This window comes from Vulpes lagopus, chromosome 12, assembly GCF_018345385.1.
Source record: "Vulpes lagopus strain Blue_001 chromosome 12, ASM1834538v1, whole genome shotgun sequence".
NCBI lineage: Eukaryota > Metazoa > Chordata > Mammalia > Carnivora > Canidae > Vulpes > Vulpes lagopus.
Window position 1 is genome coordinate 24,978,481 of NC_054835.1, and position 60,948 is coordinate 25,039,428.

A 60,948-nucleotide genomic window follows, 5' to 3' on the forward strand; every position below is an offset into this window, starting at 1 on the left:
CCTCACCTCCCCCCCACAGCCACACTGGCCCCCCTGGGAGCCTAGAGCACACAAAGCATCACCCCCCACCCCCTGCCAGACAGTCTTTGCACTTACCTGATGTTTTCACTGCCCAGAATGCCCTCCAATGGCCCAGTCCCTCATTCTCTTCGGGTCTTGACTTAAAGGTCACCTTTTCAAAGAACCTCATCCTTCATGAGCCTATTTACAATGTCACCTCCCCTCAATCACTGCACTTCCATCCCTTTTTCCTGCTCTATTTCTTGCATAACACATTATAGAATTTTACTTATTGATTTTTTTACTTGCTTACTGCTGTATTCCCAGCTGGCACATAGTAGGTGCTCAACAAATCTTGTTAACCCACAGCATAAGCCAAGCCTTGGCTTTCTGTCTTCAGAGGCCCTCTGCCCCATCCTCTACACCCATCCTAGTGGCAGGGTCTGCAGCTTTAAGGACTCCCACTCCCTGGTCCTGGCAAGGGAGGGGGGGAGCCCCACTTCCCCTGCAGCCCCAGGCTCCCCAGCTGCCACTCCATGCAGCCTGGGCACCAATCCTGTCCATCAATATCGGCCTCCAGCAGCCACAGTTGGACGCCCACCCCAATCGATAACCAGCGGCTGCCATCGATCAGCCCCCAGGGTATCAGGAGCCGGGGGAGAGGCAAGAAGAGGGACGGACAGGCTGTGGAGACACAGCCCTAGAGAGGGAGCAGCAACAGGGAGCCCCCAGGGACAGGCAGACAGGACAGAGATCATCAGAAAACAGGCAGAGCTGAGAGAGAGGCACCAGACCCCAAAGCTAGGAAGGGCAAGGAGGCAGACACAGAGGGAGGTCCCTGAGAAAGAAGGAAGAGGCCAACAAGGAAGAGTTCTTGAAGTCCTACCATGTGCCACGGGCATCTTTTCTCGAACCTCAGCACAACCCTGGCAGAAATGTCATTGGTGCTATTTTACTTTATTTTAAATATTTTATTTATTCATGAGAGACACACGAAGAGAGGCAGAGACACAGGCAGAGGGAGAAGCAGGCTCCCCACAGGGAGCCTGATGCGGGACTCTATCCCCAGGCCCCGGGATCACGCCCTGAGCCCAAGACCAATGCTCAACCACTGAGCCACCCAAGTGTCCCACTAATGCTATTTTATAGGGAGGAAAACAAGCACAGAGGTTGAGAAACTTGACCGAAATCTGAGCCTTTATTTGGGAGCAGGGCCAGGATTTAAACCTAAATTTGGCTGTCTCTGGGAGTCCAGGCTCTTTTGCTGCATCCCACAATAGATAGCTCTGAGCCCTCTATGCTGGCCTCCCAGCCTGGGCACACCACCTAGCTGAGTGGGGAGCTGGTGGAAAGTGGCCCTCACCCCGCTCTGCTGGGATGCCCTGCTTACAGATTGTCAGGATGGTTCAGGAGAGCTGGAGTTAGGAGAGAGCTAGGGGTACTGTGTGGGGGCAGGATTGGTGTGGTAGGGGTGTGGGGAGGGTGGCTGTGTGCAGATTTGGCTTGGCCTCCTCAGCCACAGGCATCCTAGCTGATGCTTGAGCTGGAGGCTCTCTCCTTCCAAGCCTAACTCCCCACCCTCCATCCCTGACCCCCTATAAACCCTTTTAATTGCCACAGCATGGGCTTAGGCAAGGTACTCAACCTCTCTGGGCCCCAGCTTCCTATCTATGAACCAAAGGTAATAGTGCCTATCCCAAGGTGTCATGAGGATTAAATGAGATGAAGCACGTAAAACCGTTTAGCACAAGCTAAGTATATAATGAACGTTAGTACCATCACCGTCATCCTCATCACCCTGCTCCAAGCACACGGCTTCAGGGGCCCTTCCCCGCCATAGTGAGACTGTATTAAGTACGTGTGTTGCTCTCAGGGCTGATTCAACCAAGATCCAGCCCCTTGCCATGCCTGACCCAAGGCTAGTATAGTCCCCCCATTTACGGGAAGGGCATCTGTGCGAGGCCTGGATGCACATGGGTCTCAGCAAGGCCGAAGGCTGAGATGTTCTACAGAGCATCGCCTTGCTCTCAATGAGCTCCTTTGTCTCAGAGAATCCAGAGCAGCTGTGGCTAGGACTCATTTGTGTCTTGCCTTCTCTCAAAGTGGAAGGGGATAGCCAGCTGGAATTGTGGGGCGATTTGCCCCCAGCTGACAACAGAGAAGAGGGGAGGCAGGTAGTCTCCAAACTCAGGGCCTGCTTGCATGTTCATTTGTGATTGTTAAATACCCAGTATGTGCCTGGCCCTGGGCAGGGACCAGGGACTATAAAATGAGGAAAGAGGGACACCTGGGTGGCTCAGCGGTTGGGCGCCTGCCTTGGGCTTAGGTTGTGATCGGGGCTCTGGGATCGAGTCCCACATCAGGCTTCCTGCAAGCCTGCTTCTCCCTCTGCCTGTGTCTCTCACGAATAAATAAGTAAATCTTTTTTAAAAATGAATAAATAAATAAAATGAGGAAAGCTCATTCCTGCCCCTTTCCTATAAAGGGGGGGGGGTCCTAAAGGTAGGAGGGGCTGCAGAGGCTATGGAAGCAAGGGGCTTACTGGAAGGTACCAAGCCCACCGTCTTGCCGCCCCCCTCATTTGGGAATTTGTGCCTTGGTTTCTTCTCTCTAGAGGAAACTGCTCAGCTCACTGACATTTTTTTGAGACTATGGCTCAATCACAAAAGGGGACACTTCACAGAGTCTCTCTTCTGACACCCACAAACCTCAGCAAAAAAGCCCCAAGTCTGAGAGGAAGAGGAGGTGCAGAGGTGGCAGGAGAAAGCAGGGTAGGCCAAATTCAGCTGGCTGCAGGGCTGGGACAGGGAGAGGCCCAAGGCCAGCCCCTCCTTCCCGGCCCACAGCTGGTGAAGGGTGTCCTCCGAAATGAAATATTGTGACTGAGGGGGCACAGCTGGGGTGAGGGGCAGGCATTTCCATAAGAATCCTTCTTCTTTAAGTGTCTGGAGGGGAACGTGGTTTAGAAGCATCCTTCCCAGAGCCCAAGATCTAAATCTCCAAGTCCTAATTCATGGATCAGCCCCACTCCTTTTCCCAGTCTGGGGAAGAAACTGGGACAATTAACTGGGGCAGAGCTTATGCCCTTTCCTGTTTCTCTAACTGTGGCTGCTCCCCCACCCCACCCCCACCTGCAGCCAGCTAAACAAGGTTCTGCAATTTAAAAAGATAATTCAGGGAGCAGTTGTGTCTGCAAAATAACAGTGGCTGCCATTATTGAGAGCTTAGTTTTCTGGGCCCTGCGCTACCCTACCATAGGGAGGCTATCCCGGTTTTACAGAAGCAAGTGCACGTCCTAGAGAATAAGTGACTTGCCTTAGATCAAGGTAGATCAGGATTAGAACCCAAGACCATGCTGCTCACATCGAGTCACAGATTTGAAAGGAAGAAAGTGTCCAGATTGGGATGCAGTGGGGCTGAGAGACTAGAATTTACCAATGAGAGATTGAGGGGGGGTAGAGAGAAAAAGAGGCCAGTCCCAGGTACTACGTCCCCTGACCAGGCCTCCAGGACCCTGGAGTAGCAGACAGCGACAGCCTCCTGTCCAGTGGCCCCCTGTCACATAAAACCCTCTCCATGTGCATCTCAGTCCAGACCTAGGAGCAGGGCCACATTGAGCTCTGGCTGAGTAGGGGGCAGTTAGAACTTTCTGGAGCACCTCCCCCAGTAGGATGAGCTGAAGACCACCAGGGAGGTGTTAATGAAACAGGGAAGCTGTGAACAGACCCAGGAGTGATTCTAATCTGACACCTCCACCCTAGCCCCCACCAGTAATGAGCTGGGACCTGCCCTTCTCCCCAGAGAGGAGGGTGCGGGGGAGAAGAGGAAATCCTTGGGTATCTTTGTAGCCTCGGATGCCTCCTTTCTTCCTCAGCATCACCATCACCACCATCATCATTTTCACTGCAATAAAAAGCTCACATTATTAAGTACCTACTGTGTCCCTTGCACTGTGCTAAGTCCATTTCCTAAATCCAATAATGAATTGTCACCACGAAGTATGTGGTAGGTACTATCCTTGTCTCCATTTTACAGGTGAAGAAACTGAGGCTCAGTTAAGTGATTGGCCTGAGGCAGACCCAATGTTTGGACCCAGGCCTGTCACACTCAGAAGTCTCCGTTCCTTTTTTTTTTTTTGGTAATAATAAATTTATTTTTTATTGGTGTCCAATTTGCCAACATACAGAATAACATCCAGTGCTCATCCCGTCAGGTGCCCCCCTCAGTGCCCGCCACCCAGTCACCCTCACCCTCCACCCTCCTCCCCTTCCACCACCCCTAGTTCGTTTCCCAGAGTTAGGAGTCTTCCATGTTCTGTCTCCCAGAAGTCTCCGTTCCTAATGCTTTTACTACCGTGCCTCATAGCATGGCCCCACCAAATTCCTCAGCAGGAAGGTAGATGGAGTGGGAATGCTCCCCCCGTCTAGAGACAGGCAGAGGAGCTGGACTGTTGGGACACTGTGGGTGGGCTCACAGCACCATGCTGGGAGGCCTATACGTGTGGCCGCAGAGCTGGAGCTGGTGTGGTACAAGAAAGGCAGCAAGCCCACCCGGCATCCAGAGATTCCAGAACTAGAGAGAGAAAGGGAAGAAGAGGATCCTAGCCCTATCACTGAGCCTCATACTGTCCCTATGTGCTCTTCCGGTCTTCTTTCCATATGTGTGCAAAGAGAGTTGGGTGAGGGGACTCCAGGGAGGGACCTCCAGCTCTACCCACTGCCTGGGGAAAGGGATGGAGAGGGTCATTGGCTGTGTGTGTGTGTGTGTGTGTGTGTGTGTGTGTGTGTAGAGGGGGTGCTGTTAGAAGACTCCTCCCTCCTGGTCCTGGAGGGAGGGGTTGAGCAGCTCTGTGAGTGGAGTCCCATGTTTGTAAACATCATTAATCAGGGATTAGCAGATGGGCATGCTAATTGCACCTGTGGAAGTCGGAGACCTCAAGGTTGATTACATTTACAAACTGTGGGGATCCCTGGCGCCTGGCCCTGCAAGAGTGATGGGGGAGGGTCTAATTTAGGACCTCAGCCTGGGGGAGGGAGCTGGCAATTTAACCTCCTGCCAAAAAAAATTGCAGCCCCGGAGGGGGCTGGGGTGCTGGCCACAATTTAGCTATTCTGGAATACCAGCCTTCTGGGATCCTTCCCCTCTTGGCTGGGGAGCCCTGACAAAGGAGGGGCTTGCCAATGTCATTCCAACCCCCTCCCTCTCCAGCTCCCTCCAGCTGCTCTCAGAGGTAAATCGCATGTTGCAGCTGAAATAGGCCCTAGTCTATGGGGAAATTGAGGCCAGGTTGGTAGGACGGCAGAGCCCATGCCCTCAGATGCTGCAAGAACAGCTGCCATGCTCCTCCAGGACTGGGCTGAGGGCTTTACATGCATGAGCTCATTTGATCTGCACCCCGACCCTCTGAAGTGGAGGCTATTGGAAAAGTTAAGGGATCTGTCCCTATTTATACTATGAGCAAGTCTGAGTTGGAACTCAAAGCAAGCACTACTTCACGGCCAGGGTCATGTTCTTAACCACCACTGCTCCTCTCTGGCTTCATTCTGACCCTGCCCTGCAGGGGATGGACCCCAACCAGCCCGCCTTCATACCCACAGCCACGGCCACCCCGGGTCCCGTGTACTCAATCATGCTTGCTGAGCAGCCTCTGTACCAGGCACTGCCCTGTGTCAGCGACCAGAGGCCACCCCAAGGAAATCCAGACTTCTCCTTCACCTTAGGCTCTCAGGTGCTTTCTCTGTGTCTTAATGCCTGGTTTGCGTCACATAATTACATACCTATGTGTGCTTGGCAGGTAATCACGGCCTCAATCCCCTTTGGTTCAAGTGATCCTGACTTCCCAGAGGCCAGACAGCCTGCTGCCCAAGGGATGAAGCAGGGAGGAGCCCCCTGTGCTTGGCTCTTAGCCCCCAGAGTGGCACTTTAGAGAGTGGCCCTCTAGATGGCCCAGACTCTTGGGATCTGGAAAAGTGATGAACACCGTGCCCAAAGCAGGGTAGATTAGGTTCCAGACACTACATGAGAGTCCGTGGGCAGGAGAACAGCCTCTGAACCCCGAGTACCCCCAACCACAGCTTCCAGGTTCCATGCTGGGTTTGGTCCTAGAGAGCAGAGCTCAATTCTATACTGCCGCATGGAGGGAACACCAGGACATCTCAGTTAATTTCCATCAAGTCTACAAATCTGGATTCTCCAGAGACACAGAACCAACAGGTGATGTATATCCATATCCCTATCTGTATACACATGTATACACATTTGCTTATTATGAAGACTTGGCTCACGTGATTATAAGACTGGCATGTCCCAGCTCTGCAGGGTTGAGGGAGCAAGCTGGAAGCCCGGGAGAGCTGATGACACAGTTCCCATCTGAAGGCCACCAGCAGGCTCAAGACCAGAAAAGAGCCCATGTTTCGGTTCCAAAAGGCAGGAAGAATTCTTATCAGGGGAGTGTCAGTCTTCCCCCCGCCACCCCCTTCAGGCCTTTGATTGAGGCCTGCCCACACTGGAAAGGGCGCTCTCTCCCTTACTCAGTATACCAATTTAAAGTTTATTAGTGATCTATTTATTAATAATCTCTACACCCAACGTGGGGCTCGAACTTACAACCCCAAGGTCAAGAGTCACATGTTCTTCAGACTGAGCCAGCCAGGCGCCCCTCAGTCTACCAATTTAAATGTTCATCTCATCCAAAAAACACCTTCACAGAAACACTTGGAATAAGGTTTGGCCAAATAGCTGGGTATCCCATGGCCCAGGCAACTTGATACCTAAACTGAGCTGTTACAGCCACGTCTGTATTATCACATGCTAGTCCTGGGGTGCGCAACACTTAGGTTTACAGAATGTTTTTGCTGATACTCTCTTTTTATTCTTACAAATCCTTGTCGGGGAGCGGGTACTGGGGCAGGTGCTGAAGGCACTGTCCCTATTTTACAGATGAGGAGGCTGGGAAGCTATCCAGGCCAAAAGCTGTGGAGCCAGGGCTGGATGCAGCACCTTCTAAGAACCTTTAGGCACAGATGAAAGGTTAACTGGCCCAAGCTTTCAGACATGCACTCAAAAGCGTGGGTGTGGGGACACCTGGGTGGCTCAGTGGTTGAGCATCTGCCTTTGGCTCACGGTGTGATCCTGGGGTCCTGAGATCGAGTCCCGCACTGGGCTCTCCACAGGGAGCCTGCTTCTCCCTCTGCCTCTGTGTTGCTCATGAGTAAATAAATAAGATCTTAAAAAAAAAAAAAAGCACAGGTGTGAATGATTTAGAAGCGGTTTTTTGGACATGAGAACGTGGTTTCAAAGACCAGTGATTCTCGAACCTGGTGACACAGTGGCGTCAACTGGGGAGCCCTAAGAAACATGGGACCGGTCTCCTTCCCCAGAGATTCTGATCTAATCAGCTTGATACCTCTGGGCATCTGGAATATTAAAGCTGTTACCACCACCACATACATCCTCAACCCTGATCTATGGAGTTTTATGAAAGGGTTTCTTCTTCTTTCTCTTTTAAAAAGACTTTATTTATTCATGAGAGACAGAGAGAGAGAGAGAGAGAGAGAGAGAAAGGCAGAGACACAGGCTGAGAGAGAAGCAGGCTCCTCACCAGGATCCCAGCCCCCCCGGGATCATGACCTGAGCCAAAGGCAAGACGCTCAACCGCTGAGCCACCCAGGTGTCCCTCTTCCTCTTTCTTGAGAGGAAAAACCTTTAGAGGCATCTTAGACCCTCCTAATGTCTTTCTAAATTGGCATCCCCACCAAAATTCCAAGATCAATTCATTCCAAAGAGAAAAGAGTGGTACTATTTATCGAGCACCACCGTGTGGGAGGCGCCCAGCTCACGTTGCCCTATCGTCCCACAACTTGGAAAGGTAGGATGATCCCCATTCTCCAACGAGGAGATGGGGGCTCCAGTGGGAAAGGAACCTGCCTATGATCACACAGCAATCAGGACTTGAACTTAGGTTGCTGTCCTCCAGATCCATGCTCCAGAGCAGTGCTTCCCAACTAGGGGCAATTGTCTTCCAGGGGACCTTTGGCAATGTCGGGAGGCATTTTTGGTTGTCACAACAAGGGACAGGGGTGCTACTGGCATCCAGTGGGGTAGAAGCCAGGGATGTTGCTGAACATCCTGCACTGCACAGGCCAAGCCGTCACACCAGAAAGCTATCTGGCCCAGGGTGTCACTACTGAGGTCCAGAAACCTTGCTCCAGTGGTTCTCAGCCTGGGCTATGCCTCAGACTCATTTGGGGGGCTTTAAGAATCCTGATACCCAGGCTGCCCCCTGACCATTTACACCAGAGTCTCTGGGGTTGGTCCCCAGTGTTAGTTGTTTTTGAGTTTACCAGATGGTTCCAATGTGCAGCCAGGACTGCTCTAAACTACTTATACTGGGGGCTTCTGCTCCATTTGTGGGGCCCTGTGGGAGGAGGACCAAACCTATCTGGGTTGTACAGTAAACAGCAACACTCTGCTTGACCAGGACTCTGATTCATCAGTTCCTTTCTTGGAGATGCACTGACTAATGAGTGGCTGGTGAGGGGTTCTGGAGGGCCAGTGAGGTAAGAGCTGCTGGCTAATCTTTCCCTCACCTCTCTGGGGGCCACCACCAAGAATCTCCCCCAGGTGGCTGTAAAAGCTTCCAGAAGACTGTGGCTCAAAGAGCGAGGCTGCCACCTAGTGGAGAAATGGGACAGGATGGTCCAGGTGATTTTATTTGATTCTCACAAAGAGCCCTGGGGAGGGAGGTGCCAACAAGGGCTCCAAGGCCCAGAAGGATGGAGCCATGTGCTCAAGGTCCCCACTGGGACAGGGTTTGAGCCTGGATTTGCACCCATCTAGTCCACAAGAGGAACCCGGGCCTTCCTCTACATTCTCACACGGGTTCCAGAGGAGCAGGACCCCTGGACTTGGCTGCCTGATTCCCTTCTTGTCTTCCAGGCAGGGCCCAGGAGCAGAGACCCTCTCTCCCAGCACATCTTAGAGATTTTTTTTTTTTCATCTTAGAGATTATTAACAAGCTGCCCCCTCTAACTATAAGCCCAAAATTAAAATAGGAAACAGCTCTCCTCTGGTCTCTACTACAGAGCTCGCTGCACTCCAAGACAATGGTTAACAAACAGGGGCCTAGGGACACCTAGGCAGCTCAGTGGTTGAGCACCTGCCTACAGCTCAGGGCATGATCCAGGGTCTGAGGATTGCGTCCCATATTGGGCTCCCTGTGAAGAGCTTGTTTCTCCCCCTGTGTGTGTCTCTGTCTTTCTCCGTGTGTCTCTCACGAGTAAATAAATAAAATCTTAAAAAAAAAAAAATACCAGGGGCCTGGTTGCACACTGACGCAAGAGACTTCAGCACATTCAAGCATGTGGGTATGCATGCCCTCCGGCACACACAGCTCAGTCCAAGTCCGCTCCCATTTTGTCTCTCTCATTCTGATCCTGAGGACAGTCCCGGGTGCTGTGCCAGCCCAGGCCCTTCTGATGTGGCTGAAGGTTCCCGGGGGTCTTGGAGCAGGTGTTCCCTCTTCCTCCCCATAGGGAAATCTTTCCTCTGGCAGCAAATGGAGTGAAGAAGAATTCCTGTGCCGATAGACAAAAGGATAAGGGAAAAGGGAAGATAGAGAAGAGGAAGGACCACATGCCAGCCACGCCCTCATCCTACTGCAAGAGGACGCATTTCCCCCATCTGGCACATACAGTGACGGAGACAGAGAAAGCCAGAGAAACTTGCCTGAGGTAGAAGAGCTGCATGTATGTGATCAGAGGGCAGGAGGTTGGGCAACAGTAGACTCACCTGCAGCCACGGAGACATTCAAGGACTCGAGTCCAGGAGGCAGCTGCCGGCCGGGCAGGATGGTAAGGAGTAGCTGGCAGGATGCCTGCACCGCCTGGGACAGACCAGAGCCCTCGTTACCTGCAGGGCACAGAGGGAGAGGGTTAGGGATGCCCCAGCTACACATGTACATCTGGACAAGGAAAAGCAGGGATGTCTACCTACCCAGCACTAGGAGAGTAGGCTGGTCCCAGAGGAACTCCAAGCAGCTAGTGATGGGGATCTCAGAGGATGGGGACATCTCAGGCCTTGGGCAGCCCACCGTGCCAGCCACGAGCCAGCCCTGCTGGGCTTTGGCCTAAAGAGAAGAAATCCAGTTCCGGCTCACCAAACCTTCCTCGGGCAAGGAGCTGGCCTTGCCCATATAGTCAGTTACTCCCTCACTGATCCATCAATTCAGACAATAGTTATTAAGCCCCTAGAACAGGCAGACTCTGTCCTAGGACTTAGGACAGACAGGGCAGAGAACAAAACGGGCTAAAATCCCAGCCATCCGGCGGAAGGGTGATTGAGGAGGGTCTCACTGAGGTGAGCCTGGAGGATAGAGTATTGTGTAGGCTTTTGGGAGAAGAAGAATCTAGGGAGAGATGAGCAAGTGCAAAGGCTGAGAGGCTGCTGCTTATGCGACACGTGTGAGGAATGGTGGCCCCACGGGAAGGGAGCCACTGAGATGGAGAGGGAATAAAAAGCCACCTAAGGCAGGACCTCAAAGGCCACTGAAAGACTCTGGCTTTTATTCTGGGAGAGCTGTATATGTTTTTTTTTTTTTGTTTTTTTTTTTTAAGATTTCATTTATTTATTTGAGAGAGAGAGAGAGAAAGAGCAAGTGTGCACACACAATCAGGGACAGTGGCAGAGGCAGGGGGACAAGCAGACTCCCTGCTGAGCAGGTAACCCAATGCAAGGGTTGATCCCAGGACCCTGAGATCATAACCCAAGCCAAAGGCAGATGGCCAACTGACTGCACCACCCAGGCGCCCTGCAGTAAAGGCTTTGAGCAAAGAAGTAAGATGTTTCAACAGAATCACTCTGCCAGCTATGTAGAGGGCCAACAGGAGACTGGTTAGGACATTTCCACAACACTGCAGGCAAGAGATGATGGTGGCCTGCACCAGGGTGGGAGCTGCAGAGATGGTGAAGATTGCTAGGAACACAAAAATAACTTCAAGGTAAAACTGAAAGAATCTGCTGATAGGTGTGGGCCATAGGCTATGAGAGCAGGAAGAAGGATCAAGGCCACCACAGCTTTGGGCCTAAACAAAGGGATGCAGTTGCCATTGGCTGAGCTGGGTAAGTCTACACAAGGAAGTGCTCAGCTTTGGAAATGTGAAGTTTGAAATGCCCCTCAGACCACAAAAGAAGCTGTTGAATCTGGGCCTCCCGAGTAAGATCCAGGCTAGGATATACATTTGGGAGCCATCCAAGTGTAGATGGTATTTAAAGCCTTGAGACTGGATGAAACTAAGAAATGAACCCAGAATAGAGGAGGGGGCGAATAGTCAGAGGAGTAGCCAAATGCAAAGCAAGACTGCCCCCTTGTGTCCAGCAAGAGAAGCACAGCCGAAGACAGAAACCTGGACCAGGAGAGGGTTTTCCTTCGGTTTACCCCTTCCTGGATATCAAAGTTGTTTGGTGGTGGTGGTTTGTCTGGGTTTTTGGTTTTTTCCTGGGTGGGGGTGGGGGGATGGGGAAGGCATAGATTAGTCCTTGCTCAGAGAGTCTTTCAAGCTGTGCCCCTACTCAGAACACATGACTCCTGCCACCCAGCTTCTCAAAGCTCAGCAAACGTTTACTGAAAACCTACTGAGAGCGAGGCTCTGAGGTACACTAACTAGCCTCCAGGGCAAAGAGCTATGTACGCCTGGGGAAGGCACGAAGTAAAGGGAATGAAGCCAGAAAGTTTCTAACTTCAGATTCTGTTCTACTAAACCCCTTCCTAAAGGGATTTAGAAGGACGCAGGGAACGATCCTACATCCTCCTCTTCCTCCATCAGGTGGCTGCAGAGACTGGGCTTGGTTCCCTTCTGCTCCTTTCCCGACCGCCCCCCTCCACGCCGTTACCTGTAGAAAGCCGGCCAGGTCCTCGGTGGAGAACACGTCCATCACCTCCATAGCCCCTGCGCTGGCCTTGCTGACTACCGGAGTGAGCGGGCAGCTGCAAATGGCCCCATGCTCTGCATTAAGGTGGGTAAACTCAAACCCGGCGCCCTCCCCTCCGCCCCGGCTTCCAAGGGTTAAAGGTGTGAATTCTGACGATGGGAAGCCTTGGCTGAGGGACCCCGGGTCAGGTGCTTAGAGACTCGGCTGCGCCCCAAACCAGGGCACATGGGGACTGAGGGACATCGTGCCTGTTTCTCCCGCTGGTGATGACTTTATCCACTCCGAGGAAGTGAGCAGAACGCAGCACGGCCCCAAGATTCCGGGGATCCTGGAGCCTCTCGAGGACGAGCCACAGCCGCCGGGGGTCGTCGCCCGGCCTCGCCTCTTCGACCTCAGTCCAAGGCCGAGGCTTCAGCGGGCTCACCTCCATGCACACGCCCTGGTGCACCTGATGGCGGCACAGGGCGTCCAGCTTCTGCCGTCTGGGCCGCAGAACTGGGATGTCCCGCGCCTCTGCCTCCCGGAGCAGCTCGGCCCGCTCCCCTTGCAACCCGGATCTGCCGGCCTGGAGCAGGAGCCTGGCCACCCGGCGACGGGCGGCCCGCAAGGCCAGGAGACAAGGGGACAGGCCAAACAGAAGCTCCAGTCTCCCCGAAGACCGCGAGGTCGGCGCCAGGTCATCCAGGAGCAGGCGGCTCAGCTCCTCCCCGCCCGGCCGCTCCCCACGCCGCGCCGCGTGGGAGAAATGACAGGCGAAGAGGCGACCGGGACAACGCCAGGTCGCGCCCCCAACGGCCCCGGGCAGCGACATGGCCAATGGCGCTGCAGCGCTATCAGGAGCGCTCACCCCGCTCCCGAGGCCCCAACACGGATGAGGGGGACGAGCGCCCCGGGCGCCCCGCGGACTCCCCGGGACCAGCGGCCAGCCGCGGCGGCCCCTCCCCCGCCGCCCACGTGGGCCGCCCCGCTTCCGGGTTCGGGCGGCCCGCCCCGGCCCGCCCACGCACTGCGCATGCCCGGCCGCCCGCGCCCGCCCACAGCGCCCCCTGCAGGGCTGGCTGAGCCGCGGCCTTCTCTGTCGCGCTGCCGGCTGCGCCTCCCCTGCCAGCCGCTTCATTCTGCGCCCTTCCAGGTCCCAAGAGGTGTCCGGAGGCCACATTCACCCAGGCCCCGGCAAACGCCACTTTAAGGGCGTGTGTTCAACCGGGTCAGTCGTGGTGACTCCCTCCCCACATCCAGTCCACCGGCCGGTGCAGAAACTTCCGCGTCCAGCCCTTCCTCGGCACCTCCACCAGGCCCGTCGGATCCTCAGGATCCTCTGCAGGATCCCAGCAGCCACTTCCTGTCCCGCGGCGGCTCGGCTCTCTGGGCGCTGTGCCTATCCCTCACCTGCTCACAAGCCACCTGATGCGCTTGGCCCACAGGTGCTGGGCAGACTCCTTGCTCGCACTCAGACCTGCGTGATCCAGGCAGGAGCTTCCTTTTCAGCCCCATCTCACCCCCGCGCTATGTTCTGTGCTGTTGCCACAACACTGGCTGCTCATTCACTTATTCAGCCTCCCACCCTTGTATCCACTGGTGCCCTCTTTCCTGACTGGCAAACTCCTACCAATTTTCAAGACCCAACCCAAACCCACATCTGCTTTCTAAGGTAATCCACACTCCTGGAGCGATGCCCCAAATCTACCCACCTTCCCCATCACCTGGAGGAAATTCTGAGGCACAACTGCCTTGATCACAGAAAAGGAGGAAGAACCTGAAAGACACTCCCAAAGCCAAGGTAGGTTGTTGCAATTTTTCTTTTTTAATTGTCACAGTGAAATTCACTTGGGAGGCAGGCCCTAGTAGTCAGCGGCCATTGTCAGTGTGGAGTGATGACCCCAATAGGAGCCAAGAAGCCAAACCTGGGCTGGAGAACTATGATGGGGGAAGAGAAAGGGCAATGGGGGCAGTAGGGCAGGGAGAGGAAGAAGCCTGGAGCCTTGGATAACCATTCAGATAGAAGGTGAGGGCTTCTCTCTGCCACTTCCTCCCTGAGGGACAGGGCATGGGATGTAAGAAGACAGGGAAAGCCCCCCCTCTGGGCCACAGTCCCTTCCCCAGGTCAAAAGGGAGAGACCAAAGAGAGCAAACAAACACCAAGGAGCCTAAGAAGGGGACCAAGAATGAGTTAACACGTGAAATTATCAGGTATACCACCTCCTCTCCCCAACCCACTGTTCATATTTGTGGTGGAAACAGTCTGATAAGATATAAAAACTTCAAACAAATTTTCTAGCCCCTGGCGGGATAGGGAGAGGAAACAGAATCCAGGAGTCCAGAAATCAACACCTAAAATCCAGAGGCAGGAGCCAAGCCGTGAGGGGTGGGGAGGGAAGGCAGAGGTCCCCACAGGAAGCTAGATCACCTGCTCCGTGGGCCTCATCTGGATGTCTCCGATCTGCTGGAAGGCACAAGGCTTGAGGCAGCCAGGACGTTCTTCCCACCCCCTAAGGCCTCCCTGCGGTCCTCCTCTGAGGATGGCTGGGCTCTTCCAAGGAGTGGGCAGTCAAGGCCAGACTCACCTGGACATGTGGAGGTGTACTGAGGACATAGATGACAGCCTCGGCCACATCCTCAGGCTTGAGACACTGGGGAGCACCAGAGGAAAGGGGTGAAGCGAGGGAAGAACAGACTTCCTACCTCTAACGTCCTCTCCAGCATCCTCATCCCCACCCCAGCCCTCCAGGCGGGGTGACAGGCTGGCTAGAGGGGTGCAGTCTAAAGGCCAGGGTTCCCTCTGCCTTTACATAGGGAGTAAGTGGCTCACCCCATCCCAGGGGGAGGCCCCACCTTTATGCGTTCATAGGTGGCAGCTGCCTTCTCAGGGTCCTTGTCATGGAGTTTGAAGGCGAATTGTGTTTCCACCACTTCTGGAGAGATGCACTGGACCAACAGAGACGGACTGCTCAGGGGCCGAGCAGAGCCCTGCCTCCACCCTAATCAGAGGCCGAGGCTTGGGGGGACAGGATGGAGACCTGGGGCGGGGGGTACTGCTTCACAGTGATGGCCCCCCAGTGTCCAGCAGCCACCTGGTCCTCCTATGGCTGCGATGCTCACAATGACACCTACCACCTTCTGAGCCCTTATCAGGTCAGTGTTTTATGACAGTGCCCCTTAAAACGTTATAACCAAGTAGGTGTCGTCGTCTCCATTTTACAAGTGCGAAGAGTGACAGTTGGAGGGGTCACATGAGCTGCCCAGGGTCACGCGGCCTCCAGGAAAGAGCCCAGAGCCCAGCTTCCAGCCATGCTTTCCCACGCTCCTTGCTTTCTCTCAGCCTCACCCACTGTGTTCCCTTCTGGTCAGCCCCCTCCCACCTCAAAGTCAAGGACCAGGCAGGGGCACGCAAGCAGCAGGAGAGCCCAGGAGCTCTGTGCCCCTCACACTCCTGGCAGCACAGCCTGGACAGTGTGCGTGTGGGGTGGGGAGGGCCTGTGCCTACCCTGTCCCCACCAGGGCCAGGCTGCATCCTCACCGTGGCTCGGATGTGGGTCTGGGCCTCCCGAAGCTCTTGCCTCAGTCCCTCTGTAAGTGCGGTGACGGCATACTTGGTAGCACTATAGAAATGGATCACGGAGTGGGGTGACACTTGGTGACCAGACATGCTGGAGGAAGGAGGAAAGGGGAAAGAAGAGTGAAGCTGCTGAGAGAGCAGCCGCGCCTCCTGCTGCACCAGCCAGCCCCACCGCCTAGATGCCACAGGAAGCCTGCTCAAGGGGACCTCTGGAGGCCATTCTAGGGGCCCACTAAGGTAGCTTTCGTGGTTCAAGCAGCTCCTGCAAGCTCTGCACTCCCCAGAAGTCCACCTAGGGGCTGGCACTTGATAACACTATTCTTTCCCTCACCACAATTGTGCCATCTGGCTGTTAACTGGGTATTAAGTCCCTATTTTACCACCAATGAAACGGATGCTCAAAAAGGTCAAATGAGCTGCAACAGATCACTCAGCTTGGTGGGAGAGTGGTGACCTGAGACGTTGCCCTCTACCACTTGCCTCACCTGCTGATGTTAATGATATGCCCATCATCCACCTTGCGTTCCTTCATGGACTGGTAGGCTTCCCGGGTGCAAATGCTGAGCGCCAGCACATTCACCTGCAGGCCAGGGAAGGCAATGGGGTGTCCCCAGCATGGGCCCATCGGAGCAGGTAATAGAGCCAAAGTACGCCCCCACACCCTGGGAGAGTGGCATTCCAAACAGTGTCCAGGTCCTACCAGAGACCAACAATGGTTCCAGGGTAACTTGCCTCCCCCTAAAACCACAAGCCCCAGGTGACAGCAGTAGTAGCTCTCCTCCCAGGGTGAAATCCCCCCCCCCCCCCCCCGGTTTCTACAAACAGGAATGGAAAACCCCCAAACCCATCCATGATCCTGGATCCTCCCTGTCTTGGCTGTCTCCTCTGCAAACAATAGAATGCCTGCCTTAGAGAACCATCTCCTTTTCTTCCCCAAACACCCTATTCCTCTCTTCTCTGGGTCAGTGTCCCTGGCCCTGCTCACTCTAAAAAAAACCTAAAAATCTTTCCTAAGATTGCTTTAAAAATCTCTCTCCTCAAGCACAGACCCTAGCCTCTCCCCACCCTTCGGAGTACTCTCTACTCCCTTCCTGTCCTCTCCCCTCCCCTGTGACTACAAGCAGAGACGAGACGGCCTGACCTTCCTTCCCCTGCTTTCCATCTACAAGACTAGGTGTGGAGACTCTTTAGAGAGTGGAGTAACTGGTCATAGGATGGCAGAGGAGCTCCCAAGCACATGGGGGTTTTCTGTCTTCCTCGGCCTCTGCCAAAGGTGGCCCCAAGTCCCCACCTTTCATGGAACAAAGGCCTGAAGAAGTATCTCAGCTCTAAAGCTCCTGCCAAGCCCCACCCTTCCCCCATGAGGATAAGCAGAGATAAAGCTTTCAGCAGGTCCTCACTCTCTCTTCCTGAGAGAAGAAACAAGACCTGCCAGGACATTGGATGTTTCTCTTTATCAGGTGTCAGAGCCAGGCATGGGGGACAGAACACTCTCGGTGTGAACCTGCCTCAGCACACATGGCAGAAGGGCACGAGAAGCTTTGAGCCCTGTTTCTGGTCCTCTCGGTAATGTATGTTTGTGAGGCAGAGAACTCAAATCTGAGGACAGATGGAGTAGGAGAAACAGGTCCCCTAGGACCAAGGGAGTTGATTCTCCTAAGTCTGGTGGTATGGGGTGGCTGGAGATGTCTCAGAAGACAATCCTAATAGGATTTTATAATGCTGAATGAAGCTGAAAGGGTCTTAAAGATTTGAGATAAGTGCCTCATTTTACAGATGAGGAAGTTGAGGTCCAGGTTTAGAGACTCACTTAACTGCAGGTGAGGACCGCAACTCAGACCTCTCAGAAAGCTTTCTGGGGATAGGGGATAGTGCTTCATTCTCATGGTTCATTGTTTCAGTGTTCATTGTTCATTTCTAGGCCCAAGCACCATTTAGGTGCCAAGTCAATTGTGGGGAAAGATGGATCCCCATGGACACACAGCTTTTAATTTCTCGGGATACTTTTATACCCTAATATTGCCCCATAATATAGTCTATAAGTTGAAAACCCATGTCCTGAAGGCTGTGTTTGGTCTATACAAAATTTTAAAACACTTTTAGTTCACTCCCAATGTGTACTGGGAGGTTTCATTCACTCCACAAATACTGAGCATCTACTGAATATCTATTATGGGCAGAGAATAAGCCAGACAAAAATCCTTGCCTTGGGAGCACCTGAGTGGCTTAGTGGTTGAGCATCTGCCTTTGGCTCGAGTTGTGATCCCAGGACTCAGGTTCTGCCCACGTTGGGCACCCTGCTCAGTGGGGAGTCTGCTTCTCCCTCTCCCTCTGCCCCTCCCTCCTGCTCATGCTCTCACTCACTCTCTCTGTCTCTCTCAAATGAATAAAAAAAATTGTTATTAAAAAAATCTTTGCCCTTGGGCAGTCCTGGTGGCCCAGGGGTTTAGCACCACCTTCAGCCCAGGGTGTGATCCTGGAGACCTGGGATCGAGTCCCGCGTCAGGCTCCCTGCATGGAGCCTGCTTCTCCCTCTGCCTGTGTCTCCGCCTCTCTCTCTCTCTCTCTCTCTCTCTCTCTCTCTCTCTCTCTCTGTGTGTCTCATGAATAAATAAAATCTTAAAAAAAAAAATCCTTGCCCTTGGAGCAGAGGTTTTGGTCAATGGGAGGGGTGGGATGTCACATAAAAACCCAGGCTCTCTGCTCCTCTCAAAGAAATCATTGATCTGACCACACTGGACCCACACTGCACTAGGGTCAAGATGCTGGACTTCAGCAGCCACCCTTGTACTTGGCCGTGTGCTCCCCCATTGACAGCAGACTCCATCTGACCTACCTCACTCATTTAGGCATTTACCTGGCCCCAGGAGAGTTTGTGGCCCTAGACATCAATGATATAGGTGTGTTCACCCCAGTTAAATGTGGCAAGACTGGAGCTCAAAGAGGGTGGCCGGCCACCTGCTTGAAGCCACACAGTGACTGACAGGGCTTAATGAGAATCTCATCTCCTGTCTCTTGGCTCCTTTGCTTCTGAAAGACCACATTCCCAAGCATGTAGCGTGGTACTGACACACAGGGGCATTCAATAAACAGCAGTTCTCTCCCTACCAGTCTTTCTTCCAGGAGAAAGAAATCAGCCTGGACTTTAAAAACGGCCCCTTTTGGGGGCTCAAAGGAAAGAACAGAAAAGATGTGGCCATTCATATCACTGTGCCTTTGGTAGAGAAAGAAACAAGGGTAGAGTCAAAGTGCCCCAGGTAGGAACCCAAAGCACCCTCTGCTTTGCTGTCCTACCCCAAGCCGCACCCTGGTTCACAGAGCCCTGGCTCCCCACTCTCCTCCCAAGCCCTCCATCCAAGCCAGCAGCCCTTACGTTGAACATGTCCTTCCAGCCGCTGGTACTGCCTGAGAGCAGGGTGTCAGGCCGGGCTAAGCCAGCATTATTGATGCAGATGTCTATACCGCTATGCTGAGAGCGGACGGCTGAGAACATGGAGAGGATGTCCTCCTCGCTGGACAGGTCACATCTGTGGGGGATCAAAGTCCCAGGATAGCCTGCACTCTTACATTCAGCAGCCAGCTCCTATGGAACCCAACAGGGAGCTAACTGGGGTGAGCTGCTCACTCCCACACCTTCCCACCCAAGACAGTCTTCCTCCACTGTCACTCCTCAGAGAACTCTCTCCTTTGGTAGCCACCTTCCAGCCACGTAGATATTGGGGCTACTTGTCCTCTTTGGTCAAAATCCAGGAGATGATGAGCATTCCCTGAGTGAGGGGGGCCCAGGGGAGTTGAGATCGTCAATGGAGGAACCTCATGATAAACTCGAGTTTTTGGTTTCGAGAAGGGAAAAGGGAGCCAGGGGTCCTAGACAGTGTGGTCTCTCTTCGTTCTGCCTCTCCTCAAGCAGGAGCCCTTCTCTGCTCACAGGTAAGCTGCATCTCTCACCCCACTCCTTGTGTCCTCCACCAGTACCAGGAGTCACTGAGCTGGTTACTCAGGGATTCTCTCCTCTCCTGTTGCCTCATCCAGTCCCTACCAGAGGGCCTATGTCTGAACTGTCACCTTCCCTCCACAGAGTGCAGCCAGCTGGCTTTCAGATTGAGCCCAACTGCCAGTCTCCCCTCGCCCTACCTATAAAGACAGGTGAGGAAGTCAAGACAGATTCTTTTCCTCTGTCCCACAGTGTACTGTCCTCTACCCCTAAACTTCTCGGGTTATGATAAGACAAGTCAGGTGGCAGGTGACACCGGGCAGCCCCAATGTATCAACACGGACCTCAGGACGCTGAGGAGCCCTGAGACAGACAGACCCGAGAAGGCAGAGCCACTGCGAGGTGGCTGTGAGGGACGCAGACATTCAGAAGCAGGAAGAAACCAAGCCATGTGGCCTTGGAGGCCAGAGACTGGGCACCTGAGGCTCGTGAAGGTGACTATACATGTGTGGGAGGGAGAGCGTTAGGGGGTAGGAGGTGCCCTAGAGGAAGGCCAACTTGGACACCAACTGCCCTGGCCTTGAACCCCTTCTTCCCCAAATCAAGATGGGAATAAAGGGTTGGATCAGGGGACCTAGAGATTTTTTCTGCTTTAACTTCCCAAGAGTTCAAAAGGTATAGTCCTTTGGGACTTCGAAAGCCCCCTTTACCCCATTTCATCTACTCACAGCCACAGGACAGGGCTTCTCTCTGTTGGAGGCCAGAACTCAAACTCTGTTTTAATATCAATAAACACAAATATGGCAGGGATCCTCCCTTCCCCTGGCATACAACTTCTCCCTTCCACCTCCAGACTCAAATCCCCACAGGAAAACCAAATTGGAGGACTTGGGGACATAGAGCTCCCTGACATTGCCTTCTCATGTCCCACCTGTCCTCATCTATCCTCAGAAATGACCTGAAATTATGTCTATCCCCTCCCAGCACAGGCATTTCCCCCTCACTAAAGGAGTCATCCTGGGGCTGGATGAGTAGCCTGAAGATCCCCGTGGAGCTCAGGGACCCCTTTCCTGGCTAGTTTGCATTGGCAGGGGATAGTGGTGGGGAGTAGGAAGAGAAGGCAACAATGGCTTTAGAATTAAGGAATCCATGGGTCTAAACCCTGGTCTGATGGTCTAGGCCCAAGGCTGGGGCTGGGCCCTGAGCTCCTCAGGACAGGAGAAACGGAGGGGTGGAGTAGGGCAAGGATATAGCTGGGTGACCTTGGGACTATCTAGATAGCTATAAAGTGTACCTTTGGCCAGCAGCAGGGAAGGGGACAGCCCTCCTTCGGTACACCTTCTCCCTTTGTCCCCACCCAAAGCCTCCTTATGTTGGGACTTTGACCAATGGTGAAGATAAAGCCCTGCAGCTAAGCACTAGCCCAAACCCCGAGAGTGATCTTGCCAGGAACAAATCCAAAGATGACCTATGATGGAAATTTCTCGTCGTCTTCCTTCCTGTTACAACATGGCCAACTTCATTTCATTTTACTCTGGGCTCTTGTTGCTCACATCTTGGGGCTCCCAACCCCAGGTTAAGAAAAAAATAAGAAGTTTCGGTTCCACATTGCTTTGTCTCCTCAGGGCTCACATATTCCATGCCCTATTTCACCTACTCAGTCCCACCTAGGACAGTGAAATTGGAGAAAGGTCTATCTGTAAATATCCCACTGGGGTCGGGGTTAACCCTCAAATTTGGGAGTGAGTCTCTTCTGGAAAGCTCCACTCCCACCCCAACCACATCTTCAGTCCTGGGTAAAAAAGTATCCTGATCAAAAACCTGTAGCCCCTGTTCATCGGGCTGGCCAGTCACTTCGCTTGGCTTTGTGGGCAAGGAGGTCTGGGGACTAGAGGGAGAAATCCAGTAGCCAACTTAGCCACTGAGGCCAGTAAGTTTTCTTTCCGTCTCCCTAGCTGCCTAGCTAGCCCTGATCTCTGGCTTCCCCTTTCCTCAGCCTACCTGGGCAGGTAGGTAGGCAGGGAGAAAGATGCCAAGGAGTCAGAGAACTGGTACACTGCAGTAGAGGCTGTCAGGAGTAGGAGCTCCTTAAAAGACGGGACTTTATAACAGGTAAGACAGAGGCCTGTCCTACTAGGCATCCGTCCCTCCCCCTCTGACCCCCTTGCAAATGGCCTTAGGGTGGCGGACAGGGGAGGACAGGTTCACCCCGCCTCCCCCACCCAGACCCGACCCGGCTGGAAACGACGCCTCCCAGAACGACCCTCCTCCCGGCGGGGACTTACCTCGATGTTGCCCACGGTGCGGGCACAACCCACTACCTTCAGTCCCTGCTGGACCAGGGCCCGGGCCACGGCCGCGCCGATGCCCCCCGAAGCTCCCGTCACCAGGGCCAGCCGGTCACGCCACCGCTCCATGCCAGCCCTGGCAGTGGTCCCGAGCCGCCCGCCCACCTCGCTCCACGAGCCGGACATTTGGATCGCGGAGCCCCGCCCCGGGTCGCTGGGGCTCGGCCGCTCTCCGGGCCCCGCCCCGAGCCTCGCCCGAACCCGCCTCCCTTCCGCCCGGCCCCCGGCTGCGGCCCCACCCTCCGCTCCCCGGCGACCCGCCTCCTCCCAGCGGGAGGCCCGCCCTGGCCTGGCCGCCCCGCCCCCGCCGCCGCCCCGCCCCCGCCGCCGCCCCGCCCCCGCGCCGGCCGGCCCCGCCCCTGCCTGGCGGGAGCTGGGAAACCGCGCTTCCCGCCGCGCTGCCCGGCGTGGGGGGGCCGCGGGATGTCGCGGGCCGGGCTCCCACAGCGCCAGGGAAGCCGAGGTTTGACGGGGGGCTCGCTCCAGGCCCGAGGCCGCACGTACCCCCTCCCCGTGTTCAGTCTCCCTTCCCAATGTCCTGAGCCCTAAGGCTGGGAGGAGAAATTAAGGGCGCTTAGGTGACTCCAACGCCCCCGGTGGCTGATGGGAAGAGTTCAGCCCAGAAAAGGCTGTCTCAGCAGCGATCACCGCCTAGTTACCTTGAAGAGGCTCTTAAACCCACCTGAATCCTCGGCGTTACTAGAATGAGAACTTAAAAGTCAAAAATGGAAATACCCCGAAGTACACGTTTATTGGCCCACTGTCTCCAACGGTCCTAACCCTCCCAACTCCCATTGAAACAAATCTATCACTATGCATATCAAAGATTAAAGCAATAGCTAATATTTATTAAGCACTTACTGTGTAATAGGTACTTTTAAAGCACTTTTAATATATTAATATGCAGAGCAGCCCTATGAGATAACTACTTCCTGGTCTTCATTTTATAGATGACTATCCTGAGAAGGTGAAGCATGGTTTGGACTTCAAGCTGTCCAGTCTTAGGCCAGAGGGTGTGCTCCTAAACTGGGTTCCACTCCATTCTCCCCTTTGTCTCTTCTTGGGTTGTTGGGTTGCTCAGAGTAGAGCTCACTTTGCTCTCTGACCACACAGGATGTTCCATCAAAGCTCTGGAAACTGCCTTCCTTAAGTCTGCATTCCTAATATAACCATCCTTTCACAGAAAAAAACACCTCTGCCTAAGGAACTCCTCCACTGCAAGCAATGGTATAAGCAGTAAATGTGGCTGGTTTATTCATTCACCAAGTACCATGTTTGGCCCACAAAGAAAGATTAAAATAAAATAAAACCAGGGATGCCTGGGGGGCTCAGTGGTTGAGCATCTGCCTTCAGCTCAGGGCATAACCTGGGGGTCCAGGAATTCAGTTCCACGCCGCTCCCTGCAGGGAGCCTGCTTCTCCCTTTGCCTTTGTCTCTCATGAATAAATAAAAATCTTAAAAAAAATAAAGCCAGCCCTTCTTTTACGGATCTCAAGAGAAAACCTGACTGCAAAGGCAGTGAAGAGAGCTTTAGGGCTGTGGGGGACCCTTAGTTATTTTTTCTGGATTCCAGGATGAAAGTGAACAAAGGTCAGAGAGACTCATTTTACCTCTGCCCCACCCATCCTTATACAACTGAGGGGGTATATCAAAGAAATGCCACCATCTATAAAAATTAAATCTAAAAAAAAAAAAAAGTAAATCTAAGCTTCTGCTGTTGTCCCCCCTGAAGTCTGATTAAGTGGTAGAAAGCCCCTAAAACTCACTCCATCCTCACTCCAAAGAGGTATTGACTGTCCCACTATTTTACTGCTGCCCACCAAGTATTATCAACATGCAAACACAAAGCTCTAAGCACACGTTTACTCAACTGACTCAACCTTTTAAATAGCAGCCAAATGCTACTCCAGGGGGAATCGCTCTCCTTCAGTGCTCTCAGACAGCTTATGGAAGCAGTAAACTGTAATGCCATAGTGACTTGACTTTACTGTTGGAAACCAGACAAGGAGCATGCACTTACAGACTGCAATGTGGTTAGCCTTGGGTGCAGCCCTCCAGTCCCAGGTTTATGTGCTTGCTAGAGTACTTACTTCTCAGGCCACCCTTGGTAGAAATTCTGGTTTCATTCTTCTAGTTCGATATGAATCTCTGAATTTAAGGTGCTTTCTGTTAGGTATCAGGGAATTTTTAATAACAGCAATTAACAATGTCATGAGAAAGATGCTAGCTAGCCAGTATTTAAAGGTACTGAAGCAAATTTCTTTCAAGACTGGAAACTGCTTTTCTTGGTTGTTGACTCTGGTCAAGGGAAGAATTTTGCCCTCAACGATCTGTATCTCTATCCTAACATCAACAATGGCTAAGTACCAAGTTCACAAGTGGCAAATATTAAAATACTGCCACACATTAAGTAGAAACATGTACACCAACTTTTACTATGCGTATTAATAAATATTCTTTATTTTAAATTTTGCACATTGCGCTTTAACATTACATCCAAACATTTTGCAAGTGGATGTCTACTTTGTAAAACCATATATTCAGCTCATTGTCATTTCTGTACAGAAGTATAAGTACAACATTACTTTTTGCCACTAGGTTGCTTTAGTAAGTCTCACAGGAAGAGAAACATTTAATGAAGAGAGATGGCTTAAATCATATGGCAGGCCTGCGCAGCCACGCAACTAAAGACACAAGCCTGAAGAAAGAACAAACTAATGAGGTTACCTCCACCGTCTCCCAAAACAAGAAAGAATCACATTGATTTAAGATAAAATTTTGCCATAAGTCACTAAATTAAGTTTTTTGAAAGAGAAGGCGCAGTAGTCATCTTGAGTGTTTCATTGAAAGACAGAGCTATTTTATTTATTTAATTTGCTCCAGCCGTTGTCAACCAGCCACTACAAATGGGCCTCTTGTGATCATTTAAGCGGCAGTATTTATTAAATTTCTCCTTCAGATGCTGTCGGTATTGTTCTCTATTGCTGTAGAAAGACTGGTTATTAGCCATAAATGACTGTATTTCGTCTTGTGAGATAAAGATTTCCTCATCTGAAGTACATTCAGACTCATCCTGCAAATAAAAGCAGTAGTTAAGATTATGAGTTAAACTAAGAATGCAAAATACTATGCTGATGGAGGACAACTAAAAATTAAGGCAGGTTAGCCTTTTGATTTCAATTGAGTCACAAAAGGTCTTTGATTGGACTGTTTACAGAACAAGCATCATGTCATTCTGTCTCAGAAAGTACTAAGTAAGGATATAATCCAACTCCACTCAGTTTGAAATTCTGAATCTATAATTTGTCCTAGAAGACCTGTAAGCCTGACAGAGTACCAACATGCCTTAGCCTTAAAAAAATGACTAGAGGGCAGCCCCAGTGGCGCAGCGGTTTAGCGCTGCCTGCCTGCAGCCCGGGGTGTGATCCTGGAGACCCGGGATCGAGTCCCACATCAGGCTCCCTGCATGGAGCCTGCTTCTCTCTCTGCCTTGTCTCTGCCTCTCTCTCTCTCTCTGTGTCTCTATGAGTGAATAAATAAAATCTTAAAAAAAAAAAAAAATGACTAGAGATGGTTATAGCTCGCTACCAAACTCTAAATAACCAGACTGATCTGGTTTTTAACTGGCTGGTCCTATGCTGAAACTTTTAGCTCTAACAAATTAAGTAAAATATAACCTTTTTAAAACTTAGGAAACTTAACCACCATGTAAAAAAAAAAAAAATTCTAAAGGATTTGGTTCCATTAACAGCCTAACTACTATACAAAAGATATATCACCCATCTCTTTTCTTCCCCCTCCTCTAAGCTCCACACAAACTATGTACTACTGGGTTGCTTGCAATCAGGCATAATTCACCTAAAGTATCAAGACTTGGGAATCAATATAAAAGATTTTCCAGGTTCAGTTATGCTCTGATCCTACATGAACCTAAAGGACAGAACCTAGAAAAGTGGGCTCTAGTTCAGATTCTACATATTTTCCTGGTCTGGAAGGCTAGCCACCATGAATTGCCACTCAGAAAGGCAGTTTGCGGGATCCCTGGGTGGCGCAGCGGTTTGGTGCCTGCCTTTGGCCCAGGGCGCGATCCTGGAGACCCGGGATCGAGTCCCACGTCGGGCTCCCGATGCATGGAGCCTGCTTCTCCCTCTGCCTGTGTCTCTGCCTCTCTCTCTATCTCTCTGTGACTATCATAAATAAATAAAAATTAAAAAAAAAAAAAAAAAAAAAGAAAGGCAGTTTGCTTAGAAATAACCCTCTTCAAAGAGGCAGACTCCTGGACATAATGCTAACTCTATCCCCTTCTCCCAACTATTCTCTCCTACCTCTGAGACAAAGGAAGACAAGGAAATGTGCTCTAGAGCAATTGCATAACCCATGACTGGAAGAGCAGAAATGAAATCACCAAAAATAATGAGACTGCCCTTAATGTCCCCCAGTCCCAAGTTTAAATTCTCAAATATTGTCCCCTTCCACATCAACCCCATGAGCAATCAGTTATTCACAATAAGATATCCTTACTTACAAGGAGTTCAACTAAGCTCTTGGCACCTTTACCGGAATCAGGACCAAATGACGGTTCTGTAGGTTCTGCAAACTGTGGTACATTTTTCCTATGCTCAAACCAAGGCAGTGGCTGCCCACCCTTTTCAGAACTGCAACAGCTTTCAGGATGTGCATCTTTGGTCTTGTCACGGTGAAACACTGTGTGCACGGTATTTCCTGAGGTCTCTCGATTACCTGGATCTGTAATACAGCTTCCAAGCTTTTGGATCTGAAACCACAGCAAAGGATATCCCAGATAAAAAGGCAGGAAATAATAGCAATTACTCTTTAAAGAAAAAAAAAGGCCCTAATGACGTGTTAACTTTTTAGAAGGAATGCTGAATAACAGCAGCAGCTGGCAGTTAGTAGGCACTTACTACATAACAGATGCTATGTTAACTCATCAATATCACCTCATTTCATCTTCACAGAACTTAATCTGATAGGGACCATTATCTCCTTAAAAATGGAACTGGGATGCCTGGGTGGTTCAGTGGTTGAGTGTCTGCCTTTGGCTCAGACTGTGATCCTGGGGTCTGGGGATCGAGTCCCACACATCAGGCTCACCACAGGGAGCCTGCTTCTCCCTCTGCCTAGTCTCTGCCTCCCTGTCTCTCTCAAGAATAAATAAAATCTTTAAAAACAAACAAAAACAAAAAACCAAATGGGACAACTAACATCAAGCAAACTGCTCAAGATTACATAGCTAATTCATTTAAAACTATTATGAAGGGACGCCTGGGTGGCTCAGTGATTGAGCGTCTGCCTTTGGCTCAGGTCATGATCCTGGAGTCCTGGGACTGAGTCCCACATTAGGCTCCCTGCAGGGAGCCTGCTTCTCCCTCTGCCTATGTCTCTGCCTCTCTCTCTCTCTATCCCTGATGAATAAACAAAACTTAAAAAAAAAAAAAAAAAACTATTTTGAAAAATGGGGTGTGGGATCCCTGGGTGGCTCAGGGGTTCAGTGTCTGCTTTCAGCCCAGGGCGTGATCCTGGAAACCCGGGATCAAATCCCACATCAGGGTCCCTGCATGGAGCCTGCTTCTCCCTCTGCTGTGTCTCTGCCTTTCTCTCTCTCTCATGAATAAATAAAATCTTAAAAGAAAAAAAAAAAAAAAGAAAAAGAAAAATGGGGTGCCTGGATGATTCAGTCAGCTAAACATCTGCCTTCAGCTCAGATCATGATCCTGGGGTTCTGAGATCAGGCCCCACAGAGCTCCCTGCTTTGTAGCGAGCCTGCTTCTCCCTCTGCCCTTCACTTGCGTTTTCGCTCTCAAATAAATATTAAAAAAATGTATTATGAAAAGAATGAACTGGATTTATGACTCACATGGACTGCTGGTCAAATGACTACATCAGACACACACACACATACAAGATGAGCAACCAATGGAACTGCATTCTAAAGGTACTCCTTCTCAAACAATAATAAATACTAAGAACTAAGCTGCAGACTTGCCACTCCTAAGGAAAATAGGCTGTTCTCCCCTCAGCAGCAAAGATTTTAAAATTATAACATTTACATGTTCATCACATTTCAACATCTTGGCTTTCTTTTTCTTCTTTTTATTTTTTCCTTTGGTGTTGTTCTCTTCAGAATTTGCCCAACATTCAACACAGCTATCTCCATCATCCTCTTTGTCTTCACAGTGATGAACACAGGAGTCGTCACCTGCAGAAATCAATAATCTCTTATTTATGTGCTTAAATCAGCCATGTAGTAGAAATAATTGGGAGGTTTAATCTGAACCTACCGTGTTCATCATGATTACAAATGCCTTCAGTGCAGGCAACATCTGAACCCTCCCGAGAACCTGTTTCACTCCCTTCCATGCTAGATGAATATCCACAATCACTACCATTACAGTGTGGTGATAAGCCTGAAAATAAAGCAGTTGAGAGATACAATTAACATACCAATACATATATTAGTACAAAGAATGAACTGGAGACTACAGAAAAATTTCAAAATTGATAGCCTACTGAAAATAAAAAATTAAGTAATGAAAACATAATTAGGGATTTACAGTTTTTGGTTTTCATCAAATAATAACAAATCAAACACCATAAAGAAAAAGGGACTAGTGTCTTAAGTTACAAGATCTCTAAAACCTCTTACATTTTTTTTATTTTTAAAATTTAAGTTTTTTTATTATTTATTTATTTTTAAAGATTTTATTTATTCACGAGACGAGAGAGAGAGAGAGAGAGAGAGGGGGGCACAGACACAGGCAGAGGGAGAAGCAGGATCCATGCATGGAGCCTGACATGGGACTCGATCCCACGTCTCCAGGATCACACCCTGGGTTGAAGGTGGTGCTAAACCACTGAGCCACCCGGGCTACCCTTAAAGTTGTTTTTAAAAAGTAATTTCTTCCCTCAATGTGGGGCTTAAACTCACGACCCTGAGATCAAGAGTTACATTCTCTATTGACTGAGCCAGCCAGGTACCTCCAAAAACCTCTTACATCTAAAAGAAAGAATATGAGGCATCTGGGTGGTGCTGTGGGTTAAGTGTGACTCTCAGTTTAGGCTCAGGTAATGATCTCAGGGTCCTGGGATTGAGCCCTAGGTCAGGCTCTGTGCTCAGCTCAGAGTCTGCTTGAGACTGTCTCTCCCTCTCCCTCCTCCTGCTCATGTGCACATTCTCTCCCTCAAATAAATAAATAAATACATCTTTAATAAATAAATAAGCTTGAGACAATTTTAAAAAGAAACTGTAGAGGGAATACTTGGGTGGCTCGGTCAGTTGAGCATCCAACTCTTGGTTTTGGCTCAGGCCACAATCTCAGAATCATGAGATGGAACCCCCACATCAAGGCCCCTATTGGGCTCTGCTCTCAGTGCATTATGTTTCAGATTCTTTCTTGCTTCCTTTCCCTCCCCCTCTGCCCCTACACTGCCCCTTCCCCCCATCCTGTTAGAGTACACTCTCTCCAAAATAAATAAATAGAATCTTTTTTTTTTTTTTAAAGATTTTATTTATTTATTCATAGAGACACACAGAGAGAGAGGCAGAGACACAGGCAGAGGGAGAAGCAGGCTCCATGCAGGGAGCCCGACGTGGGACTCGATTCCAGGTCTCCAGGATCACACCCCGGGCTGCAGGTGGCACTAAACCGCTGTACCACTGGGGCTGCCCAATAAATAGAATCTTAAAAAAAAGAAAAGGAAGCTGTAGAGGCGCTTGGGTGGCTCAGTCAGTTGAGCAGCTGACTCTTTTTTTTTTTTTAAGATTTTATTTATTGATTCATGACAGACAGAGAGAGAGAGAGGCAAAGACACAGGCAGAGAGAGAAGCAGGCTCCATGCAGGGAGCCCGATGTGGGACTCGATCCCAGGACTCCAGGATCACGCCCTGGGCCGAAGGCAGGTGCTAAACCCCTGAGCCACCCAGGGATCCCCTCCAAAATAAATCTTAAAAGAAAAAAAGAGAGACAGAGACAGAGAAAGAGAGAGAGAAAAAAGAAAAAGAAAGAAAGAAAGAAAGAAAGAAAGAAAGAAAGAAAGAAAGAAAGAAAGAAAGAAAGAAAGAAAGAAAGAAAAAACTAAACTGTATTTGGTTACCTTTCTTTATTTTAGGGGACCCCAAGAGATTGCCGCTGCTAGGACAGGTACAGGACGTATTTTCATTGGTAACGATGACTTCTACACAACCATTACCATCTTCAGTGCTGCCACAGGCTTTGCAGCTGTTTTCTATGAAGTCTGTTTCCTTTAAAGATCAATCAATAGTAAGAGATAGTAAAAAGTCTTACCCTCAAAATGGCTACATTTTAATTTCCTTAACAGCAACCAATTAGATAGGAACTAGAAGGTTAACAAATGAAAAAATTATTCTCATGAAAGAAAATCATTAACCCACTGATCAAGACTATGACGACTAAAAAAGCAAATTAACAGTTAATGGTATCAGGAAAGTCTAGGAGAGCAGTTTTCAAAGTACAGTCTGCTGACTCCCTAAGTCAAAACTATTTTCATCGGAATACTAAGATGTGATGCCTTTTTCACTGTATTGACACTTACACTGATGGTACAAAAGCAATGGTGGGGAAAGTTGCTGGTACTTAGCACAAATCAAACCAGCAGCAATCAAAGTGCACTAACAGTCACTATATTCTTTATTTGTCAAGTACTCTTAGGAAATCAGTAGGTAGAGGCCCCTCTTAAGAATGTCTTCCATGAAGCAGTAAAAATATTTTTATTAAGTATCACCTCATGGGTAGATGCCTTTTTAATAGTCTATGTGACAAACAGGAAGTATGCTTAAAGTACTTTTGCTGCATACCAAAATACTTTGGTTGTCTCAAGGAAGAGCACTTGAGCAACTACTTGAGTTATAAGATGAACTAGATGTGTTTTTATCCCGAAACATCAATTTTGCTTGACAGAATGATAGACAAACCATGGTTATTCAGACTGGGACCCTTAAAAAGCACTTTCTCAAAAACGAAGTCAGCCTATCACCTCCAAGAAAACAAAGGACAGTATTTAGTATCAGTGGTAAAGTTCAAACTTTCAAAACACAATCAAAATTTTGAAAATTTATTCATAAGCATAATGAGCTTGAAGCTTCCCAATACTTAAAGTCCTTTCTGATGAGATTAGTAGTGGTTTTAACATGATTACGTGATGTTATGTAATGAAATCATATCTGGCAAGATCTGCATAACTCAGTAAACCAGTATCTTTCAAATGACCAATGCATGATGTTACAAAATCATGCATGAGTAAAAGATCTATTCAAAGTGCAAGACTGACTAATAGATTTTAATTTAACTGAGTTATGAAAAGGTCACTGATAGGTGCCAGGTTCCACATCATAACTAATCTTTAAGATTTAAACTACCACTTGTTGAGTTGCAATGCCAAAGAATAGCCACAACTATCTGAAAAAGTTTATATTAAAATATTTCTCCCTTTTCTATTTGAGGCCAGACTTTCTTCATATGCTTCAACCAAACACCATAAGGAACTGGACTAAATGCAGAAGCAGATATGAGAATCCATCTAATTCCTTTTATTTATTTATTTTTCATCTAATTCCTTTTAAACCAAATATTAAAAAGAGCTGCAAAACTATGAAATAATACCAACTCTTCTCACTTCTTTTTTTTGGGGGGGAGGGGGAACATTTTCCTAAAACTGCTATTCATGTTAATATATAATAGGTTTTTTTATTTTCTTAGAATTAATAATTTTTAAATTTCTCCATCTTAATTTCTAATACAGCAAATTTTAAAAAGTATAATCCACATAAACAAAAAAGCACATTGGGCAATATAATTTTTAAGAACGCAAAGGAGTCCTGAGACCAAAAAGAACAGCTCTAGGTCATGCAAAGACTTAACTTTCCAAATTTGGAACTTTGATCTAATCAATGTACTAAGAACAGGTAAAGAGATAACCATTAAACAATATAAAATAAATACATGACATTAAAAATTTTGGCTTTTACCAATTTTAGTAGGAAAAAAGCCAATATACAAGCTGCAACTTCTCATATTCTGAAAAGCACAGCAAAAATGCCAAGATCTAGCAAAAAAGCAATACTACATGAGTCGAAATTAAGAAATACTACCTTCTCTTGGCTTACTTCCTTTTCATCTGCTGCTTGTAAGGGAGTAGGAATATCACATACACATTTATTTTTTCGTCTATTCTTCCGTTTTTGGCGTTTCTTTTCTTGCTTGAGTTCTCTTACTCGTTCTTCCTCTGAAAATTCTTCACAAAGTTGTTCTAATCGGCTAATACCCTGTACTTTTTCCACAGTCATCTATTATAAAAACAAAGTTAAGAGTGAAGACTGCTCAAAACTTCATTTATTTTCCAAGGAAATTCTCATTTGCTAATTCTGTCTATCTATCTATCTATTTGGGCTCCACACAGCATGGAGCCCAACATGGGGCTTCAACTCACCACCTTGACTGAGATTGAGAGTCGGGTGTTTAACCAACTGAGTCACCCAGGTGCCCTTCATTTACTAATTTTAAATGATACCACACACAGACAGGTAATTCATGTTGCAATTTTACAGGGCATCCCCACAAAGAATCTTAAATTTTAATACTTTAAATAAAGACATCTTAAATCTACAAGAAGTGAATATACTACTAATCCCTACAGGAAAGGCAAACTTATATATACTCCTATTCCAAACCAGCAATATTCTAGTTTCAAATTTCAAAATTTTAATGCAGCAGAGTAAATACTCATTTTTTTCACACAATGAGAAGACTATTTAACCTGATTAGATGATCTAGTTTCTGAAGTCACAAACATACAAAGAGAAAAGGAAACAGAAATGTGTTCAGCAAGAACTAGTACAAATCTCCTCAGACTCCCCAGGACAATGTTTAAAGCTCATGGATAGGCTTTCATACTATTCTTAAAAGATCTGTGACCCAGTTAAAGGGTTACAACCATTCTCTAGAATGTAACAAAATGTTCACTAGCCAATATTCTATGTGCTAAGAGTGGAACCCGCCCCCCCAAAGAAAGTTACCAAATCACCAGCATTAAACTCAATACCAGCAATATAAAAAGGCTACACATCTGCAGGCAAGCTGAGCCTCATTAGAAGTTTCTACTTTTGTTCCTTATTTTGGGGGCTGCTTTTAAATTTTCATTAGATATATTTAATAGCAACATCTTGCTAAATAATCACCAACTTCAGTTTTCTACTCTGAGAAGGTTTAAAAACCAAAGCTAGCAGAATAACAGGATTAAAAAAACAGAAAAATCTACAAACTTCTAAATTCTAATTCCCCTCCCTGAATCCCCCTAAATCCATGACACCCATCAGTGGATCACAGGCCTGTGAGGCAAAATCAGACTGGTGGCTTATAGCAATATTCAGTCTAATAATGTGACTAAGCAATCTTAGACACTGAAGCAGCCCACTATTTTTACCTCAAAACTTTTTTTTTTTTTTTTTTAAAGATTTTATGTATTTATTCATGAGAGACACAGAGAGAGAGAGAGAGAGGAAGGCAGAGGCACAGGCAGAGGGAGAAGCAGGCTCCACACAGGGAGCCCAACGTGGGACTCGATCCTGGGACTCCGGGATCATGCCCCAGGCCAAAGGCAGGCACTAAACCGCTGGGCCACCTGGGCTGCCCATTACCTCAAAACTCTTGCGTAAAGCATCAACACCAAGATAGAAAAGCATCTGCCATGTTTGCTCTTCTGCTCGTAGTTTTTGCCAGATTCGATGCAGTCTTTCATAAAGATGAATTCCCAAACAGGTCAGAACTTCCTCTTGAGCTATATCTATTGTCTTTGCATGCCTTTCTCTTCGCCTGTAAAGGAGAATAAATCACATAATTCCTAATACCCTTTATCAAAACAGTAAAAGACAGATTAAGACATCTGCAAGTTCAGGTTTTAAACACAATCTGCGTCTCTAATAACAAGCCAGTTATATATTCAAATTCAATATACATATAAACATACAAGCACACATGTACATAACCAATGAGAAATACACATGCAGGCAAAACTCAGTCCTAATATTGCTAAAAATTAGATAATTCAGGAACTGGCCCTAAAGAGATGGTTTTGTGGGGCACAGAGAAGTCATATATGTGTCCAGCTCAAGGTAAACAAGGTAATAAGTAAGACAGCTCCTTTCACCTTCCAATTGTAACAAACGCCTACTTGGTTTTTGTTTCTTTTTGGAATGGAGAAAAGTAATGCCAATGTGATTCAATCATGGACCAAAGCCTTCCAGGCTAGTTTTCAATAGAAGTATTCATAAAGTTTCAGTGATAATTCTTCATGTTCTAAATGCCTAGCATAAAGTAGGCAAATGAGAGCTGATACACAAAACAAAAAGGAAAATGGGTTCAATTTATTCTAGAACTTTCTCTGATTTTATGTGCACAATAAAGCCAAAGTTAAAATTTTAGGTTCTTATACAATCCAATAATAATATACACACAGTTCATGAATTACTATCAGTATTTAACCCCTTGCTTCAAAGACCTTTCTTCCTATGCAAAAACCATCATTATGAACAAAATTTAAACATGGAAATGCATGGGTGGAGGGGGAAAATCCTTTCTAATCATTTTCAAATGAAAATGATAATCTATAATAATGAAGCCAAAAAAAGCCTGTCTACTTCGAGCAACAAGGAGCAGAGGGCTGAAATGAATACCACAGAAAAATTTTTCTCTCTTTTTACTCAATTAAGTAATGCGTACTTTAAAGAAAGCAAAATCTTTACAGGCACACTTTAATTTATACATATATCACATGTACTGAGGCAAAAGATGATGGAAATAAACTTTCAGTAATAAAATGAAGCAAAGCGCTAGATAGCCCATTCTAGCAAATTACATACTCATACCCTCCTGCGAACTCTGGCTCAGCACGACCCAAGAGATGTGCAATGAAGTCTGTTTCACAGCAAACATGTATGTGCCGTTCGTGTGGACAGCACCGCAAACCTTCATAAAGTGCAGCACAGTAGCCCTTCTCTTTGCTGCAATCAAGTTCACCAATAAGGATATTGTATGCTCGGAGGACTTTATTTTTGCAATCAGTGCAAAACCTGTTGAAAAGAAAAGCTTCAAAATTAAGAACTAGCTGCGTAATTATTTCATGAAACATGTTACACCGTACTAATGACATTCCCTTCCTATATGGTGTTAAAAAAAAAATCCTCCAAAAACACGTTTAAAACATACACATGTAAGAGAAATACAAATTTGCGGATTAGAAGAATAGAGCTGGATCTCCATTTGCAAATGATTCTTTTTTTTTTTTTTTTTCAAATGAATCTTAAATGAGACACATGGACCCAAAAGAATGAGATGGATATATACCTGTTTGTTCACAAAATACACGTATAAAAAAAAAGTTGCCAAGGACAAGCATATCTCCATTTCAAGAGCTACTTACTTGTACAAGTCCAAAATAAAACAAAAGGCTACAAACCAGTGACTCAAAGAATCCCTTCTTTCAGCCTCTGAAAATAGTTGCTATCTTCGGTCAGTAAACCTGAGTCCATACTTTGCTACAACATTTTAACATCTCATTAGCTAAACACTGGGAAGAGGGTGGGGGCAAGAAGAACAGGAAAGTGGCACATGGTAGATTTAGTAATTTCCAAAATGTCAAATTTCTTCTTCTTACAAAAAAAAAGCATGTTTTCAAACACAATCATAATATTGACAACACATACACAGAACTGTTGTCTAAACTTCAGTGGCAATAGTGTAGAAGAGGGAAAAAAAGCACAAAACAGAGTGTGAATGTAGAGGATGATGACATTTTCTTTAAGACACCAAACATTCAATTTTTAATTCAAAGATTAAAAATTGGGCAGTGAAAGAAAAAAAAATAGAGCCTCATTTCTTTAGCTTTGATATCCTGAAATAAGGAAGAACTGGTCTGATAAAAAAGCCAGGCTCATAATATTAATAACTGCCTCTCTGAGATTAGCTGTGGTGGAATCAGAAAATTTTGATCTCTTTAATTTAATCTCCCTAGGTGACGTATTCTATTTCAATGGCTTCAGCCAACACGTATACCTCTCACCTCTACAGGTCTTGTTAAGTGTCTGCCCTTGCCTGGGGGACAAACCCACACTGAAAAATGGGGGACACCACAGATGTACAATAGACAACACGTTAAACTTTCTCTCCAAAACCAAGGGCAACACAAGTGTTCCCTTCTAAACTTAAGAACATCATTCATATAGTCACCCAGGAAGAAAACCTCAGTTAACTCCCAACTTTTTCTCTGGTCTTCTTTTAGGGGTGGAGCCAACTGGTATCAATGATTTCTTACATCTCCCTAGGCTTCTTTCCAATTTCCCCTAACCTGTTTTCAACTGCCTAAACAATTTTTTTTAATGCTTTTTTACTTCTCTGTTTGCATTCTTTCTAGCTTCAATGCATCTCTCGTAAGAAAATAATTTTTAAAAAAGACTTTATTCATTTATTTGAGAGAGAGAGAGAGAGACAGTAAGAGACAGCATGAGCAGGGAAGAGAGGGAGAAGCAGGCTCCCTGCTGAGCAGGTGGGCTCGATCCCAGGACCTTGAGATCATGACCTGAGCCAAAGGCAGATGCCCAACCAACTGACCCACCCAGGCACTCAGTAACAAAATAATTTTTGAAAATAAATCTGATTATCTCACTCAGCTTAAAGACCTCTCCACTATAAAGTTTCAACTTTTTATTAAGCCCTTCACGGACTTTCTCTCTTATCCCACCTCTTTCCAGCCACACGTCCCAAGACTCACCTCTCCCTCATCTTCTCCCCACTCTACCCCGTCCTGTACACACACCACACAGACAATGGACTATTGTGAACATAGCAGATGTGTCCCTACTTCAAAGTCTTGTTTCTTCTGCTTTCTCTCCATCCCTCTCCACATCTTTCTCCATTTGCCTAAATTGTGTCCATTCTTAAAGACATGCCCTTCTGCAATTGCCATACTAGAATTCAGACTTCCTCTGCGTTCCAATATTTGCATTTACACTTCTTACTGTACTTACCCTTACACTGCCACACATCAGTTTGCTGTACAAATCTTTCTAAGTATGTTTCTTGAAATGAATACTTGTTAAAATAGAGGCGCTGAGTCTCTATGGCCATTTAGTAAGTAAGTATAGGCAATAATGTTGACTAGTAAAAATAAAATCACTGTATCACTAATGCTTCGAAAAACAAAGAAATGTACAAAAATTAACACAAAATGGACTAAAGACCTAAACATTAAGACCTGAAAGTACAGGCAGCCCGGGTGGCTCAGCGGTTTAGTGCCGCCTTCAGCCCAGGGCATGATCCTGGAGACCCGGGATTGAGTCCCATGTCAGGCTCCCTGCATGGAGCCTGCTTCTCCCTCTGCCTGTGTTTCTGCCTCTCTCTCTCTCTCTCTCTGTCTCTCATGAATAAATAAATAGAAGCTTTAAAAAAAATTAAATTAAAAATAAAAAATTTTAAAAAAAGACCTGAGTACAAAACTCCTAGAAGAAAACACAGGAAGAAAAATTTCATGACACAAAATAGGTGATTTTTTGGATAGGACATCAAAAGCACAGAAAACAAAAGCAAGTAACAAATGAGACTGTATCAAACTTAAAAACTTCTGTGTAGCAAAGGAAAGAAGAGAGTGAAAGACAACCACAGAGAAAATATTTGCAAAACACATACTAGATAAGGGATTAATATCCAGAATATATGAAGAACTCCTACAACATAAGAGTAACACAAAAATTGAAAATTGGGCAAAAGACATGAATAGACATTTCTCTAAAGAAGACAGGCTAACAAATGGCTAACAAGCATATGAAAAGTTGCTCCACATCATCATCTAGGAAATGCAAATTACACATGGTACTATCTTATACTCGTTAGTATAGCCATTATCAAAAAAATAGAAAACAGCATGTGTTGGCAAAGATGTAGAGAAACTGGAACCCTTGACACTACTGTTGCTGAAACTATAAAACAGTGCTATCAATAATGGCAAACAGTATGGCATTTCCTTAAAAAATTAAAAACAGAACTACCGTATGATCCAGAAATCCCATTTTTGAATATATATCCAAAGGAACTGAAAACAGGATCTCAAAGATATCTGCACATTCATGTTCATCATGGCATTATTAGAAACAACTACGACATAGGGGCAACAACCTAAATGTCCACCGACAGAGATGAGCGTGGTACACACACAAATGGACTGTTATGCAGCCTTAAAAAAGAAGGAAACTCTGCATCATATGCTACAGCATGGATGAACCCATGAGGACATTGTGTGAAGTGAAATAAGCCAGTCACAAAAAGACCAATACCAAGAATGATTCCGCATATTTGAGTTATCTAAAAAAAATCAAATTCATAAAAACAGAAAACAGAACCCTGGTTGCCAGGGATTGGGAGAAGGTTAAGTAAATGGGGAATTATTGTTCAATGGATGTAGTTCCAATCATGTCAGATGAAAAATTCTAGAGATCTACTGTAAACAATGTACATATAATTAACAATACTGTAGCGTTCACTTCAAAACTGTTTAAAAAGTAAATTTATGTGTTTTTTTTTAACCACAATAAAAAAAAGTCTTCCCCTTGATGGGGAGAATAGACTTATTGCAGAAATAACAAGTACTTCCATGTTTCCAGATTATAAAAGATAAGGTTATTTTTTCAGGTAAATAAATAGTTAGATGTAATACAGCAGCAGTAATAAATCTTAAAATACTATCCCCTTATTTTACTGCTTTAAATCGTCATAGTTTAATGTATCTTTGTGAATAATCCTAAGTATCAAAAGCATAGATAAATAGCAATTTTAAGAATAAAAGTGATTTTTTTCCTGTTTTCAAAAGTAACCTTGCACAAATATTTCTTAAGGCAGAGGCTTCAGTTTCTTAACATCTTATTTCCAATAATGTACTACCATAATACTTAACTGGCTAGTGTTATCAAATCTTTATTTAATAACCCAGTGTGGAGCCCAACATGGGGCTTGAACTCACACCTGAGATCAAGACCTGAGCTGAGATCAAGAGTAGGACACTTAACAGACTGAGCCACTCTGGCGCCCCTATCAAATCTTTATTATAAAGTGCTCAGAAAAGTCCACTAAATAATGTGACTGGCTTATTTCACATACCTCAAAAACTCAAACTGTACCTAAAACAAGAACTAGATACATAGGAATAACAAGGACCTTGCAAATCTGGCGTGCAAAATCCCTTAATGTGCTTACTATGTGCTAGATACTGTTCTAAGTAAGTATGACTATGTATTGTCCATCCCTGTGACAAATTTAACCCTACAATTAATTAGTACTATCAATTATTTTTAAGAAAAAAATGGAGGCACAGAAAAGTAACTTGTACAAAGTTATAAAAAAACAAAACAAAAAAAAAACCCAAAGTTATAATCAGTAGATTATAAAAAAGCAATCTCTCTTAATTGTACTTCTCTCTACCCTTCAGATATTTATCAAACAAACTCCACCTTCTTATAGACATAAAATATTGCCATTCAAGTACTGGAAGTATCTAGGAACCATTACAGGAAACTCCGAAACAGTAGCTCTTACAACTAGTAATTTATCACTGCAAAAAGCTCTCTTTTGGTGGACCAATTAACATTGAATATAGGGATCAATTCATATTGAAAGAGGAAGGAATCTATAATGGACCTATCTATATAAATATATTTTGTGTCTATATAATTCCTCTTCAACAAAACTGCAAATATTTAACATATCCTCTATTCTCTTGGGTATAATCAACCAAAAAAGGCAAATAAACAAGAAAGTTTGTAACTAAAAATAGAAAAACATCTAATGAACTTAGTATGCAGGTTAAGTCATTACCTCATTCCCATATAAATACCAATCTTGATAACACTAGTTTTTATATTCACGTGTTTTCTAGAAGCGTCCCCAAAGTAAGTATGTATATATAAGTATGTATATATGTTCCAGGTCAAAGAACAAACAACCACACACCAAATATATGATGTATTTATATTAAAAGAATACAACTCCCTCCAAGAACACCATCTCTAGATGGCTCCCTCACCAGTTTCCTTTCCTACTGCACTCTCCCTCCCTATGAATTTCCAAATGTTAATGACACTTAGAAAATTCCTTTGTAAAAAAAAAAAAAAAGAAAGAAAAAAGAAAATTCCTTTGTAAAGTAGTATTCTAAAAAGAATAATGAAGTTACTTTTTTAGTACATGAACCAGACAAATTCTAATTCTATTTTTAGGTCTTGACAAACAATTATAGAAGAAATAATTTAAAATATTACTAAATGAAAGCTAATTTAAACTTGAATTTTGAAAATGACAATATGAAATGCTTCTATCATAATAACAAAGAATACTAGAATTTCCAAAGTGAGTAAGTAGACTTTACTCAATTAAGTATACTTTATTGGCCTGGAACCAACAGGTAAAAATTACAAAAAGAGGAGATACTGGCTCAACTCAAGAAGGATAATACTGAGAGTCATCCCATAAAGGAACTGCTTACCCTAACATTAAGCTCTGCCAAAAAAAAAAACACAAAAAAACAAAAACTCTGCCTAGCACCAGGTATCAATGGCAAAAATGGAGTGCTATTATATGAAGGAGATGACAGTCAATATGGATGACTCAGAGAGTACTAGGTCACCTTCCAACTATACTGTGATGACATGACCTTTAGACTTACCTGTGTTTTCGCAGATATGTTTCTAGTGTTTCTAAAAGACAACTGGAGTCGATTAAAACTACTTCATCCCTGCATTCTTGGGACATTAGTTCCCATACGTCCATCCAACAACCTCTGCAGAAAGAAACAGGTATTAGTGAAAGAAGGAATATATAAGGGTAAAACATTAAAAAAGGCAGAGTAAATGATTGCTTGATTTTACCTGGCTGTTCCCTGGAAAGGTCCATAATGGAAAATGATCCTACACTTGCTGTCCTTCCTGTGGTCTTCACTACTTCTCTTATCTGTACTTAACTTCTCTGAACTGACACTGCTACTGCTCCCTTCACTGTAGTACAGTATAGTACAAAGCTTAGTGACACTGAGATAATCTGAAGAGATAATTTCTATAGTCTAAATTAAAATCATAAAGTATTTAATACATTTATATTAGTAGAATAAGTTTACAAATTGGTATATAATTACATATTCATTTTAATTATATTAAAATATTACTTAAACATATGCTCATATCTTTATATAAAAATATCTGTTCAACTATTAAGTTTATCTGACACAATTTAACAACATTTACATTTATCAAGATACTTATTAAGATATTAAGCATTTTATGAGCAAACCTACTTGGAATGCTTTAAAGTCAACAGGGCTAAAAAATATTTTCACCTATAAACATGGATCAATCTTCCACAAATTGAAAATTCTAACAAGTTTTGATCTACTTAATGTGGTTTTATATCTAACCCATGGCAACAAAACTGTTATCTACCTTCACATTTATAAGTAGCTAAGAAAAAAAGACACAGTTTAATCAAATCATAGTAAACAAATTTTTACATTTATTAAAACAAAGACAACACACTAAGACGAACACCTTACACAGCCTGTATCAGTAATAAGGACTATATAAATAACTTTTAGAAAACTTATTAAAAACTTCCCAGACTCTCCCTCCCCCATAGGGTTTCAAAGTACTGCTCATGCATTTTGCTTTGTTGCAGATGTGCATTCCAAGATAAATGTGTGTCTATATGCCATTTAATGATATTCTTGGTATGTCATGATTCTGAACACCTGGCTTCTGCCTGTTCTTCTGCAGTCTCACTACAATCTTAGAAATGTGTTAGTTATCTTAGATGCTTGAGATGGAGAAATCTCTGAATCTTTACTTAACCTGCTCTATATAGCTAAGTACTTATTTCTCAACTCCCTGCCACCACTACAGTTCATCTGTACAATTCAGCTCCGTATTCCCTGTTACAAGAGCTCAGGTAAGGTATAGCACTCTAATTTGAAATAAAAACCTCAACTACTGCTCTGTCTTCCATGTTCTATCTTCCTACTCTCAACTCCTGTATTTCCTTTTTTTCTAATTATACCTCCATGATCTATAATCTCCTAAAACTGATGAACTCTCAAACTCAAGTTCTCACAATTGAGGAAAAAGTTCATGAAATCAGAGCTAGGGGATGATTATTGTATCATTGGAACATAAGAGCATTAATACTTTTTAAAAAATGCTACAACTCAAATCAAGATTTTATCCACAACCTCTCTAGACTGAACATTTTTGTATCACTCCTTCCTTTCAAATGAAGCTTTCTGAAAAAGAAGTCTTTCCACTCCATACTTTCCCTCATAGCTTAATCCACTACGACCTTAGATTGCATTCTCTTTTCTACCCATTCTGATCTGGATTATTTCCACTCAACCACATATTTACTCATCAAGATCACCAATTATCACAGTGTTGCTATATCCATTGAACACTTCTGGGTCCATGATGACTTCAGCAGCATTCAATACAGCTGACCAGACTCCCCTGAAACACTCTTTCCCCTTGGCTTCCTCCTACCTCTCTGGCCACTCTCTCAAATTTCTCTACTGTCTTCTTTTCTACCAATTAACTGAATTCCTCAGCATTCTTCTCTCTACTCTCTCCCTGGGTAGACCTTATACACTATTCTCTAAGATAATCTTCAGTCATCAGCTACAGGCCTATGACTGTAGCCTAGATTTTTCTTCTGGATCTCAAACTTACTCCCAGGCAGCCAATAACTTGGGGTTACTTGCATGAATACAAGAACACTCTCAGGAAGGCTGACCTGGATTGTTGCCATTGAGTAGGTTGAAACCTAATCAATTGTTAACATTTCCCTAAAGAAAGTCTAAACAGCAAAAGGGAGGGAATAACAGTGGGAATATGTAAAATGGAGTGTCAAAGTATCATACAATGGCAGTGACAATCCAATGTGGAGGAGAGGGAGTCTTGGCTAAGCACACTACTCCTTGGTCTGCTATCCATATGGCTTGTGGGAATAACTGCAGCTACCTTAGGAAACAGTGCTCAAGATCAACTCATACTGATTTCCTAACTCAGCAAACAACCTTCTAAAACATTTGGCAAAAAACAAACAAACAAACAAAAAAAACATTTGGCTTCCCATGTGGTGGAGCTGTAGCTGAAGGGGAATGTGAAGTCTGTGGAGGTTTGTTTTTTGTTTTTAAACGGAAAGATAGGAAAACACAGTTGTATGCCAATTTAACAAAAGCAGATAATTGATAAAGCAAGTCAATGAGAACAAGAGGAGAAGGAACCTGGAGCAAAAGTAGAACTGGTCTTTGAAGGAAGGTACCAATGAGCAGATGTGTAAGATATTGAGATATGTTGCTCTTTGGTTCCACAATGAAGATTATTCATAACAAGAAAACCAGAAGGCAAATTTTTTATACTACTACTCTGTGACTTTAGCCAACAGTCATTTAGGTGAACATTACCGTCTAATGAAAAAACTAGACTGAATTTTACATTCAGAAAATCAGAACTCTAAAGATAATGGTAAATCAGGTATGTAAAATAACAATTTTCTTTCGATATCCACTTTAATAGAGCGTTACTGAAGTATTCTCACATTTAGGTATCATATATTTTGTGGGTTTTGTCTAGATCCTGATTCTAACAAATCCATGTAAAAAAAAAGACACTTTTAGAGATAACTAAGAAAATCTGAACTGTGTATTAGATTATTATAGTTGATTCTGTTAAGTGTTGTAATGGCACTGTCATTATGAAAGAAAATGTCCATGTATTTGGAGATGAATGTGGAAATATGTAGAAGTAAAAAAGTGGGACTTGTTTTAAAATACTTCAGCAAATTAAAAAGATGGATAAATAAAATGAATGTGATAAATCTTGATACCACTACTGAATCTGAATGAAGATATTTGGGGGGGGGGGCAGGGGCAGTTCTTGAATAGTCTCTCTACTTTCCTATGTGTTTGGCAGTTTTCACAAAATTTTTAAAAAATTTTGTTCCTGACTATAGGAAAACAAACTTGTTAATAGATTATTAATATACCACCACTCAGTCATTCAAGTCTTTTACCAGGAAGGAAAAGGTCTATACAATAATGGTGTCAACACTACTAATTAGATATTAAAAAACTGACTTTTAAAAGTAATTCAGTATTGTTTCATATCATTTCATTCTCTTTATTTTTTATTTTTTTATTTTTTTTCATCTCATTCTCCTTAAAACACAAGTTACTTCTTAGAACCACTCCCCTTCAAATTCCATGGCTTTTCCTTACCACCCCTAACCTCAAGCAATTTTGTAGGGGGGGCAAAGGTAACAATATGCTGGGAGATGAGGACAAAAGCAGCCTTGGGCATTGTACCACACCTAACCAGAACAAAACTGCAAATTAGTTACATAAATACACATTGCTACAACTGATCCAAGACCTTTTTTAAAATCCCTGATAAATTATTAGGGAGACCTAGAGATAAGAAAAACAGGAAAAATAATTTATACATTATAACTATTATACAGATCAAAGAATGATATCACTACTTTGAAAAACTTAATATTGTCTAAATAAATTTCCATAAAGATCTCAACTTCCTTCCTCTAAAACATATTGAATATAAGAAAAAAAAACTTCAAAAGAAAAATCAAATCTATATTGAGACACTACACAGTCTCTATGCAAAAAGGCCTCATAGAATCAGGACAGATTTATTTTAACCTATGTTATAGTGTAACTAATTAATAAAATAAAACTAGCAATGTTTTTTTTTCTTTTTACTAAATACGATCAACATTTATAATCTTAACAATTACAAAGCATCTTGTCGATTCTACTTACCCCAAAGGTTTTGGTTTGTGCGTATCTAAGGAGTGCAACTGACATCTCTTGTTCTTTTTACTTTTTGGAATAGCATCTATCATGTCATTTAGTTTGGACCTAAACAACAACAAAAAAATCATTACAAGTTTGTTTAATATTTCTTTTTCTTTAGAATTTTCAAAATCTCTATTTACTACCTTTTAGTGTGAAGTGTAAAATATTACAGACCTATCACCTACCTTGAAAATTTCTCATCAAACAAATTCTAACCGAGAAGAATCTGTACACCTCTCTTCTCCCATTCCATTTTCAGTCTGTCAATGTTTGAAAGAGACCTGTTCTATTCAACATACTCATTTCCCTAGACTGCATCTGTCTCATTCATCCCTATATCTGTACTATATCTAGCAGTGTGCCTGACACTCAAATATTTTATGACTGATTGCCACCTCTCAGCCATCTTCCCCGGTTCCAACAATATCTAAATAAACACTATCCTCGGGCAGCCTGGGTGGCTAAGCAGTTTAGCACCGCCCTCAGTCCAGGGTGTGATCCTGGAGACCTGGGATCAAGTCCCACGTTGGGCTCCCTGCATGGAGCCTGCTTCTCTGCCTCTCTGTGTCTCTCATGAATAAATAAATAAAATCTTAAAATAAATAAATAAATAAACTTTATCCTTGATGATGAGGAGCCATTAACAGAAATTGTATGCAAATATAGAAATGCGTACAGCTAATATCCGCACCCTATATTCAATCAGCAAAGCCTGTCAACTCTAACTTTTGAATATGTCCAGAATTATATCACTTATCACCTCCACCATTACCATCCATGTCCAACTTGCCTCTCTAGCTTAACCAAGTGCAATCGTTGATCTCCCAGATGGTTTCTTTGCTTCCCACCCTTTGCCTTTACATTTTAGACTTCACTCAGCAGCTAAAATGATCTTTTCAAAACAAAAATCACATTATGTTCTCTGTCCAAAAATCTTCCAAGGTTTTTCTCAGGCATAGTAAAAATCCTACGTTTCTATCACCACCTCTAAACAGAAAATCCGAGGATTTGGTCTTTAGACCCCTTCTCTTTTCCTATTTATATTTAGTCTTTGTGTGTATACATATAATTTATACATAGTTCAGATACTATATACGTGCTGATGACATGAATTTTTATCTCTAGAGCAGACCTCCTTGAACTACACCTGGATGCCCAATTGGTATCTCAAACCTTAACACATCCAAAAGGGTGTTCAGCAAAACTGCTCTTCCCATACTTACCCAACTCAATAAATGGAAACCACTGGTCTTATTCTTTAGATCCCAAATCTGAGAATCATCCTTGATGTCCTCCTCCATATCCAATCTGTCCAAAATCTGAGTGGCTCATTCCTCAAAATATACCCAGGATCCAACCATTTCTTATTATCTATGACCACAATACTAGTCATCATTATGTCCCGCATGGATTATTAAATACTCTTCGTTTCTCTCCCCTTCCACTTAGTCTCAACACAGAGGTCAAAGTAAGCCAAACTTTAAGTCAGACCATGTCACCCCTCTGCTCACACTTCAAAATCTTCCAATCTTACTCAAAAAAAAAAAAAAAAAAAAAAGTTCAGGATGGCACTACATAAGTAGGACTTTTATTATTCCTCTGATCTCATTTTGCTTTTTGTTTTTTTGAAAAAGATTTTATTTATTTACTCATGAGAGACATAGAGAGAGGCAGAGACACAGGCAGAGAGAGAAGCAGGCTCTATGCAGGGAGCCTGACATGGGACTTGATCCCGGGTTTCCAGGATCAGGCCCTGGGCCGAAGGCAGCGCTAAACCTCACTGAGCCACCCGGCTGCCCTGATCTCATCTTTTATTAGTGTTCCCTTCAATCACCTGGCTCCAGCCACATGGCTTCCCTACCGTTCTTCAAACATGCCAGGCAAATTTCAACCTCTAAACCTTTACACTTGCTCTTCCTTCTCTGCCTTCTCCCAGATATCTACAGTTTGCTTATTCACTGCAAGTCTACACTCAATGTCATTTTATCAGAGAAGCCTTCCCTGACCATCCATCCTCCATATTAATTCCACCCATCCATTCTCATCTCCCTTACTTGTAACTTACCTGAAAAATCATATATTTGTCTACTGCCTGCCTCTTTCCATATCAGAACAAAATGTATAGTCACTGGCACACAGAAGATATTCAATAAAATTACTGATTTTGAACGCAAGCTTCATCCCATCAAATTTAGTAAAAGAGCTACCACTGTCATGAAGTTTAAAAAAATTTAACAGTCATCTTCCCATTGATTAAACTTACCCATGTACATAAAATAAGGTATAAAGCTTCTTTGCATCAGTCATGCAGCTTCGAGTTACAGATAGGACTCCTTTGGGCCCTACTGTCAGGGGTTCAAGTGCGGGATTTCCAGACTCTACAAGCTGGGAAAAGAGGCGCTCCACACTGCGACGACAACCAACACATGGGACAAGCTGAGAAAGTGCACTCAATACTTCACGTGATGTCACCACCATGGCAATACTTAGATCTTGCTGCTTAAGCATGCTATGTCGCTGAGAAAGAGGGAAAGAAAAATGAAGAACAATCCTTAAGAAAGACATACAATTTCTCTTCATTACTACTTCTGGTTCCTGTCTTTGTGTAGTAAGTACAATCTGGGCAGGGCTTGCCATCTATCTATCTGCAATTGACTTAGAAAAACAAGTTGGCCTTGCTTGCACTGTACTGAGTTTACTCCACAAAGCCCTCTATTCTAGCATCTAAGGTATCAAAAACTCTGCTTAGGATGTCAGGGCTAAGCAGTATGTGCCCCAGCATAGCAAAAAGCAGCCCTGCTTCAGGAAATTTAGTGTTTGTTCAATGAGTACTAAGCTTAGTACACTCTCTTGAAATAAAAAATTTTAAACAAAGAAAAAAATAAAGACGGTATGCAGCTTTACCACGTCTTCCTCTCAATTTTTAACAACACACAATGGTTAGCTACAGGAATCAAGTTAGGATGGTGATAATATAGAGCAGCAATTCTCAACCTGGAGGTATGGACAGGTGGGTTACGGATTAGTGGGAGAGAACAAGGCCTATCTTACCTATGTAGAAGCCTGCAGTGAGTAACTAATATGGTGGTACATATGAATGTTATCTGTTGTCTATGACAAGTAGAAAAATGACTGAGAACCACAGCTGTAGAGAAATGGGCAAAACTCTAGTAAATAATTTCTATCTAGATGAAGTTATAGTTATACTACAAATAGTGTTTCCAGCTTTACAAAAAAATATGGGTAAGTAAAATACTCCCAAGAATTCTCTCACATTTACCATTAACCTTTCATTCAAAGTTTTCTACAAAAGTAGAAATAGAATTTTGAAGTAAAGTTAACAATTTACCTTCAATTATCTTGATTACATACAGGGTTTTATAAAGTATCATACTGCTTAAAAAATTAAATAAAAATCATGGAGTTCACAGTATAGTTTTTTTAGTTTTTGTTTTTTTTACTTGAACAATCTCTACAGAAGAAAACCAACAAGTTCTCAATGAAAAGCTGTATACCCTATCTTTTAAAAATAGGGAAAGAAAAAAAAATTAAAAAAAAATAAAAATAGGGAAAGATAGCTTGGTGAAATTAAAGCTGTAGGGACATGTAAAATGATAACCCCACCAAATCTCTTTTTTAAAAAAAGATTTTATTTATTTATTCACGAGAGACACAGAGAGAGAGGCAGAGATATAGGCAGAGGGAGAAGCAGGCTCCATGCAGGGAGCCCAATGTGGGACCCGATCCCGGGACCGCAGGACAGGCGCCCAACTGCTGGGCCACCCAGGAGTCCCACCACCAAATCTCTTTCACATAACAGGCACATAAATGCATTCACTGTAGCAGGGTGCCTGAGTAGCTCAGTCAGTTAAGCATCTGTCTCCGAGTTGGCCTCCCTGCTCAGTGAGAAGTCTACTTCTCCTCCCTCTGTGCATGCTCTCTCAAATAAATAAATCTTTTTAAAAAATGTATATATTCACTGTAGCAATAGTAAAAGAAAGCAATTTCAGGGCAATCTTAAGATCTAAAGAGCCCTAGGTAAAATGAAATTAATATTTAAAGCTAAAATTTTAAATGACTCTTCAACATACACACACACACATTTAAAACATTGATTTTTAAAAATATTACCTGAATAAACTGCTTTAGTTGTGCACCATTATTTTGATGCCCATCAAGATTTAACACATTGTCAGGAAATTCCATCACCATCTTAATATGCAAAAGAATGAAAATCAATTATTTTATTTTCTTTGAACACATGCTACAGACTATTTTATAAACCCCTAGGACAGAAATAGGTCCCTAAAGCAGGATTTGCACATCCCAGTCCCGCCCCCTGTTGAAAGAAGTTAAAACTACCACCACCACCACCGCCCAAGTTATACAAGTTTCTAAAGCCAGAAATGGTATAGTCATTAGAAGCAAGGACACTGAAGTCAGGGAAACAAGAGTTCAAATCCCAGTTCCACTGCTTATAATCTATATCAGAAGTCTGGACAAGTTACTTAACCTGTTTGACTTTCAGCTTCTTCATTTGTAAACAGAGATTAAGTAATAATGTTTAATATCTCTCAGAGTAGGCTGTGAAGATTAAATTATGTTTAAAAGTGTTTGTTGCAGTGGCTCATAATATTTAATAAGTAAAATAACCTGATATTTTATATTAAGCATACATACTTTTAGTTATTCCTCTTAATTATGGAATACAGTAAATTTTATAATGCAAATGGCCATATGCATATGGCTAAATATGGCTATATATGACAATATATGACAATATACGACATACTCAGACATTTATGAAATACTCAAAATAGTACCTGGCACATACTAAATGTTTGCTCTAATTAGGAACAAAAACAGAGCTATTTACTCAATTATCAAAATTCCCTTGGGTGCCTGGTGGCTCAGTTAAACATCTGCCTTTGGCTCAGGTCATGATCCCAGGGTCCTGGGATCAAGTCCTGCATTGGGCTTCCTGCTCAGCGGGGAGTATGCTTCTCCCTCTACCCCTTCCCCCTGCTCGTGTGCGCTCCCGCTCTCTCTCTCTCTCTCTCTTTCATACTCTCTGTCAGATCAATCAATACCTTAAAAAAAAAAAAAAATCCCTACCAGAGGAAGAGGGATATAAAATTCAAGGATGAAAAAAAAAAAAATTCAAGGATGTTTCTGCATATCAGATAATGGGGAATTACTAATTAGCACATTACTGATCTGTGACACCACTGATTTTAGAAAAGTACAGTGGTTACATACCACTAGGAAAGAGCCTTTATAACTGTTAGATGTCACCAAATAAAAGAAACATTCCAATTTCAAAGATGTTAAAATGTGAGGGCAAAAACAGTATGCCCTTCAAAACAATGAAATAAAGTAACACATTTATATCTTAACTAAAAACATTGTTAAAAGTATTAAACATACTGTGCTAGGACAAACTTCTATTTCCAGATGACAAGGACCAAAAACTCCTACATACCCAAAGAGTGAAGTCATGATAAAGAGACCCATTTGAGGCAAAAACACAACACTAAAAATACCCCAACCAGTTGAATATGATCTTAAAAAAATTCCTTCTTCACTAACCGGCACCACAAAGACCTTCTTTTTTTTAATAGAAGTGATCATTCTTTTTCCTCCACGTTATAAATGACAGCTCTTATACATGCTTGCTCTAACAATAAACTAAGGACTGGACAACAAATACAAGTAATAGATCTTTCCTTGATTTGATAAGGGGGGAATACAGGATGTGTGAAGTAGAGAGAAGGAAATACCAGAATGGATAATGATGCAAATATCAACTCAACAATCTAGGACTCCACTGTATTACACAGAACCAAAAACTGCATGTACAAAATGATTCAAATGTTTCTATTTGTGTATTTTCTTAGAGAAAAAGATAATACAAGATATATTAGATGTAGCCTATTTCTGGGCAGTGAAAAGAAAAAGGACTTTTTCCATTATGTGTTCTTACCTTTCCCAAATTAATTACAATGCACATATACTATTTATGACCAGAGAAAAGTTAGTGTTCCTTGCTTCCAATTCTATACTCATTATACCATATTCAGATACATGTTTCCACCTCAAGAGTTTTTATTATTCTGGAAGTTTCTTCTTCCATACACATAGACTATTATGTCCAAATCTCATAGATTTAAGGATCAATTACCCAGTTTTCAGGTTTACTGACTTCTCTCTAGTCTTCCCTCTTATAGTCTTACTAATATCTCTAAAGACTGGTAGTAGTAATAATAAAGATATTTAGTGTAGCTTTATATATACGTGTTGTTCTAAGCACTTTCATATGTTAACCTTAACAAACTGGTCACTGGTCTGCTTTAACAAGGTGGCTCTAAATGAACTGGTGAGGATGACAGAAATAAATGGGCAAAAAATCTAATGATCCATACTGTCCATTGTCCTTATATTTAACAGTCTACTCAGATTTTTCTTAAAAATTAATAATCCCAATATTAGAAGTCCTGGTCTATGAAAACTGATAAGAGATAAAAGTAGTTAATAGTACTTTACAGTCAATTCACTTTTTTTTTTTTGTCATCACTACATGGTTTAAAACACAAAGAAATCGAACTGTCAAGTCAGAAAAAAGTGTAGGATAAACTTTAAAAGCCATTAACTCAACAGAATACTGTAAACCACTCTAAATCTACCATTTAAGCAACTACCATCTTGATTTGCATTCTCACTTGTTTGATACAAATGTATACCACTTTAGTACATATTGATTGCCACCATAAAAAAAAAATTAAGATAATTACCTATTTTTAAATTAAAGCTACCAATTTAAGGAACACTCAAAGAATGCTTCTCATTTAACCAAATCAAGGTCTCTCCAGTCTGGTTCATAGGGGAAATCCTAAATTCTGACTCTGTGTAATAATGAATTATTTTTATTTTCAACTATGTTTTATTGTTTGAATAATTAAAGTGGAGGTCAAAGAACAAATTTAACATATAGAGACCTAACAGCTGACATTTAAAATGTATATAATTTAATGGATAAAAACTAGGAATCACTTCTAAAAGGTACCAACAGGAGGACAGGGTTAAAAAATTTTTTTAAACTCCTCATTTCAGATCATTTGATTTTCACCTAACCAGGTGAAATGTCAAGATCAGGTCTATTACTGTGTCTTTCCTAGGTTTCACTGGCCTACATAATACTAAATTTTTTCTTGTAACTTACTCTACACCACCCTGGTTACAAACTGCACTCACACTAAATAATTATTCTGTCCTTGCCTTTCAAACACTTAGGACAACAGCTTTTTACCTTGCTGTTTTCTGGTCAATCATTATATACTCTTTAATGTTGAGAGAAGACAGTAAGAAAAAAGGAAAGAGGGAAGAGAAAGAAAAGGGAAACACTACTTTTCCCATTCTTTAAAACCACCTCCCTGACTTAATCTTTAGATTCTAGGTTCCCCAAAGGAAGACACTCATGTAAAGTATTTCAGGTGTGGTTTCACAGAGGACTCATTAGTGTTCTGCTTCATGAGTTTGCCTTTCCCTAGTCGACCAAAAATAGAACCAGTCATTGTCCTGCAGTTACTGCTTTATAAAGTTTATTGAATCCATTACCCACTTTCACTCTTAAATACCTGTCCTGGTTTCTCCTGACCACAAATAATCTGTTTTTAGCACAAGCTCTAACCAACAGTATTAAATTTGTATTTATTAAAAGTCATTGTCACTTTAGCTTTACTTTTTTACTTCATCCTCATAGCTATTTGTAACATCTATCACCTTTGGTAAAATCAATTAAACACTTAAGAGTTAAAACATTAAATACTAAATTTAACAAACGATAAACACCTAATCCCCAAGTGAATACAGTACCATTTACTATCTTTTAATGTCTCATTAAAAACCATTATCTGAGATGCCTGGGTGGCTCAGCAGTTGAGTGTCTGCCTTCGGCTCAGGGTATGATCCCAGAGTCCAGGGATCAAGTCCCGCATCCGGCTCCCTGCAAGGAGCCTGCTTCTCCCTCTGCCTGTGTTTCTGCCTCTCTCTCTGTATCTCATGAATTAAACAAACAAACAAACAAACAAAAAAACCCACATTATCAGAGTCTCTAGTCCATTTAGATTAGTTGATTAGGAGGGTAAACTGCTTCCCAGCAATACTGTAGCAATGTGACACTATGTATCAAGAACTCTACAAAAAGGTTCTTATCCTTTGATCCAGTAACTATACTTCCAAAGCCTGAGAAAAAAATTTTAATGCAGATTTATGTGTTATTTATAATCTTATCATAGATAATCAAAAGCAGAATCACCTCTATATCCACAAAGGAGGAATGATTAAATTATGGAATGTTACAAAACAAATTATTATATGGCCAATAAAGCTGATTAAAAATGACAAGAATATTCTCAGTATTACATTTAGTGGAAAAAAAGAAAGCCAAATATAAAATGCTACAGTAAACAATACATCTCAACTCTCCACCTAAGTGTGTTTCTATGACCAGAGTTACAGCAAATGTTGCTATCTTCTTAGTTATCTCTCGGAAGTAGGATTAAGGTTAATTTTTTTTCTTTGTTATACAATTATTTTTCAAGACTATTTTTTTTTAATTTTTATTTATTTATGATAGTCACACACACACACACACAGAGAGAGAGGTAGAGACACAGGCAGAGGGAGAAGCAGGCTCCATGCACCGGAGCCCGATGTGGGATTCGATCCCGGGTCTCCAGGATCGCGCCCTGGGCCAAAGGCAGGCGCCAAACCGCTGCGCCACCCAGGGATCCCTCAAGACTATTTTATAAAGAGTATAAATTTTGACTCTTTTAAAGAAAACTACCTACTTAAAAATTATAATTCTTCAAAAATATTTCTAAGGTAAAATATGTATTCTGCCCATTTGCTATTTTACAATTCTAGTTAACACCAAAAGTATTTTGGCCACATAGCATACCACTCTCCTAAATATTCCACCAGCTTACCTCTTTGGGATTTTCTAAAATATATCTAGATCAGCACTATACTCAAGGATTCAAACCCACTAAATTACCAAATGGGTCTTAATGTGTATTTAATATACCACATAAAAGAGGCAGCTACTTCCTCACATATAAGCTTCTCAATTTCATTTTACAAACCCAACCTAAAATCACCAGTAGAATTAAGGCTAGAAGTTTCAACTTGTTATTAAAATGATACATTTGTAACTGAATTGTGAAAGCTGTAACCAGACTTAACATCTAGGTGCCAACAAGATTCTAAGACAACTTGAAATAAAGACCACACAAAGTTTTTTCAATGCATTATGTATAAACCCTAAGAACAAAGACCAGACCAAATGTTAACTTCAGGGATACACTGCCATCAAATTATCAGTAAGCCAGTGCAGAGCATAAACTTCTGCTACAGGCGTCTTCCCTCCCTCTTCCAACAGGTGCTTGCTCTGCATTCTTCTTTTAAATAGTATTTGATAAAATAGTTCTGAAAGAAAGTTGTTTCCCAAAATATAATGCATCCCTGACAAGAATTTTCACTAAGCAGCACTCAATGACTATGCACAAGTTCCAAGACAAAGCAATAAATCGTCCCACTCATTACTAGTGATAAAAACCCTTCTAAAGCCAAGAAAAACTGCATCTTTTCCTAAATAGAATGCTATTTTGAGATATTTAAATTAAATGACCCTAAATTTTATTTGCCTTGGTGACAAATTCACAATACAACATAAGCAAAACTCAACCACCAGGTTCAATCCAATCCCAACTTCTCTGGAGAAATAAGTGCAATAATATATCATAGTGCAAGGTTACATCTTTTTCTGTGGAAAGTTTTAGAAATTAATATCCTTGTACAGAGAACAGAGTATAAAAACACTCACTGTTTTAAAGTGCTATATGACAGATGTGTCAATGCTGCACTCACAAGGTGGTTATGTGAGCGTTAGTGCCTTTTAAAATGTTGTAAATATTCAAATTTATGTTGATTTCCCATTTTGATACTATACACTCAAAAGTAACCTTATGTTTAAACCCACTGGATTTTTTTAAACTTCAAAGGCATTCTGGGACAATAATCATAGAAAGTTCTTACTAAATTATGTGCTCTAGAAAAGTGTTTGTGTTAGAAGTGGGAGAAAGAAAATAACAAATCAACTCACATTAGGAGTTTTCAAATGGAGAAATGCATCATTTAATTTGACCAGAGCGCGATTATTTTTTTAACTTAAAATACAATTCCATTATACTTTTAATGTAAAAAATACAGAAATCATAACCAAGGAATACAAACACTTTCTAATGCATCAACACAAACTCTATTTACCCTATGTCAGGCCAAATCACTCTATCTTTCTCCACACACACACACACACACACACACACACACACAAAACTTTCTTTTCATGAAAAAAAAAAAAAAAAGATGCTTTCACTTAAATAGTTCTAACCAATTAAGTCACCAAAAAGCTCCTCTAGTCCTTTTAAAAGTACTGCAGCTCAATCAAATCTTGAGACTGGCAAACAGAAAGGCATAGAGTGGCAGCTCTACAATGACTTGCATTTTATACAAAAATTGAAAAAACTTCAATGGATATTTGCAAAAGAAAATTCAAGAACAGAACTGCCTCTTAAAAGCAAAAAGGCAAAGGTAATACAATGAAGAGACTGAGTTACACCTATCAAAATAGGGAAACGTATAATCCAAAGCTCCAACATCATCAAAATGCAGGTTTCAAGATATTCAGAAAAGGCTCATTTCATGTCTTAAGAAATAGTGGCAAGCAACTGCACTCATTTCCTGTTCAGATTCAATTCAAATTTCTGCCATTTCCTTTCAAAGGAAATAGTACAGCAACATAGGGCAAAGGATCAGTAATGCTGTACTACCATCAACTCTAAAAAAGAAAACTACCCATAAATGGGTTTTGACACTTGAGATGAGCAATCACCTCTTTATAATGCTCTTGCACATTCACTAATTTTGCTTCATTATAAAAAAAAGAAAAAAAAAGGTTAACTGTAAACTAAAAAATAACTATTGCCAAGAAAACCCATTTTGAAGAGTCATGGCCTACCAATACAATCATTTCAAAGAGTTTTAATGTACTAGGCAATATGACACTATTTACAATGAAACCAAATCATTTTTGTGGAATCTTTACTGTGCGAGAGCATGTCACTTTGCCCTAAGTAATTAAGCTTCTGTTGTGAGCTATACAGTATTGAGAGAGAAAATATACAGGTAGCAGTGCAGCTGCGACATTTCCAGATAATTAAGCCTCCCCGAAGGGTAGGTGCATTCTGTAAAGGATAGGCCCTAAACGCCCAAGATCCTTCAACCCCTCTCCGAGGCGCGTGCTTTGGCAAAAGCAGCGTCTCCTAAAGGGACAGGAGAAAGGAAGAGGGTTCAAAAAGGAAGGAAAATCTGGAGAGAGGGGCTCGAAATGCTTACGAAGCGCTGGGTTAGGGCCCCGCAAGGATTACCGTGCGACACACTGCAAAGGCGAGTTTGTGGGGCCTGCCGGAGAGAAGGCCTCGCCTAGGAGTTGCAACACACTCTTTCTCCAGTGCGCAGCGCTCGGCCTGGGGGAGGGGGAGGAGGGGAAACAGCTGCCAGGGGAGCGGCGAGCCCGGCCCGGCCCGGCCCGCTCACCGTGAGGGTGTCGTCTATGTAGAGGGGAATCTGCCTCCTCTCGAAGGGGAACTCCTCCTCCCCGTCCCTGCACACTGCCACCAGTCGCGCCATCGTCCCCGACGCTGCCGTTGCCACCGTCACCACCTCCTCCCAGCTGCCGCCGCCGCTGCTGCTCCTGCCGCTGCCGCTGCCGCCTCCTCCCAGCTCCTGCCTGCAACAGCCAAACCCCGCGAGCGTAAGCACCCGCCGCCGCGCAGCACTTTCGCCACGGGGGGGAGGGAGAGGAGCAGGAGGGCACGGGAGAGACGGGCTGCGTTTCCCATCACCCGATTCCACACGCGCTCAGCCAATCAGCGACGAGCAGCGCCGGGACCCGCCCCCTCGCGCCGCTCGCCCTCCCCAGCCCCCACCCCCGCCGGCCTCCAGTCAGGGTCCAAAGGAGAGGCGGAAGGGACCCGCCAGCCCCGGGGCTTCCCCAGCCCGTCACCGGAGTCCCAGCTCCAGAACCCCACCCACGGCCTCAGCTTCAGAGCCCACCGCCTGCTTCCCGCCGCCGGGGCGCCCTCAGCCCCCAGCTGACCCCTTCCTCCCCTTTCTTGGCGCGCCCCGCCCAGTCCGTCCCCAGGGCTGCAGTTGCCCAGCGCGACCCCGCCCCTGGGAGGGGTCGACCCCGCCTCAGCTCTGCGGAGTCTGTGAGAAGGAGGCTCAGACCCTTTCCTCACCCTTCTCGGAGGAGGCCTCTCGGTTCTGACCTTCACCGTTTTCGTGGTCGCCTCCCTGACCCCCACCTCTGCTCCCCGTTACCGGCTGACGAGGCCCGCGTCAGGGCCGGCCTGGGCGGGAGCGCGGCTCCGAACGCCGTTTCCTCTCCAGGCTCAGTCAGCCGCTCGCGCCACGGGGAGTGGGGGAGGGAGGGCGGGGGACGTGAGGAGGGTGGGGCAGGGAGGGGCCGAGAACTCCGGGCGGGGCCCCGCCTTCTCTCGCGAGACTGTAGACCGTCGCTCTCCGGTCGCCTCTTTCGAAACCCTGGTGGAGGGGGTGGGGGTGCTCCCTCGGGTATCTCGAACGCGTGACCGACCCCTCCCCCGAGTCTGGCTACCCAAATAAATCCGAGATAGGGCTGCCAGGAAGAGTGAACAGGCCCGAGCCTCCGTGGCCCTGCGGCGCGGGCCCGGGAACCGCTCTCCCGAGGTCCGGAGGGTGCAGAGCCGAGCTGACGCAGGGCCCACCTGAGGGGTCAAGGCCCTGGGAGGACTTAGGTAAGTGGGGGGGAGGTGAGGCTTTCCAAGTCAGTGGGAGCGGAAAAGCGGGAGTGAGGGAAGGGGAGACGAGCGTCTGGAGGGTGAGCGAGAAACTCGGGGCTTGGTTTCCAGGAACTTGACGCCGCTTTCCCTGAACACCCCGACTGACCGAGAGCCCGCCGCATCACCGCTTCCCCGACAGAGACTGCGTCAAGATCCCGCCCGGGGGAGCTACTGATGTGCTGACAGTTGTGCGTTGTAGTTGCTACAGTAGAGGCAGATAGAAGACGACGTGGGGAGAGGCTCGTAAACGCCCTGGCCAGAGAAACGTCTTGGGCCGGGTTAATATTAACTTAGAGACTCAGGACACGGGTTCCCCTGGGCAAAGTACTGGTACGGGCCAAAGGCCCTTCCCTTTCCTCTGTGAAGGCAAGGTACCTGGTACCTATACCCTGCGTGCCACCGTGTACTCCCTTCCTACCTTGAAGGCTTTGGAGGGCTGCTGGAAAGCCGAAACAGTTGTTGGGAAGTATTTTGCCTATGAAAGTCTTGACGGTTGTAAGGACAAGTCCATTTGCTGCTTCTAAAACTAATCCAGATGACAGTATTTCCTGGTAGAATAGGCTAAAGCAATGATACCGGTCTTTTAAAAAGTATTTTGGTCATCACCAGAAACCTTAGAGACTCAGAACAACAAAAAACCCCATAGTGCATCTTTAGCCACATGTTGACTTATGACATTGTGTTGTCACTGTTAGGTTAGGTGACATAATAAACTGGAAGAACCATTGTTCAGTCCCAAAGGTGTGATTATCCAGTATTTATTATTCCTGTCTTTTGGCCATGTTAGGAGAGCAGAACAATGGGATCGTTAGCTTAGATCCAATAGGCATATAGGATGAGTATGCAGCTTCTGACAGGTTAGACTACAGAGCCAGACTTTGGACTTTTGAGAGAGTCTTGTGTTTTATGTATAAACACTCCTCTAAGGAAAAAAGAGTACTGTGGTTTTTAAGACCTAAAGGTGCTCTTATAAAGACTATATTAATGAATGTACCTATTTTAAGTTTAAACTTCTTTTGGATTGTGGTTGGTAAAGGACATTGAAAATGACAAGCTCAACATAAAGGTGCTAATTTTAATGACTTTGGTTATTGAGTACACACTGGGTACTAGCAAAGAACAGAGTATTCACCTGGGGATTTAAATCTTAAGTTAGAAAGGGCGTTAAAACCCAGATGTAAAACAGAATGGTACTACAACAGTCTCTTTCCATCTGAGGTTACATTCCCTGATTTGGATTTGTCTTTTATTACATAATCTCTACACCCTACGTGGGGCTCAAACTCACAACCCTGGGATCAAGAGTTGTATACTCTACCAACTGAGCCAGCTAGGCACCCCTGGATTTGTCCTTTAAGTTTCCTGAGCTTGCTGCTTAGTATCTTTGGACAATGTTTCACATACCATTGATACTCAATAAAAAGATGGATAATTTGCAAGATATAAGTTGTTAGGGAGGTAAGGTGATAGTCTGGGTGCTCCAAATATAATAAAATAAATATTTGAGGAGGAATGATTAGAAAATTATTTCATTAGAAAACAACTTTTAGAAATTGTAGCTACGTCAAGCACTCATGGTCACTATTGGTCTAGCTTCTGCCAAAACCAATACTGCTACAGCAAATATTTCATAACTAAGTATCTGCATTTAGAGAGGTTAAAGCTAATTGACAAAATGAGTTACTGCTTACCCAAAAAAAGCTACCTGTTGTCTATTTTTAAATTTTAATGTAGGCATTGTGAAAGGCAAGGTTGAAGGATTTGAGAGACCAGGAGAAAGCAACCAACCACGGAAGACCTTCTGCTGATACCTGGTAACAATTGGAATGATGGAGAGATAATTATCAACAAAATGCTGTTCTTTTTCTTGTTATGTTCCCAGTTTGTGAGACCCAGCCACAAAACTCCAGCACAAATGAGACAGGATTATTTTCCAAGCAACCTAGGTTTAAAAGAAATGAAGAGTACTGATTTATTCCTTGTGTTGTTTTCTATATTCATAGACTATACATAAACTTTTAGGAAGCAAAATAAGATTTTGTATGATTTATACATCATATTGGATATCGATGCTCAAAAATAAGATGTCATCTTCTAAACACAAGCTATTGATACATATTGGTAGATATATACAGTTTAAATTGTGTAAAATTAAAGTCATAGGAATGAGTCACTTCCTGAAGGTCATCAATAGTCACAGACCAGATTATATTTTTCCCTTCTCTTTCCCCCTCAGTTCTCTGTCCTCAAAAATTGATAGTTGAGAGATGCCTGGTTGGCTCAGTTAGTGTAGCATGTAACTCTTGATCTCAGGACAGTGAGTTTGAGTCCCACTTTGGGTGTAGAGATTGCTTAAAATCTTAAAAAAAAAAAAAAAAAAATTGTTGAAAAGAAAATTATCCAATTAGAATACTTTTTGTTTTCACTATAACCATGTTGTTTTGTGTGGTAGTAAAATCAGTAGCAGAATGTTCATTAAATTAAATTACCATGGTGATCCAAACCTCCTGAGATTCTGAGAGTTTGGTTTTCTTTTTCATGAGCTGATAATGGGAAGTTTTGTTGTCTGTTAAAAATAGGGACATACTAAAAAAAAAAAAAAAAAAGACATACTTTCACCATTTAAATTTTTTTCAGAGGGGAAAAAAAATTTAAGGGAAAATAATGTCCACAAGTTAAAATGTAAGCCCCTTGAAGGCAGGGACTTTATTTTCTATTGTTTCTCTAGCACCTATACCTGGTATATTGGAGCTCAGTAAATCTCTGTTGAATGATCTCTTTTGTCCTGTAAACTAGAACCAAGTCAGAATGGTCTTTACTAATTCTTCTGTGCTTAATGAATACTATTTCATTAGCTTTCTCTTAAATGACTTTCATAATTGGAGATGGAAAAAACAGAGTACGCTTTGCTCTTTTAAGTTATGATTTAGTATCCATAATTGTGACACATAAACTTGCTGAGAGATATTTAAGACCTAGTAAAGATGGAGCAGTTACCAACAAGCAGCAGCCAGTTAGACAACATGTTCTTTCAGTCATCTAATAATTTACTTTTTTAAAAATGAGAGAACAATATGTTTACAGTCCTATTGGCCCTCTGAATGTTTTAATTAGATAAGTTGTGGGGTATTAGACTATGACATAGCAAGAAAACCCATCACCTTTCCTACTCATGCTTAATTTACATGCTATAATCTTACTGGTTAAATTTCAAAATTTTTTTTAATTGAAAATAGAATTTGATTTTTGTTTTTATAGCTGTGTAACTGCTCAACATGCTGATTTCTTCAGGGAAAAAATTCCTTTCAATAATAGAGTAAC

The 60,948-nt window shown here is 44.0% G+C and overlaps 3 protein-coding genes and 1 long non-coding RNA gene across 7 annotated transcripts; 1 reads left to right on the top strand and 3 right to left on the bottom strand.

Moving 5' to 3' along the window:
* Positions 1 to 6,530: 6,530 nt before the first annotated feature.
* Positions 6,531 to 13,567, bottom strand: MRM1 (mitochondrial rRNA methyltransferase 1). Its single transcript, XM_041726048.1, has 5 exons — positions 12,177 to 13,567; positions 11,890 to 11,983; positions 9,994 to 10,126; positions 9,790 to 9,909; positions 6,531 to 9,575 (listed from the first exon to the last, which is right to left on the bottom strand). The coding sequence occupies exons 1-5, from the start codon at positions 13,085 to 13,087 to the stop codon at positions 9,424 to 9,426; spliced, it is 1,410 nt and encodes a 469-aa protein (XP_041581982.1). The 5' UTR covers positions 13,088 to 13,567; the 3' UTR covers positions 6,531 to 9,423.
* A 142-nt stretch (positions 13,568 to 13,709) lies between these two features.
* DHRS11 (dehydrogenase/reductase 11) lies at positions 13,710 to 21,940 on the bottom strand. Its single transcript, XM_041726049.1, has 7 exons — positions 21,704 to 21,940; positions 18,858 to 19,067; positions 15,970 to 16,064; positions 15,446 to 15,575; positions 14,761 to 14,853; positions 14,493 to 14,558; positions 13,710 to 14,368 (listed from the first exon to the last, which is right to left on the bottom strand). Exons 1-7 carry the CDS (start codon positions 21,890 to 21,892, stop codon positions 14,327 to 14,329), a joined length of 825 nt encoding a protein of 274 aa, XP_041581983.1. The 5' UTR covers positions 21,893 to 21,940; the 3' UTR covers positions 13,710 to 14,326.
* A 2,262-nt stretch (positions 21,941 to 24,202) lies between these two features.
* On the bottom strand, positions 24,203 to 57,194 carry GGNBP2 (gametogenetin binding protein 2). Of its 4 annotated transcripts, none has more exons than XM_041724977.1 (14): positions 57,046 to 57,194; positions 56,342 to 56,534; positions 48,818 to 48,898; positions 46,950 to 47,203; positions 44,651 to 44,749; positions 40,502 to 40,615; positions 34,659 to 34,868; positions 33,438 to 33,612; positions 31,908 to 32,087; positions 29,879 to 30,026; positions 28,066 to 28,191; positions 27,835 to 27,983; positions 26,292 to 26,540; positions 24,203 to 24,839 (listed from the first exon to the last, which is right to left on the bottom strand). In XM_041724977.1, exons 2-14 carry the CDS (start codon positions 56,432 to 56,434, stop codon positions 24,636 to 24,638), a joined length of 2,082 nt encoding a protein of 693 aa, XP_041580911.1. In that variant the 5' UTR covers positions 56,435 to 56,534; positions 57,046 to 57,194; the 3' UTR covers positions 24,203 to 24,635. The 4 variants fall into 4 exon arrangements, with proteins under 4 accessions (XP_041580911.1, XP_041580908.1, XP_041580910.1 ...); XM_041724974.1 differs by having other exon boundaries at positions 31,893 to 32,087; positions 57,046 to 57,192; XM_041724976.1 differs by having other exon boundaries at positions 31,893 to 32,087; positions 34,665 to 34,868; positions 57,046 to 57,191.
* A 129-nt stretch (positions 57,195 to 57,323) lies between these two features.
* On the top strand, positions 57,324 to 60,123 carry LOC121473058. The gene is made up of 2 exons (XR_005983088.1): positions 57,324 to 57,582; positions 57,697 to 60,123. It is a non-coding gene; the product is annotated as an uncharacterized LOC121473058 (long non-coding RNA).
* The last annotated feature ends 825 nt before the right edge of the window (positions 60,124 to 60,948 follow it).

Coding starts and splice junctions, on each gene's coding strand:
- MRM1 (XM_041726048.1), bottom strand. CDS start 13,087: ATGTGGCCTCCGGACACCTCTTGGGACCTGGAAGGGCGCAGAATGAAG. Junction 11,984..12,176: donor ATCACCAGCGGGAGAAACAG/GCACGATGTCCC, acceptor GGCCATTTGCAG/CTGCCCGCTCACTCCGGTAG. Junction 9,576..9,789: donor GAATGTCTCCGTGGCTGCAG/GTGAGTCTACTG, acceptor CTATCGGCACAG/GAATTCTTCTTCACTCCATT.
- DHRS11 (XM_041726049.1), bottom strand. CDS start 21,892: ATGTCCGGCTCGTGGAGCGAGGTGGGCGGGCGGCTCGGGACCACTGCC. Junction 19,068..21,703: donor GCACCGTGGGCAACATCGAG/GTAAGTCCCCGC, acceptor TGGGTTCCATAG/GAGCTGGCTGCTGAATGTAA. Junction 16,065..18,857: donor GCTGGAAGGACATGTTCAAC/GTAAGGGCTGCT, acceptor CCTGGCCTGCAG/GTGAATGTGCTGGCGCTCAG.
- GGNBP2 (XM_041724974.1), bottom strand. CDS start 56,434: ATGGCGCGACTGGTGGCAGTGTGCAGGGACGGGGAGGAGGAGTTCCCC. Junction 44,750..46,949: donor ACCTTATTTTATGTACATGG/GTAAGTTTAATC, acceptor GTTGTTGTTTAG/GTCCAAACTAAATGACATGA. Junction 33,613..34,658: donor GAGTTCGCAGGAGGGTATGA/GTATGTAATTTG, acceptor TCTCCTTTACAG/GCGAAGAGAAAGGCATGCAA.